Raw genomic sequence first — 72,089 nt, 5'->3', positions numbered from 1 at the left:
ACCATGAGCTTAGCTAGCCCCATTCCTCTGACCAACTTGGTGATTTGAATATCAATGTTGAACTCCTAGATTTTGTTAATCCATCTACACCTTCTACCCATGGTCTCAAACTGGGAAAAGATATCTTTAACTGTTGCATTAGGCACATATGCAACAACTTGAGCAGCTACAAGGTAAGGCTTGGATTTTTTCACAACTTTAACCATAACATAGGCTTGTTTCTCCATAATATCATATTTCAACTCAGCTTCCTACAAGTATTTGTTGTAGAAGGCAATGGGTTTCTCATGCCCCTCATCATTCTTTTGTAGCATGATAACAACCACAATGTGAAATGAGGCAAAAGAGAAAACTTGAAATGGCTTAGTGAAATCAGGTGTCTTTAGAATAGGAGCATGCTTGATGGCTCTCTTTATGAATAAAAATGCCTCTAATGCTTCATTTGTCCATTCAATCATGGATCCCTTCTTGAGCATTTTAGAGTTGGGTTTAACTATCTCTGCAAAGTTTGAAATGAACCTCCGAACAAAGTTGATTTGACCAAAGAAGGACTAAATGGACTTCACTATCCTAGGGATGGGGATCTTATCAATGGCATCCACTCTTTTGGGATCTATTCTTACCCCATCCTTTGATACTATGTGTGCCAATAATTTCCTTCAGTCATAGAAAAATGGCATTTCTTTGGATTGAGAAATATGCGATATTCCAAGGCCTTACTGGACACCTTCTCCAAATGCAAGCAATGATTTTCAACATTCTTAGAGAATGTTGTTAGGTCATCTTGGTAAAACACCATGATGATGTCTATCAAATCTGATAAGTCCACATTTGTGGCTCTTTGAAAATTTGCTCCATCATTTGTTAGCTCGAATGGCATCCTAACATAAACATATGTGCCCCATGGAGTGGTAAAGGTTGTTTTATACTACTCTAACTCCTTGACTTTCACCTGGTTATACCCTCAAAATCCATCCATCATGGAAAATATCTCACACCCTTTCACCTTTTGCAACATTGCCTCCATGTTGGGGAGAGGATAATTATCCTTTAATGATGACACATTTAAATTCCTGAAATACACACAATCTTATATCACCATTTTTCTTTCTTACTAGGACAAGGTTGGAAACCCAGGATGAGTGGCTGATTGGCTTGATAATGCCTCCATCTCTAAGCTTCATCAAATCCTCTTGCATCTTAGATTTGAGCACTAGGTTAATAGGCCTTTGTTTTTGTCTAAAGGGCTTGGCAGCTGGGTCCAAAGGGATTGTATGTTGGAAAAGGTCTTGTCTATAAGCTTTCAAGTCATCATATGACCATGTAGATACATGCTTGTATTTTCTAAGTAGGGCAATTAGCATAGACCTAATCTTGGGGCTAACCCTCTTACCAACGTACACCTTCTGAGGAGCAGACTTAGTTCCCAAGTTGATTTCCTCAAGGTCTTCTTTATTCACAGGAGACTGCTTCAATCCCTGGCTATCAAAAACTCGCTCTAGTGCCACCAATCCCTTTGGGATTTAATTTTTTTCAATTGCACTACCTCATTTACAAAAACAATGTCAACCCCATTCTTGGTCTCAACAAAGGCATTGAATTCTATCTCTTGACATTCATACTCATCTATGCACTAGAGAGACTAGAGAAAGTCATCATCATCATTGAAAACTTCCCAACTATAAATGTTGTTAGGGATAGATGGTCTGGTCTTTACCTCCACCTTATAGATACCAACAAGGGTGATGGGATTGCCTTTCAAAGCAACATTTGCCAAAAAATCTACCATGATGTTCTTTGACTTCTCAACCCACTTGATATTGAAAGCATCAAATAACTCCAATGAATCCCAAAAATCAGACCTATATTGCTTTAGCCTACTATTTTGGGAAGAATAAAAAGACCTAATCTGTGAGATTACAAGTTTTGAATCTTCAATTACTACCAACCTCTTAATTTCATGTTTAATGGCCAAGTTTAATCCTAACAGTAGTACCTCATACTCAGCCACATTATTGGTGCACTCAAATAATAGATGGAAAGAATACTTGAATGTCTTACCACAGGGAGCAATGAAAACCACACAAGCACCTGACCCCTCCTTGCTACAAGTGCCATCAAAATACATTTGCCAAATTCCTTCTTGGTTCTCTTGAATTTCTATGATAACCGGGTCTACAAGCTGGAGGGAAGGTGGTATAGATTCAACTCTAAAGTTTCCCATATCCACATCAAAGAATTTTTTCATACAATTTAGGTCTAGTTTCTCAATGATAGTATTAGACCTGGGTTCCTTCTCTAGCCTAATTTCTTTTCCATTCATAGGGATGGTGGAGTAAGATAAATCAATCTGAACGCTTCCACCAGCTACTATTGACCATTGTCTTGACAAAATCATGTCATAATTGGGGGGAACATCTACAATAGTCACATCAACTTTGTATGCACCCTTAAGGAAGTTGGCTATCTTGACTTCTAGGTTCTTTAAGATTCCTATGACAGGTATAGACCTATTTTCCATAGCATATCACTTCCTATAATTGCAATCTACCTTCAAACCTAATTCCCTCATGACTCCCATAGGCATGATGTTTATAGCAGCCCCGGAGTCAATCATACAATTATTTACATACTTGCCATTGATCAAAAAAGTCATAAAAAAAGGATCTACTTGGGAAGGAATTTTAGTGATTGTGGTTCCTAAGTAAACCTCAGGGCCTTGCATAGTAATAGGTATATCCCCTTGTATGTGTTCATCAACCTCTTCTACATTAACATTGTTATTTGAAATGACAAGTGGTATACAAGGAGTCTTATTTAAGAAAGCAAAAGCATTGTCCCTATTTTCTTGGATACTCATCATTTCTAATAAAGGAATAGAAATTTTAATTTGAGACAAAGTTTGCATCATATCAAAAGCAGGGACATTGAGAATACCTGGACCAGTATCCTTTTGGGCTACAAATTTTGGCTTCTTCTCTTTCTCCACCACCTCTTCTTAATGAGGGAACTCAATTGTCACCTCCTTATCATTTTCCTTGAATTTTGTACTTCCCTTAGGCACATATTGCTTGGTTGGGGTTGTTTTAGTAACCCTATTCTTTTCTTTTGTGACTGGTGGAGTGGGTTGTACCTTAGGCTCAGGTATCTTATTTTTTGCAAAGAGTCCTCCTAATCTATTTTGGCTTAGCACAACACCTCTAGGTCTAAGATTATACCCTTTTAATTTGGGTAACAACAACAACAGTGATTCTTTTGATTTCTTCTTCAGACGACCTTCTCAAAGTTACATCCTCTAGCTAACTACTAGAAACATTGACTTGGTATCCTTCCATGTCTTCCTCATCGGAACACTTCCTGATGCTAGACACTCCTCCATTGTCTCTGAGCATGTACATCTAGTTATGTTCCTCCTTCCTAAGAAGATGAATATCTTGATTCATTGTTACCTCCAAAAGTCACCATATTCACCATGTGACTTGGTTCAAACTCATCTTCTATACAACTAGCATAAATATCTTCAGTCTCTTCCATAGCTCTTGCAATTCCACACTGGCTCTGAGTATGGGGCATATTACAAGCCATGCACCATGGGATATCTTCTACATGATGAGCCCCTGGTCTTTTCAAAGGATCTGGTGTCTCCTTAATTGAAATCTTCTTATTCCAATCATTGGTTTGCCATCCTTCAAGTTTGTGTTGTATGGCATATCCTATAACTTGGATCTATCATGTATTTGAAAACTAACCTCTCATGTGACAAGCCCTTTTCATTCCTTGCCACCCTATAGGTTAAATCTTTCATGGCACCCATAAGTTTGTCCAACTTGTCCTCTTCTCTAGGCTACTTGTTGTGATGTCCCTTGGCGTTCTACAAGATTTTTCTATCATCTCTCTAAGACACTTTCTCTGATGCCTTCCTATTATTTTCTATGGTCTGAGCAACTTTGAAAGTTTCTACCAAAGTTGGAGGGTTATTGGATCTCATCTCATAGCCTATTGTGGGGTCATAAGCATCAAAGTAGAACACCGAGTTTTGATTATCATTGGGTTTCAAACCAAGGGGGATTTTATTCAATAACTTTATGAACCTATTGTTAAAACAGGCCACCTCCTCATTTTGGTTCTTCCTAATACTAGTCAACTCATGCTGTGCAAACATAGGGTTCTGAATGGTCACCATATTTATTGATCTTTGAATAATCTTTTGAAATCTTGGAAAGACTTGATGGACAAGTCAAACAAAGCCTTATACCATTCCCTAGCATCATTGGTTAGTGACTGCATGAACATCTTCATAAAGACATCTTCTCCTTCTACATCAAAGTTGCACGTTGTATTTTGGAATGCCGTCAAATGATCTTCTCTGGATACAACTTTGTTCCCTGAGAATATAGGTATAGCATCCCTCAACTCATTGCTGATTTGGTTTGGGAACCCTATTATCCTAGTGAAATCAATTTTTTTATACCAGTCCTGCTACATAGGTCTTCTAACAAACTAATTGTTCATTTGTTATTGGTGGTGGACATTTCCTTGATTCTGAGCTTGTCCATAAAATGGTCCATATTGTTGTTGTTGCTGGGGTATAGGGTGTATTTGATACTACTATTGATATTGCCCAACCACTTGTTGAGCTTGCAGGGATTGCAAATATTATTGATGGGGGTTAGGTTCTCCCACAGGTTGACCTTGTGAATACAATGGAGGTGGAATGTATGTGGGGACAAATACATTTTGAGGCTCGGGTGGGACAAACATATGTCTAGTGGTATTATATAGACTTTGTGAGCTCTATCCTTGCTGCTAGACATTAGGTATTTGGCCAACACTTGCATGACCAACACCATTGCTTCTAATATTGATAACAAAAGCACTCAAATTAGAACAAATAGTAGAGATAGTTATCATTCCAATCATCTAAGGGTGTGTTGTTGTGCTAATATTAGTAGAGGCACTATGGGCATTGACCTAGATATTTGCATGAGTATTCATTGTTGGTTGTATGGTAGAAGGATTGAAAATAGGAACTCTAGTAGTCTATGAAGCAATAGAGGCAATAGATGAAACATTCATAGTAGAGGTCGTAGGGATAGAGGTAGTCATAGGACAACTAGTAGTGCTCAGCACATTAGTTTGTTGGGTAGTCAAAATTAGTATACATTGAGCCATAGGTTCCTTTTCTCTTGTCAACTACTCTAATTGCCTTTACCTTTCCTCTATCGGTGTCATTGGGGCACTCCATGAAATAGAAAATATATTGGACTCAATGAATTGACTTTGGAAAAGGTTTTGAGCTATAGGAAAACTTGTTGACATAGGGATAGCCACAGTAAAGATTGGATTCATATTTTCTTTAGTACAAGCCAATTGTTGGTTAGCATACATGGCTTCTTGTTCCTTTCACAACCTTTCTCTTTCAAATTTTTCATAGATCCTTTCATAACTTTCTTGGATATAGGAAGGATCCGCATAGTATTGGTCATGCATGTTCCTATCCTTCTTGGGGAAGGTATGTCTAACAATGAGATTCTCCCTTGAGGAAGAATCGTCACTACTAGTGCTCTCAACCTCATGGACAGACCTATAGGGGTCACTATGATAACCTTCTAAGATGATCTTTCCTCTTACAATATCTTTCTATTCAAATATAATAACAAAAAGACTTGAACTAATATCAACTATTTTAGTAGGAGAGGCAGTTTTTGGAATACCTTTTTCCTTGACTATCTACCGCTTGTTTCGTGCAAACTTTCTTTCTTTGGTTCTTCTATTATTAGTTCCCTTGTCTAAGCTCAACTCAGTATCTAAGGCCCTTCTTCCTACAATGCATTCAATCCTTCTTGTGGTGGTAATGGTAGTCTTTTCACTTCTCACGAGAACCTTTTTGGTTTCAAATGAACTGTGTTCTTTTCAGAGTCGCCACCCAAGAATGGGAATATTTTATTTTGTTCTTCTAACTCTGGGCGTCCTTTTGACAAGGACTACTGGGGTATATGGTCTTCTAACAATATTCACTTTTCTTAGTCCCCAGTTGAGTCACCAATTTGTTGGTGTTCAAATCAACAGGTTCCTATACTCTAGAGAAATAGCCACTAACTCATGGTTAAGAAATAGGACTAGATTTGGCCAATTTACAAAGTGTAGTGCCCTGACTATAACTTTCTACTCTTTAGGCTCTACAAAACCTAGGTGGGTATCCCTATGATAGTTTTACTTTCATATTCTCACTCTTTTGATAAGATACTGTACTTTAAGCAGATGTTTCAATAAAAATATACCAAGGAAAGAATGAAAAAAACTCGTACTCTTGGCTCAGACCTTAGCTTATGTCATCTTTTCGTACATTGAGAAAATTCAATATCACAAGAATCATATGCTCAGGGGGAGCACACATTTTTGGTAACATTTTTGACTTCACATTTTTGGATACACTTTTGAAATTTCTCCTGAGTGTTGGCATCAATGCCAAAGGGGGAGATTGTTGTCATATGCACACTCCAATGAGACATTGTATGTGATTGAAGGTTTTGTCATTGATGGAAACCTTACAATCCTATGGCACCGGCAAGGCACTACACCGGCAAGGCATTACACTGAAAAGATAGTTCATCGGCATCAACAGATCACACTCTACACTGGCACTCATACCACCAACACCGACATAGAGAAAGGAAGCATACGGACATAGAGGCCGACAGGATTTTTGTTATATTATATTTTTTTTATTATTGTAAAAAATTTGTAAGCCGACTTGGCAAGTTGTAAGATGACTCTTATATGTAAGAGAGATCATTGTAGACATTTTGTAAGTGATAGAAGTGAAGAAAAAGAAGATATTAGGTAGACCTATTATGCGAAATATAGGTTAAAGATTTTATGTAAAGAATAGAGCAGAAACCAGTACCAGATCAGGCATTATAGATGCTATTGTAAAGTAGTACAAGATATTGGATTTGTATAATCCACATTGTAAGTTAGTGAGACTCCCCATTGAGCAGTGAGCTCTAGGTAATTGGCCTTCCTGCATGTGCAGGCCCCCTTTTGTAAGTAATATTCTCTTATTGGCCAGTAAGTGGATATTGTGGGTCACAAATCCCACCGAGGTTTTTCCCACACCAGGTTTCCTCATTAAATCCTTGTGCCATGGTGTGCTTTTCATGTGAATGTTTTTAATTTTGTCTATTACATTATTTCTTGCATATCGATACGCTGTTATAATATGTTCTGCATATTTTAAGTTGAGAAATTCTAATTACTGGTTAGATACTGATTCAACCGGCCCCCTCTCAGTATCTATGGGATTCCTAACATGTTACTCCTAAACTAATCCTAATAATGAAAGAAAATATATTTTAATGATTGATTCTGAAACTTAGAAAACATGACCAGTGCTTATCTCTTAGGGAATACAGAGTCAGAACAAGATCACTACACTCACAACAATGTGCATTTTAGCTTTTAAGACTTAGATCTTTGAACACAAATTCCTTACATAAATATTCAACTTGAAAAACACACTCTTAACTCATCTCACACTAATTCACACTATATTATTGTACTCTTGATCTAGAATTTAATTCATTTGCTGCAAATGAAGCCCATCAAAACATACATATTCTCATTTAGAAAAAACAAGCTTAAAACACTCTTAGTATTTAAAACTCATGTAACACATGAATCAACAGAATGAGATCATAATAGAGAATGTATTCTTTATTAATCTTCAGAATAAAAGAAGTACATTCACAAAATTGTAGTGCAATTTTCTGTAATAACTTTGTCCTTCTATTACTATCGAACTCTTCTCCTAGTACATATGGTCACAAAAAATTCAGAACCTGTACTCAAGGCCCTAAATTTCCTTTTATAACACAAGGGAGCAAAACAAGCCATCGGCCAATGAGTACACAAGATGAAACCCTAATAAAAAAGTATCCTTGCAGGCATGCCCCTCTCTCTTTGAGTTATTCATTCTTTGCTACTAGGAAGTCCTTGTTTGAGGTTGCATGCCTACAGATGACTGATCCTAATGGTCTTTCTACATTATATCTTGTCAAGTCCAAAAAGTGGGCTAAGGGTGCCAGATGTCACTATCTTGGAAACTGAGATGATGGTGGGTTAAAGTTGTTAGCAACCTTCCAAAAATGACATTGTCATTCCATAATTGCAGGGGGACAAAAAGGTAAAAACAATGACTAGTCTTCCTCCTCCTCTAAGCCTTGTGGGAGGATATCACAAAACTTGTTCTAACATTCATCCATCTTTCCAATAGGCCAATCAAATGTCTTTAGGCCCTAAAACCTATTAATTGCAATCTTAGTCGCCTGAGGTGGGACCCCTACTCCATCCATGATCCTGTTCGAGATAGTACTCTAGGAGGCCTCCTGATCTGGATCATATTCCAATGCTTCAAGGAATCCTTCTATAACCTTTTCAAATTCTACATGCCAGGAGTTCAAATCCTTAATGTGGTACATTGGTGTCAAAATTGATGGGATGTCCCACTGTTGTAACCCTTTAAGTGATTCAAACCTATCACTCATTGGTTTCTTCTCCTTCTCAATAATATGGAGATCCTTAATCAATTGATTATAATTTTTCCATGTTACTTCAACTTCCTTTTCTTCACTCCCTTTATTCTGAGATGATGCTAGGAGAATCTCCTTCAATTCTTTCCCTTTTGGAAACCAAGTAGCCCTAATAGGTTGATAGAATAAAATAATAAAATCTAATTCACTACCAATATTGGTTAGAGAATAATAAATAGCATGGACCTCCTCTAATTTTTCCATGACTCTATCGGCTACCTTCAAAATTCAAGCCTTTCTGATCTTATTGCAATTCTTTTAAGCTTCCTATTTGGCTTCTTGTAGATCCCTTGTGGCATTTTCTATCTCTCCAGGCCTTATCCCTCTTGAGGTCCATGTCTCATCTTTAATCTGATAACTCAATGATGAACGAATAGTACCAAACTAGTACTGAGAGGGGAGGTGAACCGGTACAGACAAAAACACAATCTTAAACTGGTTTGTCAGCAGACACTGTGCATTGATAGACAAATAGTAACACCGGTCTTTAAATAGAGTACAACCAGTAAAACTCAGAATAATTGAGGCAAGCATAAACCAGTTGACACTTATCTTCACATACAATCTAACACTTCATTTCTATTTCATCCTAATGCATGAACATGTAATCTATTATCAGAGATATATATAAACAACTAGATCAACATGATTCACTGCTTGACAGAAAACAACATAGCATCACATGAAGAAGACATCACATATGACACACATATTTTTCACGTGGAAACTGAACTGGGTAAAACTACGGTGGGGATGAATACCCACAAGCTTGTTTTTGAACTCTTTAGAAGTTGGCTCTATTAGGAGCCTTGTCCGATTAAAGACTAATACGATAGGTTTTGTTAGGAACCAATCCTGTTAGGGATCACCCGGTTAAGGGATGGCTAGAATACCTGGTTAAGGGTTAAACCCTGTTAAAGGTTACCTTGATAGAGAATTTCAAGAACTCAATGGTTTTGAGTCACCTTGTTAAAGGATTTACAACAAGCTAGTTAAAGCTACCCTGTTAAGGGATTTTCCAACTGTTGAGGTGGTTAGAGATCAATAGGTATTACAATGATCTGATAACAGCACTCAATGCCAATGCAGATCCAATTTAGCTCCTCTTCACCTTTTGCACTTACACTCTGCATGTATCACTTCTCTCCTCTGGTCTGGCAAGAATCACATATCTCTTCTCTTGGATACACACACACAACTTTTGCTAACAACCTCAGAAAGAAACACAACATCAACCTTATGGGAAAATAGATAGGTCAGTAGCATAAACCCTAAACCCTAAACTTGTTAGATTAAGGAATTCAAATGGTTCAATCCTAATCATTGAGCACACTACATTAAATGCAACAGTCCATATCCAATCTTAAGACATTCTCTATCATTCATTTTCCACCGATTTAATGGCGGTTGATAACCCATCACACGTTATCACCGTTTATAGACTTCACACATTCCTGGGGTAGATAGGAACAATCTCCTTCATGCACGATCCTTCACGCACACAAGGTTTACGTGGCAACATGATCTGTTCTTCATTACCATGCTAACTCATCATAGAAAGTAACCAGTTGAGCCACATAGGCTTGAAGCACTTCAACAAGAAACCCTGAAGTTGACCAATCGGTAGTCATACAACGCTTCCATGTGCCAGTTCCCATAATCATATGCCGATTCACCTTGAACAAACACACTGCTTCACTTTGGCACAAATGTTGGTTCACATTGTTATACCGATTCTCTTCTCTTCATCATATTGACATCAATGACAACACACACTGTCATTATGTCCTCATACTGGTTCACATAATGCCAACAATCTCCCCCTTTAGCATTGATGGAAATATACAAAGATATCTCTCAGCTTCACATCTTTTCCCCCAATTTCTATAGATATCTTCTCTGCTTCACATCTTCTCCCCCTTTCACAACAATGCCAAAGTGGAGGCACAAGCTTCCCTGTTCCATTATACTGCTCCCCCTAAGGAGTAGCGTCCTTCAACACATCAATCCAAAAAAAATTTGACTATGCAATACCTAACTAATGTGGAGCATATGCCTTTAGTTTACCTCCTAAAGGCGCAACACCCCTAATTCACCTCTTAACTACATAAATGTAACCTTTGGGAGAGGCTTGGTGAATATGTCTGCTAACTGCTCCTTACTAGAAACATGTTCTAGTGCGATCTCTTTGTTCTGAACCTTTTCCCTTAAGAAATGATACTTAAGCTAAAAGTTCTTGGTTCTAGAATGTAAAACCGGATTTTTGAATATGTTAATTGCACTAGTATTGTCACAAAATATACTTACCAATTAAGATACGAGAACTTTGAAGCCATTTAATATATGCTTCATCCAAATTGTCTGAGTGCAATTCATGAAAGTTGCAACATACTCTGCTTCCGTTATAGACTGAGAGATACAAGTTTGCTTCTTACTCATCCATGAGACCAGTCTACCACTGAGAAAGAATGCACCACCGGTTGTGCTTTTCTGGTCATCTACATTACCTGCCCAATCAGCATCTGTGTATACTTTCAAGTTAAAATCCTTGCTATATGGATACCACAATCCATAATCAACACTTCCCTTCAGATACCTAAGAATCCTCTTGACTGCAACCAAGTGGGATTCTCTTGGGCTTTTCTGGAACCTTGTAGTAATGCCAACTATATGTGCAATATCTGGTCTTCTATGCACTACATAATGCAACTTACCAATCATTGATCGATATTCCTTCTCATCAACCAATGCTGAGTCATCCTTTTTGGATAGTTTACAATTGGTCACCATCTGTGTACCAACTAGTTTGCTATCTTCCATGCAAAAGGTCTTCAACACCTCTTTGACATACTTGGACTGAGTGATAAAGATTCCATATTTCATCTACTGGATCTGCAGTCCAATGAAGAACTTAATCTCCCCTATGAGTGACATCACAAACTCTTTATCTGCAAACTCATGACTCATCTTGTCACTCCACCAAAGATAATGTCATCAACAAATACCTCATAGATCAGGATCTGATCTCCTTCAGACTTCAAGTAGATATTGCTATTTTCTCTTGTTCTCTCAAATCTAATCTTCACAAGATGGGAATGTAGTCATTCATACCATGCTCTAGGTGCCTGCTTTAGACCATATAAGGCTTTATGTAGCCTACATACCATGTCACTATCTTCAGATAGGGTAAACCCATCTGGTTGCTCTATATACACCTCCTCTTCAAGTACACCATTTAGGAATGCAGATTTTACATCCATTTGATATACTTTGAATCTTTTAAAAGATGCATATGCAAGAAGCATACCAACTCCTTCCAATCTGGCTACAGGAGCAAATGTTTCTCCATAGTCTTCTCCTTCTTCTTGGGCATATCCTTTGCACACCAATCTAGCTTTGTTCCTAATCATTGTGCCATCCTCATTCAACTTATTTCTGAAAATCCATTTAGTACAAATGACATTTTTATGCTCCGGTCTGGGTACCAAAGACCATGTACCATTTTTGTCTATCTAGTCAAGTTCCTCTACCATTGCCTTGATCCAATCTTCATCTTTATGTGCCTCTTTCAATGATTTAGGCTCAAATTCAGAGATCATACATGATTTTTCTCTGACCTTTGTTCTTGTAAGGATTCCTACATCCTTATCTCTTATGATCTGCTTAGGATCATGATCCAACTTGACATACCAAGGAATGGTCTTGATAGATTCCTCTTGCTTTTCTTCTTCATCCTCATCTCCATCAGTATCAACATCTACATCTACCAGTGTAGGAACACTATTACTAGTACTCGATTGACTGACAACCCATTCCTAGAAGGTTGCAATTGGTTCATTTATCACTTGCTCACTGTCAATTTCCTTAGTTTTCTTAGAGGTTTCATCAACTCTTACATTGATGCTTTCCATAATTCTCTAAGTCCTATTATTGAAACACTTGAGAGCTTTTCTATTGGTGGAATACCCTAGGAATATTCTCTCATCACATTTCACATCAAATTTGCTCTGGTGTTCACTCCTCTTGATGTAACATTTGCTACCAAACACTCTAAAGGAGCTAACCACAGGTGTCTTAACGGTCCAATACTGATAAGGAGTTTTATCCTTACCTTTCTTGATGAGTACCTGGCTCATTGTGTAGATTGCAGTGCTCACTGCTTTTCTCCAAAAGGTGTGGGCTACCTTTCCTTGAATCAACATAGTTCTAGCTGCTTCAACCACAATCTGGTTATTCCTCTCTACTAGGCCATTCTATTGTGGAGTCCAGGGGGTAGACAATTGTCTCTTGATGCCATGTTCTTCACATTACTTGTTGAATTCATTGGAAGTGAATTCCCCTCCTTGATCAGTTCTCAGGCACTTGATTCTTTTACTGCTTTCCTTCTCTACTAATGCTCTGAAAGCTTTTAACTTTACAAAAGCTTCAAACTTATCTTTCAAGAATCTGACCCACATCATTCTTGAGCAATCATTAGTGAGAATCATGAAGTACCTATCACCCTGCACACTCCTAGTTTTCATAGGACCACACAAATCAATATGCACAAGATCAAGAAAATTATCAGCAGTGAAAGGTTTACCTTTAAAGGTTGAGGAAGACATTTTCCATAGTTCACACTCTCTAGACAAGGTATTATCTAGTTTCCTTAGCACCGACAACCCTCTAACTGCCTTGATCTTACTAGCCTTCACAATGTTATCAAAGTTTACATGGCAGAGTCTCCTATGCTATATCTAGCTACAATCAAATTTTGCTATGAGACATGTACTTATATTTGCATTCAGCTGAAATAGGTTACCTTTGGTCTGCATGCCGGTGGCCACCAGTTCACCATTCTTTCCTTTGATTCTGCACACTCTATTCTTGAATTCCAGAGTGAGACCACTATCACTGAGCTGGGCAACACTCAGAAGGTTGTGTCTGAGAACATCAACCCAATACACATTGTCAGCACTACTCTTTACATTCAGAGAGATGGACCCTCTGCCTTTTACCATGCATGGTGCATCATTACCAAAGCAAACCACACCACCATCATACTCTTCCAAGGATAGAAACTTGCTCCAGTCACTAGTCATATGGTGAGAACATCCACTATCAATGATCCACTCATTGGAATTATCAAACCAGGAGACAAGAGCCTTCTTGTCTGACACATCTTCCTTGATAGCAACAAACACAATATCTTCATTTTCTTCATCTTCTGATTCTTTGTCCGTGACACCATCATCAACTACCACAAAATAATTTCTCCAATTTCCTACTTTGAATTTCTTGAACCTTTCTAGTTTGTCCTTGTTGTCACCATTAGGATAGTTTGCAGCAATATGTCTTATCTAGTTACAAAAAAATCATTTCAAAGGAAGCTTACCTCTATATTTGCCAGTTCCCTTAGGAATTTTCTTGGCAAGAAGAGCTTCAAATACCATTAGAATCTCCTCATCATCCATTTCTCTGCTCTGTCTTGGTGCTTACCACTAGTGCTAGCTCATTTTCCTTCTCTGGATGGTACAACAGAAGCTTTGAAAGCTGATTCAGTCTTTTGAACACTGCCATCAAAACTGTTTAGCTCATAGGCTATCAACTTTGCAATGATGGAGTCTAGGGATACCTTAGTCTTGTCTATTGATCTCAGCTCTTGAATAGCAGCAACCCTAATTGCATAGACCAGTAATAAAGATCTCAGGACTTTTCTTACCATAGTGGAATCTTTCATTTTACCACCTGCACTCTTGATATCTCCAACAACAGTTTTGATTCTTATTCCATATTGTTGAATGGTCTCACCTTCAACCATCCACATGTCTTCAAACTTCCCTCTAAGGCTTTATTCCTTAGCTTGTTATACATGCTCATCACCACCATAGATATTTTCAAGACTATCCCATACCTCTTTCGGATTTACCTTATCTTGGACATCAACAAACTCAATGCCAGACAAAACTACTAATTAGGGCTTCCATGACTTGCCCATTCTCCTGCATCTCTCTCTTTTGGTCATCAGTGAGAGTACCAGTTGGGGAAATATAGGCATTCTCAACATAGCTCTAGGGTTGAGTACCCATGCTTCTGATGTATATCTTCATTCTATCTTTCCATATACTGAAGTTTTCTCTGTTAAACTTTGGACCTTCCCTCTTCATCATTAGACTGGGATCTTTACCTCAAGCAGTTAAGCTTATAACATGGAGGACCTGGAGGACGCTCTGATACCAATTGATAACTCAATAATGAATGGATAGTACCAAACTAGTACTGAGAGGGCAAGATGAATCAACACAGACAAAAACACAATCTTAAATCAATTTGTTAAAAGACACTGTGCATTGACAGACAAATAGTAACACCGGTCTTTAAACAGAGTACAACAGGCAAAACTCAAAATAACTGAGGCAAGCATAAACCCCTTGACACTTATCTTCTCATACAATCTAACACTTCATTTCCATTTCATCCTAATGCATGAATAGGTAATCTATCATCAAAGATATATATATATATATATATATATGTATATATATATATATATATATGTATATATATATATATATATATATATATATAGATATATATATATATAAACAACTAGATCAACATGATTCACCGCTTGACAAAAAACAACATAGCATCACATGAAGAAGACATCACATATGACACACATATTTTACACGTGGAAACCCAACTGGGAAAAACCATGGTGGGGATGAATACCCACAAGCTTGTTTTTGAACTCTTTAGAAGTCCACTCTATTAGGAGCCTTGTCTGGTTAAAGATTGATATAATAGGTTTTGTTAGGAACCGATCCTGTTAGGGATCACCCAGTTAAGGGATGGCTAGAATACTCGATTAAGGGTTAAACCTTGTTAAAGGTTACCTTGTTAGAGGATTTCAAGAACTCAATGGTTTTGAGTCACCCTGTTAAAGGATTTACAACAAGCTAGTTAAAGCTACCATGTTAAGGGATTTTCCAACTGTTGAGGTGGTTAGAGATCAATAGGTATTACAATGATCTAGTAACAACACTCAATGCCAATGTAGATCTGCTTTAGCTCCTCTTCACCTTCTACACTTACACTCTACAGGTATCATTTCTCTCCTCTGGTTTGGCAAGAATCACATATCTCTTCTCTTGGATACACACACACAACTTTTGCCAACAACCTCAGAAAGAAACACAACATGAACCTTATAGGAAAACAGATAGGTTGGTAACATAAACCCTAAACCCTAAACCTGTTAGGTAAGGAATTCAAACAGTTCAATCCTAACCATTGAGCACACTACATTAAATGCAACAGTCCATATCCAATCTCAAGACATTCTCTATCATTCATTTTCCACCGATTTTATGGTGATTGATAACCCATCTCATATTATCACCATTTACAGACTTCACACATTCCCGAGGTAGATAGGAACAATCTCCTTCATGCACGATCCTTCACGCACACAAGGCCTATGTGGCAACATGATCTGTTCTTCATTACCATGCTAACTCATCACACAAAGTCACCGATTGAGCCACAAAAGCTTGAAGCACTTCAACTGGAAACCCTAAAGTTGAGACTACCAACTGGTAGACATACAACGCTTCCATGTGATGGTTCCCATAATCATATGCCGATTCACCTTGAACAAACACACCGCTTAACTTTGGCACAAATGCTGGTTCATAGTGTTATACTGGTTCTCTTCTCTTCATCATATTGACATCAATGACAACAAACACTGTCATTATGTCCTCATACCAGTTCACATAATGCCAACATAATCAATTTTTCTTTCAATTTACAGTTTTCAATAACAAATAAATGATAACTATGATTAAGCTAGGCCAGACTATCCCTGAGAATAATGTTCTTTTCTTCTAAATCCTATACCACTATCTGAGCAAATTGGGTGATATGGGAAGTCAGAAAAACAACCTCTCTTGCAGTTATTTCATTAGTTGTCATCAAAATTGCTTCCCCCCTCTGTTGTTATAATCCAAATGGAACAATTAGCCGAATGACATTTTCTCCTCTAGCCCAAACTGCAAAGACTTTGATATCTACATTTATCTCAGACCCATAGTTTTTTATATTCTTTAAGATATCTTGGGTCATTTTGCCTGACTATTTGGTCTAAGAAAAATATTTTTCTATGGTCCCATCCTGGGAGTAGAAGAATGCCACTTTTGGCAACCATTTCTCTTGCCTCCTCAGAGCTACATTGAGTTTTATTGGGGTCTACATTTATTTCTTCCCCTCAGTTGCATTTCTCCATTTCTCCTTGAGCCAAAAATATTTAAATTAAGGGTTCACAAAATTTTCATCAGACAAGAACTCCCTTGAGGTAGCAACTCTTTTGGCATATTCTTCATATGCCAAAATCTCTCATTTTTGCACAGGTAGGGAGGATAGTAGCAATGTTAATGGAATTTGGCTTTACACCTGTCGATTGCATTTGCTTGAAAGTTTATAAAGCCTTCTCAACAAATCCATTTTGTGCATATCTGAAAATCATTGCAGTCCAAGAAACCACATTTATTTGAGGCAATTCGTCAAACAGTTCTCGTGCCTTGTCTATGCTTCCACATTTTGTATACATGCTAACAGAGCAATTGCAACTACATCTAACAAAATTCCTCTATCTTTTATGCTTTGATGGATATCCATACCCTGTTCCAAAGCTCCCATTTTGGCATAGGCTGGGAGTATGCTAGCAAACGTAACTAAAGAAATGCAATGATCAGCTCCAAAGACATCAAACCACTACTAACAAAACCGAGAGTCTAAAATATGATAGGGAATAGTGTGAGCTGTCCTGAAATAAAATATTTTATTTTCAATTTCAACTAAAACATAATTACTCAGCCATTTAATGTTATTAATAAGTGTTTAATTTATGAAAGAGATAAATGGTTGGCCACAAGTACATGAGTTACTAAGCGCACACAAATAAGTGAATTTGTTATTCAAAACTATTTACAATTAATTCAATTCTTATCCATTAGTCATTTATGTTTGCAATAAGAATCTTTCTTTGTTTTTCTTAATCTTTATTCATAGTTATGTGCATATTTTACATTCTATAATTAGGATATCAATTGTTATGGCTGAACACTAGCATGATGTTTGTGTTGTGGTATAGATGCGTGGAAACATAATTATGGGATTGTTATATTATAAAGATCATAAATCTAGATATCGCATATTATTTCTAGCTCTTCTTGGATTGAGTCTAAAGTTGACATACAATCATAAAGCCATTATTAGCAGATCTATCCATTTCAAGTAAAGACAATTGAGAAAGTCATTTTGATATTGAGACTTTCTTATTTGTTTACCTATTGATCATTATTAAGCCATAATATTTAGGTCTACTTATTTGTCTTGCAAAACCTCTGTAAGTGTCTTAGATTGTCCCTACTACTCACTCTTCAATGAAATAGTGGAGTTCTAAAGATTTGTTGCACAAGATGGTGTTGAACGTATCAACAAGGCTAGCATGGAGGACATGTTCAAGATTCCACTTGTACAACTTACAACAAATGATTTGTTGATAGAAGAAATTCTTGAAATAGGGATACAATCAAAAGACAAGTAAGTACATACAAACCTCCTCAGTTGAAAGTAAAATTTGTCTATAAAAGGAGGACATTGAATCCCAATCCATAAACAAAATAGAGATATCGATGGAGACTTAATTGGATGTAGCATGTCACACCAAAGTTGTTAGAGTATGCTAAGCTAGTACATAATGTTTCCTAAAGCCACATTAGTATTTTGCCAGATCATTATCTACCAAAACTAACTATAGTTATCCTTTTGAGGATTCATTTCATGGTGGTAGATCTTCATTTAGTTCCACTTCTTGTTGGAGAAAAGAATAGTTATTTCTTGAGGTAGATGAATATCCCATCAACAAAGGACAAGACACTTTCTAGAATATAACAAAGTATACTCCAACAAAAGATCATGGGGGTTTCACTAGAGCTATTGAATAAGAGAGAGACTTCTATTGATGCATTAAAAGCATTGGCATGTTCTTCATTTATTGATGTAAACTCTTTGTGACACCACCACAACCAACAAAGGTGTAAAAAGTTGTTTGCAATGCGTGGATTTTTAGGATTTTCCTTTGAGAAAATAGAATTAAAGTATGGAAGTAGGATCTGCCAACTCCTGGGGGAATCTTGATGAAAAATAATTGTTAAATATTTGGGCGAGCTTATATGCAAAAACTCATGCTTCCTAATGGGTTTGTGTACAAAAATAAGCACGAATTAAGTGGTAAAGGGGCTTCTGGAAACAAGAGGGATAGAGAAGGAGTGGTAGTGAAAACTTCTGGTGTTGTGTCTGCTCCATCTCAGAATGGGAATGGCGAAGGTGTTGTAAGAGGAGCTGAGAAGGGTGTTGGAATAAGTGGGGGTGTTTACATTCCCCCATTTAAGCTGGCTCAAATGATGAAAGATGTGGAAGACAAGAGCAGTGTGGAATACCAATGCATGACATGGGATGCCCTTCAGAAGAGTATCAATGGGTTAGTAAACAAGGTAAATGCATCTAACATCAAGAACATCATTCTAGAGTTGTTTGTAGAGAATCTCATCCATGGGAGGGGTCTATTTTGTAGGTCTTGTATGAAATCCCAAATGGCATCCCCTGGATTTACAGATGTTTTTGTTGTGTTGGTTGTTGTGGTAAATACAAAATTTCCTAAAGTTGGCAATCTGCTTTTGTGAAGAATTATTTTGCAGCTTAAGAGGGCATACAAATGCAATGAGAAGAACATGTTGATAGCAACAGCCAAATTCATAGCTCATTCAGTGAATCAACAAGTTGCACATGAGATCATTGCCTTGGAACTTCTCACCCTTTTACTAGAGAACCCCACAGATGACAGTGTAGAGGTTGTTGTTGGGTTTGTGAAAGAATGTGCTTCTTTGTTGCAAGACCTTTCACCCAAAGGTCTCTATGGGATTTTTGAAAGATTTAGAGGTATTCTCCATGAGGGTGAAATTGACAAATGAGTATAGTTTTTAATTGAAGGCCTTTTTTCAATTTGCAAAGCTAAGTTTGAGGGTCATCGAGCAGTGTGTCCAGATCAGTTAACACATGAAGTTTTCTTAGAGCATGAGGCAACCTATGAAAAACTGAAGAAAGATATCCTTGGAGATGCTTCTTCAGATGAAGCAGAAGGGGAGAATGATTCGGGTGATTATTTAGATGATGATGATGAAGAGGAAGTTGAGGAAGAACTAAGAATACAGGATGAGACAGAGAAAAACTTGGTCAATTTAAGACATTCAATTTATTTGACAATCATGTCAAGTGTTGATTTTGAGGAAGCTAGTCATAAGCTACTAAAGATCAAGATTGAACCTAGTCAAGAGAGAACATACCTTCATTATTATGGTGTTCTTGGGCAAAGAATCTATATGATCAATAAAATTTATGAGGAATTTTTTGATAAGTGTTTTGTACAATAGTATTCTATGATACACAGACTAGAAACAAATAAACTGCGTAATGTTGCAAAGTTTTTGGCCCACTTACTTGGCACAGATGCTCTTCCATGGCATTGTCTTGCTTATATATGTCTAACAGAGGAAGATACTACTTTCTCTTCCTATATTTTTATAAAGATTCTCTTGCAGGAGCTAGTAGAGCAGCTTGGTATATTGTTGCTTAATGAAAGGTTGAACGATCCAAAAATGCAGGAGTCTTTTGATTCAATTTCTCCAAAGGACAAGCCTAAAAATTCATGATTTTCTATCAATTTCTTTACTTCTATTGGTCTTGGTGGTATCACTAAGAGTTTATGTGGGTATTTGAAGAATATGCCAAGGCTTGTAATGCAGCAGCAAAAGTCTATTCCTGAGTCAGATGAATCTACCTCTAATGACGATTCTTCTAGTTCATCAAGTTCATCAGATTCTGATACATCAGACTTAGATTTTGAGAGTGAAGCTAATAGTGAGAGCAATAAGGAGTCACCAAGAAAGAAAAATAATTCAAAGCATGATAATGAGTATGAAAAAACAAGAAGAAAGAAAAGGGCGAGGGCATCTGACTTGGAGGATGGAAGTGATAGTGAAAAAATCAGAAGGAAAAAGAAAAGGAATTAAAAATCTTTCTAGTTAGTTATTCAAGGCTCTAGTAGACATTGTTTTCCTAGACTGTGACAAACAAAAGAATCACTCCCAAGTGCTTTGGTTTTATAATAGATGATTATAAGATTCTACAATGTTGTCTTATGTATTTTAATAGCCATGGGTTTTAGAGTTATGTACTTGACAGGTAATGGATAAACAGTGTTGGGAGGAGAAAATATTGAAGGCCAAGTGTGGATTGTGATAATACTAGATCAATGAATCCTATTATTTATTGAGTATTTCTTGTTTTCCATGTTGTGTGATGTACCATAAGAAAACTAGAAATCTAAATTCAATAAGATGCTTTCTTCAATGATGATAATTTCTATTTTCTTTCCCGTGAAGAAAGACCATGTCAAACAATATCAACGAACAACAAAATAAGGAGACAATTGCTAGATTGTGGTCTAACTTGAAAAGAAAAGGTGATGGAAAATGTTATTGTCCATGCAAAATTTATAAGGGGTTAAAGACTAGAAGACCTCTAACCAAAAGAGTGAAGAAACATTAGAGGCTACATGGTCACATTGAAGGTGGACATGATTATCATCCATTGGTAAATTTTTCATTATATCATTTTGACAATTTATATACATAATAAATCATGTGATGATGAGATCATGATCACGGTTTATTTATGTTTATCAATTTTATATAGGTCGAGCACTTTGAAGCACATGGTATGGATCAACACAACCCTAAGAATATGGTTTTCGAAGTGGATGAACATGGAGGTGTCAATATCGAAGCTAAAGATAATGATCCCATGGAAGATGACAATCATGAGCCAGAAAACACAATTGAAGATGATGGTACAAATACATTGATCCATGACTCATTTAGTACTCATGAAGTGGATCATGATGATGAAGATGACCTTGATGTTGTTCATGATGTCCCTCTACTTAAGAAGGCATCTGAGGCCCTTTACGAAGGGTCGCAAGCAACTCTTCTCTCCGCTGTATTGTTGTTGGTGAACTTGAAGGTTATGAATGGTTTATCCAACATAACAATGTCACGTATATTAAGGTATGTCATATATGTCATAATAAACTGTGAATCATGTTGTACCATTAATATTCTTTATTATAACCAATTATATTTTTTTGTTGTAGATTGATAGGTGAGTTTTTGTTACCACCATCAAATATTCTACCTCACTCATACCGAGAATTATCTGTCATTATGAAAGATATTGGAATGGAGTATCAAGCAATAGATGCTTGTCCCAATGATCATATTATATATCACAATCAACATGAATTTGGAACTGAATGCCCTGAATGTCATATCAGTAGATATCAAAGAGATCAAATAACAAAAAGGGTTCCTCGCAAGGTTCTTCACTATATTCCCATTATTCCATGTATGCAATGATTATTCAAGTGCACTAACTTGGCACAATTTATGGATTACCATGCACACAATAGAAGTCAAGATGACATTATTCGAATGCCTGCAGATGGTTCAACATTTATGGACATAGAGGAAAAGTGGCCACACTTTAAAGAAGAACCTCGTAATCTCAGGCTTTCATTGGCAGCGAACGGTGTCAATCCATTTGGAGAGATGAGATCTGTTTACTCAGTGCGGCTTGTTTTTGTTATCAACAATAACATTCCTCCATCGATGTCAATAAAGAGGGAGCACATAATGTTGGCAATGATTGTTCTAGTTATTTTATCATTTAAATATAGTCGTCTAAATTTAATTATAAATATTGCAGTAAAATGGTCATAATAATTATGTAATGTTTTTGTTCATTCGATTAGGTAAGTACCAAGTTAAGGATATGAATGTATATATCGAGCCTTGTATCAACAAGTTGTTGGAGTTATGGAATTGTGTCACTATGTATGATGTCTCTAGACCCAAGGACAATTTCAATTCCATGCAATGCTTCTATGGACAATACACGATGCCCCGGGGCTAACAAATTTTTGTGGTATGTTATAGTGTTTAAGTTGTGCATGAACATTATAATTCAAAAAATTATCATATTTAATCCAATTATACATTATCTTGTAGGTCTTCAAACAAAGGGAAAATTTGCATGTCCTGTTTGTGGTCCAAAGATGAAATCTCGTAATTCAAAAAGTTTAGGAAAGCAGGTGTTTGATGAGTATAGGCACTTTCTCCACAAAAATCATAAGTATCAAAATACTGAAAAAACATCTTTTGAATGGGAAAGAAGAGAATACATCAAAGCCACGAAGAATGACACCTCACCTATGGAAGTTCGAATATAATAGAATTAATCATCAAGGTAATGCCATTCCATCTATTGTTTTTTCATAAAAAATCTTTTCTATTTTGTTTTGTTTATTGATGATGTGATTGATGATCATGAAGGTCAGGAAGGCATAAATGACCACCTTCCTAAGGGACTAAAAAGTTGTCCCCAACAATTTAGTAGGTTGCCCTACTACGAGCAGTTACAAATTGTTCATTTGTTTGATAGTATGCATATTGGAAAGAATATAATAGAGACAATATGGAAAATATTGGATGGAAGGAGTGACAAAGAAAAAATTGTCAAAATATGTAGTGACATTTAGGATTCCAATCATGCAATGATAAATGTCATTCAATCAAATAGCCATGGAGACCATATTAATATAAGTGAGATTCCTTGGTTATTAATGGACCAACAAAGCAATGGTATAAAATAAGTCATACAAAAAATTTGATTTCCCACAAGATTTGTTGCGAACATAAACAATCTCATATAAAAAAAAAAGTGAATTTGGGCCAGGGATGAAAACACATGATTGGCATACCTTCATTAACGTAATTCATGTTCTTGTGTTTTTAGTATGTATTTAATTATTGCACATACGTGTACTTTTCATTATGTTACAAAAAAATGAAAAGATAATTTTATAATTGTTGCAATACATTCTACCTCTAACTCTCCTAAACGACTTCGACAATAATGTCAAGCAAGTCATATATGATCTTGGAAAATACATGAGGTAAGTAGTGATATTTGTTTAGTTCATTGTATAGATATTATATTTGTGATGTGTTTTACTTGTTATGTAATATATATTTTTGCATCTTGAATACCTTCTAGGTGGTTGTCATGTAAAGAAATCCATAAAGACGATATAAAATATTGGAAGAGAAAAATTCCTCATTTAATGTGTGAAATGCAAAAGTGTCTACCTCCATCTTTTTTCAATACACAAGAACACTACCTCATACACCAAGTTGAGGAGATTGAATTCAGTGGACTTGTACACACTAGGTCAATGTGGATGGTTGAGAGGCACTTGAAATTTTTGAAGGCTTTGGTTTGACAAAGATCACATCCTGAGGGTTCTATGGTGGAGGGATATATGGTATACCAGGCTATGGTGTACATTTCTGAATATATTCCTAAGTTTGCAGCAAAGATCCACGTGGATCGCATTTGGGAACCCAACACCATTAACAAATTCAAAGGTGAGTACTTGACGGGGAAAGGTAGATTGAGGAAAGTGAGAGGTAATTATAAGATGTTATTGTAGCTAATTAATTCTTAATCTTCAAAATAAATCGATTGTAAGATGTCTATTTATTTTTTGTATAGTTGGTCGAGAGTGGGATGCACTACATTTGTATATTGCAAACAATCTTGATTGGATGACGATATGGATTGAACATTGTCAACATTCTGGATGCATGTTAACATGGGAAGGTGTGGCTTCATTGGTTAAAGAAGCACATCATAATGGAGATTCCAATGTTACACAAAGGGAAATTGATTTAGCATATGATTTAAGAGATAAACAGGTACGTATAAATTTATTAATCACCCATATGTTTATCAACTCACAATGCAATAAATTTTACATGTTTGACATATCGCAGGTCAAACACCACAACGCTATGTGCTACAATGGTCATAAATTTCGCATTAAAAAGTTGGATGACACAAAGAAAACTTGTGATTCTAGCATCACTGCAGTCTTTGAGGTGACAAATATTTCATCGAGAAATGACATTCATCCTCAACAGTCTCAAAATCGATACTATGGCATTTTGGATGATATACTTGAGTGTGACTTTAATTCCTTCAAAATAGTTTTGTTCATCGTCAAATGGTATAGGCTATGATAGAATAAAAATGATCCTGATAGAACTGTTATTGAACATGATAATGGTTTTATAATGCTAAATACAAGGTCATTTGAACTAGTTGGGGATGAGCCCTATGTTCTTCCAAGCCAATGTGAGCAAGTATTTTACTTAGAGGTTCCACATAAACTGGGTTGGTCATTTTTTGTTAGACAAGATCCAAGAGGAAGGCCGATAAAGTATAATGTGATGGAAGAAGAAGATACCGAAGAAGTAGAAGATGAAGTGGATGATGATCACAATCGACACTTTCTCAATGATGATGAAGAAGAAGAAGAAGATTATGATGGTGATGGTGATGGTGATGGTGATGATGATGGTGATGGTGATGGTGATGGTGATGGTGATGATGATGACGATGATGATGATGACAACGACGACAATGATGAGGATGATGAGGATGATGATGATGATGATGATGATGATGATGATGATGATGATGATGATGATGATGGCGATGATGACCTTGATGTTCATGATGATGAAGAATGAAATGTATGAGGTATGCAATTAGTATATTATCTATTTAATATTGACTTCTTGATAGAATTTTTTTTACATAATTAATTCATTATGTTTTGAATTCTAATGCCATTACATAATTAATTCATGATGCACCTTTTAATATGGAGATGGAGATAGGGAGAGTGACTATTTATGTGACAATTTTTAAACTATGTGTATTTATGGAAATTGGATTGTTTATTAGCTATGTGATGGATGTTGATTTAAAATACGTATGTGATGGATCACATGTTTATGATGATGCATGTGACATTTTTTGAACTTTGTGTTTATTTATAGAACATGGATTGTTTATTACCTATGTGATGGATGGTGATTTATGATACATATGTGATGGCTTACATGTTTATGATGACACATGATATGTGATGCTAATTGTGATGCTCAATTACATATATGATGACACATCATGTGATGCTTCTGATGCTTATGATACATATGTATTTATTGTTTATCAACTTACAAATGTAGTAATGCTTGTGATGCTCAATTGATGGTGTTGATTTTAGGTATAGTCCCTGTGTGATGTTGTCACCCTTTGTGGGAATAAGTCATTAACTACAGACATCATCAACCATTTAGTTGAGGATCCTGCATAGTCTACATTATATAGGACCCTGAACCCCTTTGATGAGGATCCTGCACAGTCTCATGGATGGACAGGTATAACTAGTCAATACACCCTATAGAAACAATTTATTTTATTAAAATTACTTGGAAAATAAACTTTCTCAGTTTTTCAAACCTTGACATTAGCAACAAATCTAATACAGTTATCAACACTTGAGGCCCCAGTTGGACTTATTCCAATTTTCATCCCAAAATCAACTTTAGGGCTGACTTCTTCATCAACATTACCCTCATTTGCAAAATTTATCTCTCATTACCAATTAACTCTCTCATTTCATGGAGTGCAGGTACCCCCAAATAGGTATTTGTCATATCTATCTTCGTTGAGTGAGGAAAATATAGTAATAGAAAATGAAAGTGACACATGTAGTAAATCTACAATAGGGAGATCAACAAGAGGTCAAAATATTAGAAGAAAATTCAATAAACGCATGAAATTTTTCCTTCCTCAAGGGGGGTCATGTTCTTATGATGATGAGACCAAAGGCAACATTGAGGCACCACTAAGGTACATACATCTACAGAAACAATGGGTGCCCAAGGAACTTCCTCCAATAAACACCAATTTTTGTGTTAACAATAGGATATATCGCATAGCACCTTCATCGTTACATGGTTTAGGCTTATTTTCCATGGACAACATAAAGGTCAGTTACAATAGAGTTGTAGAATTGATGGAGTTTGTTGGACCTTGTTACAATTACAAACATTGGATGTAGATTGTTAAATATAAAGAAAGTATGCGTAGGTATACATTGTCAGCAAATTATATACAATAGAAATATAATGGTCAAAGTAAATGAGTGGTTGTATACATTGATGGTTGGCCAAAAGAAATAGAGAATATTACAAGTTTTATAAATAGTACGCGACCTAGGTCAACTAGTAAACAGCCCAATTGCATATTTGAGGCGTGCGAGGGAAATTGTGTATTTGTATGTGCGATAAAATCAATAAGTGCAGGCAAAGAGCTTCTAATTGATTACAGTTTGAATCGTATAGATAGAAACAAAGTTAATATCATGGGGGTGGTACATACTATATACCATTTAAATTAACCAACCTCCAATTAATGAATCCAATATACCATTTTATTATGAAGTTTTTCTGGTAAGTCTATTGGTTTAATTTCACTAATGTTTTTTAAATTTTTTCTTTGTCACAGGCCAACATGGATCCATCACATATCACAAACAAAGATGTAGCTTATGACACTTCTACTGAGTAGGTAAACCTCATTGTAATTGTACAAATTAGATAGAAGCAAATTGTTACATTATTATGTTCTTTTTTTTAGTGATTTATACTAATTTTATAATTGTTAATGATATTCTTGACATAGATGGATGTTTGGGGAAAGGGAAAGGGAGTTACAGTACCTGAGCACCTTTCTAGGGATGTGGAATCATTAGGGTTAAGCAATAATGACCGTAAAGATCCCACAGACCTTATGAAATTCTGTAAGATGCCTCTTATAAAAATTAGAAAAGAGATTGTTACTTTGGCAGCCGTGCATCCTATAACTGATGAGATACAAGAGAGGGTGGCATTATTGATTCGGACAACACAAAAATTGCAAGTAAGCAGTAATGAAAGCTTTAATTATAACAAAAGCTCAATAATGGTTTATATTTTATTCTCTTTTATGTCATTAACTAAATTATGTATGTATTGTTTTTACAGCAATTTATGTGCCCTCATCAAAGTCGTTCCCATGATCAGGGTGTTGGAGGATCTTCAGGTGATGACAATTTTCTTGTATTATCACTTGCTTGGCTTATCACTCTGAGTACCCAAAACACATCATACTTGATACTGTCAATTTTCAAAATAAAGGTTCATCCTTGTTTACAATTCTTGCACTTTTCATATATTTAATGTTTGATATATTTAATGTATTATTCTTTAGGTGTTGTCAATGTTACTATGCAAATGTCGTTGTCTAGGTACTTTAAAATTATTATTATTATATATACTCTAATTGTAATTTACTTTATGATCACTCATTTTGGACTAATGATCCCATGAATTTTTTGTAGGCAATGATATTTTCTATAAACATCTTAGTGACATTGCATTGTAGATATTTGGGCCCACCATATGTAAAAGGTGGTACATCATATGTGAACTAACTCTAATCCACTTTTGATTTCATATCATTGCTAGAATAGTTTTCCTTTGATCCATTTATTGAAGTGTAATAAATGTAGCTTCAGCTCATTTCTGAATCTAACAGGTTTGTTTTTGCTTTAAAAGGTGGAATGACCAAGAAAAAGGTTAAAAGATGAATTGACAAACCAAATGGTTGAGTGGTTTGGAAATGACACCTTTGACAAAACCAAGCTCCCTGAAAAAGATGGCACATATCTAAAGTATGTGAGGTACCAATATAGGATCCATTTGGAGAGGAACCTAAAGTACAAGCATCCCCCCATGATTCCAGAGAGGGAGTGGAAGGACCTGATTTTGGATGCCAAGGAGAAAATTGAAAGGAAAAAAGGAAATAAACCACTAGACACCAGAAGAAGGTATGGGATACTATTAAGAATGTAATTATGTACTAATTAATTACTCTTTATATTTATATAATCTAACTTATTTCAAACTTTTTATAGACTGAGTGACACGTCAAAGGAAACCAAGGCAAGGCAAAAAAAGAATAGGCAACACAAACTCAACTCTGGTGGTTACATGAAACTTGCTGCACGAATTGTAAGTATCTCATGTAAACGAAATATTGCATCAAAATATTAATAAATTGCAAATGATTTTTTTTATCAAACAATGCAAGCAAAATTCACGGTACCAAGCAAAAGTGCAAGGCTCTAAATTCAATAGAGTGCCCATAGAAGATGACAAGAGAATTGCCTACCAACAAGGCTATTCAGCCATGGCTAATCGGCTACAAGAATTGAGTGGGCATACACAACATTCAAGTGCATCTGTCACATAGATAAATATGCTAAATGGAAGTTGTTTCAAATTGAATACTTTACCAATAATCTAATTGATGTTGAGTTCCAACATAAAGTGACTATATTTATTTTAAATAAGCAAGCAATGATAACAATGTGCATGTCATTGGAATTCAGCCTACTAATTGTGAAACACCACCTGCACATGAAGGTCCGAATGTGCATTCTTGTAGTGGAGGTATTCATTTGCTATTCAAATTTATTTATTTATCCATTAATACAATTAAACATCTTAATTTTTAATTAGAGTAGTAATTAAAATAACCTTTTTTGTTAATATTTTAGAGCATGTAGTCAGTGGTGAGCAAGTGGAGCATGATCTGGATACACAACATCAAGAACGTGATGTTCCCCACTCAGGTAAAGAGGAGCACTGTTATTGCTTTAAAAAAATATAATTGCAATTGGTGTTCAACATTAATGTAACCTTTAGTATTTCAACTCTAGATGATCTAGAGGGTGTTCAACATGTTGAGGTTGAGGCTACACAAAATGATGTGGCCCCATTAGGTAAAGAGAACAACAATTATGTTCTCTAAATTAATGAAATACTTGTAACAATAAAAATTATTTTTTTTGAATTTAACCCATTTTTTTGTTATTGTAGAGGACCCCCCTTCACTTTAGCATCCTTGTCCTCAGTATAGGACTAGGCATACATCGAGATCACGAGCAGTTGGCAGAACATCTACAAAGGATGGAAATTATGAAGAAACCAATGTTCCACTTAGTCTTTTCATAGCTTCAAAGAAAAAACAAAGAAAGAAATGATTGTAATCTAACTTATTTGATAATGACTGATTTTTATGTGTTAGTGAATGTAATTATGTGCTAATTAATGGTTATGGATGATATGTGTTAATTAATATTGATGAATGTTGCGTGTTAATTAATATTAATCAATGTTATGTGTTAATGATGTTATGTGATATTAATGAATGAATGCTATATTTTATTAATGGTAGAAAGAAAGAGTGAATGAATGTTATAAGATGTTAATGGGGAATTTATAGTGATGTTAGGGGGGGGGGGGAAGGAGGGGCCAAATGAGCTTCCACCTTCACGTGGTTGGCCCTATTAAGTAGAGAATATTAAACTATTCTTGAAACCAAGCGAAGCTCAACAAGATAATACACTTTTCAATATTTCATTATGTTGTACAGTTAATCTTATTGAATAATGAATATTGAATCTTAATTGTAGGGTCCAACAGAGCCAACACGAACAACAACACCACAAGTTGCTAGGTATAATGAACTCCCATATTGTCTTGTCTGTACACGAACAATATGATTTGCTTCTAGTGTTGATATCCAAGGTAGGACTGCAAAAGTTATGAATATGCCTCATCCTTGTAAGTTTTTTTATTACTTGTAAGTAATGAATATGCCTCATCCTTGTAAGTTTTTTTATTACTTGTAAGTCATGAATATTGCTCTTGAGTTGATTAAAATTAAATGAAAATCTTTAATGATACACAAAACTATATACATATACAAGTGCACCATGGTTGAGATGGTCCAACTCCCTAGTCTCACTCTATGACTAAGCTCATGCCGTATCTAAATCAAACACATCTCAAATACATTGTTGGTGGAAAGCTGCAAAATGCCATTTTCATACATAAACAAGACATACAGAATTTTGCACAATCAAAAAGAGAATGGTAAAAAGTGTGTTTGAGATTATATCATGGATGATTTTTAAGGATTGTATCATGGATGAAAAAAATATCTTCATTACTCCTTGACTCATGATTGCTATAATACTTCCTTAGACTTCTCATGTCATTTGTTGCACTTCTTCACTATTTTGGACTGAGTTTCAACTATGTATTTGCCTTGACTTATGACTGTACCTAGCTTTGTCGTATCTTTGTAAGCTTCCTCTTTGAATTGTTACACTATTTGTAAGGAGGACAACTCCTAATGCATGTTGTAAATTGTGTTCTAGTGACTGAGACTAACCTTTTTGTACTTGATGTTTTTGACTAGTTGCCATAACCTCTGACTATGATGCTTCTACCTTAATAGAACTAGATGTTTCTTGTATGCATACTTGGTCAAGGACTGCATTATGATGCTATAGGGCTACAAAAAAAGATTATTTATTGTATTGAGTTGCATATTTGGCATGAGTTGCCCTATGACTGCTATGCATCTTGAGGTTATAAGGTATTATTCTTGTCAAGTTTTGGCAATGCTGCAACAATAATGTGTTATTTGTTGTTAAGGTTTGAAAAGACCTTTTAGAAACTTATACCCTGCTCTTTTTCACTCAATAGACTTGATTATTGCCATTTTATTTGGTACTAGGTATGATTGCCTACTGGCTTTACTATAGACTACAATCTCTCTAGACTGTATTTTTTGACTGTTGTTGTTCTATACTTGACCATCTATTAGGAAAATATAGCTTGAAATGTCCAAAACAATTAATGAGTGACTACACTATTACCAATCTATCTTGAAGATTTGAATTCTTTAGATTATGATTATGATTGTCATGATATTTCATGAGACTGCTCTATCCCTATATGAAACCCTTTGTTCCCACAAATCAATGCTTTTAACTTGACTGCAACTTTATAGTGATCACTGTCTTTGTACAGTAAGCTTTCTACTTTCTCAACTTTTGATATATTGGAGGCTCCTGGGATGGTTTCTATCTTATAGTCTCAAGACCTTGCTATAATTTGCATTTCAGATCACTGCTCAATGATCATATGATGTCTTTTTCTTTTGAATTTGACTCTTGAGGTGAACACTAACAACACATTGGTGCTTGCAATGTTAAAACCTTGGCCAAGATGGTGATGCTTTATCTAAGTGATTGTTAGATCACATGAACTAGATACACCTACTAGTCAGATGGTCATAGTAGTTAGGGGTTACCTATAGTGTGTGACTGACTAGTTAGATGTAGGTTTTGAACAACAAGATCGGATGGCTAGATGTAAAAGAGACCCAATCCTTAGAATGCACACTCATGAAGGGTTGGGTCTCTTCCAATTGGAAGGGGCATGGGAGACTGGAAAGTCTACGATTGAATGGAGAAGCCCTTGATGATGCTCTCCCTATTCCAAACTATGTCGAGGCTTGATACAAAAAGTTTCAGTTGGAAACTTAAATGAATTGTAACCTCTGAACCTTTATCTCTTCCCTCAAAAATGAAACTTGCCATTTGAATTCCTTTCTCATATTGATTAGCTTAATAATATTTGTTCAATTTTTTTTATCATTAAAATATTACCTTTCTTTTAGATAAATTAGTTAGATTCTTGTTATGTTGAAGAACATTTAGTTAGTTTTCTCCTTCAACTGAAGTAGTTATGTTTTATTTTGAAATACTCAATTTTTTATCTTAATATAGATCACAATTTATTTTCTTTAAGTATAGAATTAATGGAATCTTACATATGGTATCAGAGCAACCAAGTTTGACATTGAACCTCAGGCTTTCCACCTATAAACAAAACTATATACATATGCAAGTGCACCATGGTTGAGATAATATGCAGGCGAACTATATACAAATCTATATTCACAAGTAAATATTTTATTCAAATCCACAATATGGAACATAGAGTTTTACTTGAAGAACACAAGTAACCTTATCTCCTTTAGATAATATCACAAGCAATTGCCTATAGAAAGATACAATAATCCACAACATATACACCAAGGAAAGATGATTGATTATATTATGTATGTTCGCAAAATGGTACAATAGTAAGCCTGAGGCTATATTCTACTTATTCTCTAATGATCCTTATTGCTACAAAAGTTCCCTCATTTATATGAGGGTATACATTGTCACCAAGCATCATGGCTTTTCAGCACATAACTGTAGATGTCTAAAAATGGTCAATGCTTGCGGAGTCATACTTTAACATTTGTGCATTGCCTTATTTTAGGGTTTTTGCGTCGCATTAACATTTCTTCTATGATACGCACTTGGTCTTTATCATTTGCAAGTATCGAGTCCTTTTTCTACATTCTTCATTTATCTCGCTTTCGAATTTGGTCTTGTCGACAACAATCTTCTGTCATGATTTTGGTCAATCTTATCCTGTCGCATCAATGTGCGTGCTCATTTGTCATCATTTTGGCATTGTCAATCCTAATTAGGGTTTTGTCCTCTATCAATCTTGTCATCATGTGATCGATTTTTCATCGATCGTTGTCATTTTCAATCTTGTCATCTTGCGATCAATTTGTCATCGATCGTGGTCATTTTCAATCTTGTCATTTTGCAATCTATTTTGTCATCGATCCTTGTCCTCTTGTCGACTTTGTCATTTTGAGATCGATTTATCATCGATTGTCATCATCTTCTCAATCATGTCAATTTGGATCAATTAGTTATTGTTCCTCGTCAATTAGCGCATTTATCAATCAAATCATTTATTAGCATAGACCTTTCTCAGTCAGAATCATGATCATAATCAAATCGACATCAATTATCCTTCATCAAGACCTAATTGTCATCCTTGCATTTCTAATTCATTCTTGCGCTACTTGTCAATCTTGCTTTCATCACATGTGTATGCACTTGTAGGTGAGATCCACAAACAAAGCTATTTGAAGAAGAAAGAAGGACAATGGAGCCACATGAAGGAGACATTCAGATCTACATTTGGTTTACTTAGTTTTCAATCTTGAATGTTTTGCTTTCATGTCTTTATTGAGTGTGTTTAGGATTGATCATTGGATTTGAGATTTTGTGGTTGAGCTAGATTTGTATTGATTTGCTTGTCATGATTTCCAGATTCCTAGCAACAATAACTATTAATTAGCACTTTTGTTAACAAACTGGAAGATAAACAAGTTCAGCATTCCTATGTGTTCAATGTACTTATCATCTTTATACATTAGAACGTCATTGTTTAGTTTCCTCATGTTGCTTTCTGTCTGGAAATGATTAGATAGAATATGGTTAACACAAAGTGACAATTCTTTATCTCGATCCAAATCTACTAATGTTCAATTCTTCTCATCACTGAACTCTTGTTTCCACTGTTCCAACGATAGTAACTCACCATTACTTTAAAAAGAGGGCACCCTAGGGGTATTACCATCGTCTAGCCTCTAAAGCTATTTCCTTAATTGATTTTCCAATTCATCATGGGACTTCAAGTAAGCCTCAGCTTCAATTTTCTCACCTAGATTCATCAGACTGTTGTCATTCATCATGCCTTTCAATTGAGACCTGAGCCTTTCATTCTCTTTCAAAGCTTTGACTGTTCTAGTGTATGCCTTCCAATAGATTTCTACAACTTGCACCATACTTTTGAATCTATGCTCAACAACCTCAAGAACTAACTTATCCATCTTTTGATGTTCATTTTTTACTTGCCGAGATGTCTTTTCGGCCTTGTTCCTCCAATACATAGCATCTATCAAGGCATCCATGGCATCTCTATCAACACCGTATGTCATCCCTATTTGACTAGTACCTATATCAATTTGAAGCAATCTTGCTTGCAGGCTCTGTTTTTCTTCGTCAGTTTTCTCATATAGGCTTTTGTATGTACAATTTTCTCAGACCAAAAACTCTATCTGATCTTGGTTCAGTTTAGCGACATCCAAATTTATTTTGGCAGTTGTTCTAGGGTCAATCTTTCCAACCTGCTACACCATTAAATGTCTAAAAGCTTCTTATCAACCAATATAGGTCTTTTATCTTTGGGATAGATAGCCCACTATAGAAGAGCCTTCTGATTTGGATCATATCCTGATCTTCTAAAGAGTTTATCAATCTCTTTTGGCATCATTTGCTTACTTGGGTCTTGATTATTGAGGAATCCATTAAACAACAAGGCAGAGTTCACGTCCCATCCAGAGTATAATAGCACACCAGTTTCCTTAAGCAATTGTCTTCCCTTCTTAGGTGTCATTTATGTCATCACAAGATCCATCTCCTCTTGTAACTATTAAAGCTGTTGCTCTTCTTCACTATTTCTCATGTTATTCCTAATTTGAGATCCTTTATGTTGATAGAGGAATGTGGTGAACTCCTTGGAAGCAATGAAGTCACTATTAGCAATGAAATCCTCTTGCTCTAGGAATCTATTGTCAGCCACTTCTCGGATATTCAGTTGTCCTGTTGCCAAGTCTATCAATGTATTCTCTACATAACCAGGGGGTAATCCTCTCAAGGAATGAATGGAATGATGGGAGATGTGGAAGCATGAGACATATGAGCCAAAGGCTCTATATTCCTAATAGCATCAATGTAATCCCTAAAAACATGAGGCGAGACTCCCTCAAGTATTTCCAATTCATGCTCCATAAGTTTGTTGGCCAACTCCAAAGGGTCTTCAATCTTTTGTAGCACATTCTCATCCATTTTCCTTCTAAAAAGCTTCCATTTATAAGCTTGCATTGATTTCTCAAACTTTATTCACTTCACTCTAGCCTCTTCTCTGCCAATGTTCTTAATGAGGTCATCTGGTAGGTAAGATTTATGCTCTCTAGCCTTCAGCTTTTGTGATGACCGAGCTATCCTTATGTATCCTTCAGGATCAAAATTGGGCCTTGGATCCCCAATAGCCATTGCATAATAATCCAATTTTGTCTGCAGCAAGCCATAACTCTTTGAACTTTTCATAATAAAATCTAAAAGTACTAACAACCCAGGTACAATTGATTGTTTACCATGGCTTGTCAGATGTTTTGTACTCACTATTGACAGTTGCCTCATAATTTCCAGACAAGACACTTTGTTAGGGACTGTAAGTGGTAGTAAGTATGGTCTCCCTTCAAACCCGCATACCCTGACTTGTGTATAGTTTGAAAAACAATACCAATCTCCCCAATTGTGTTCAATTGAGGGATCTTCAGTGAAATCTTTTGGTCTTAGGAATCTTTGAACCTCTGGTGCAAGGGCATGATCACACGGGCATCCCAACAGTCTATATAAAGGCTTGACAAAGAACTCCTCAAAATGCCAATATTGATTATTCACATACCTCTGGTCCCATGAAGAAACCCATAGTTGCACTGGTTTTCTCATCCCAACATTGTCATATGTCCTGACACATAACTCTTATAGACATAACCGTTCATCTTGGCCCACATACAATAGCATATGCATAAGTAAGGAATAATGCTTGAAATGAACATTGATGACATCCCCCTTTAAATTTTTTGGCCCATGATTCAAAACCTCAACCAAATAAGCAGAAAAATCAAAGAAGCGAGGGTCCTTAGACTGCAAGTCAACACAAATGACCATGGCTGCAATATCCATCAAAGGATGGGCTTTTATCCCTAGAACTTGATAGTTCTAATACTTAATGTAAGTACAGATCCAATAGCCAACAAGATGAGAGGGGGAGGTGAATCATGCAAACATAATCTTCCATAAAAACATCAAATTCAACCTCGGTAACATATACTTCAGTAATATAACCAAAACTGCTAAACATACAAACTCAAAAGCATATAAACATCATAAACCTCATAACACCAGAATTAATGTGCAAACCCAAATTGGAAAAAACCACTATGGGATTTCAGACCCACTAAGAAATATACTCTTCTAGAGTATGCTTGGTTAAAAGCAAATCCTATTAAAGATTACAAACACATTGCTAGATGTGACCCAGTTAAAGGATTTCCCTCAGATCTATTAGGACCTTCACCTTATTAGAAGTGACCTTGTTAAAGGATTTCAAACACTCAATCAGAATGTCACCTTGCTAGAGGGCTTTACAAATAAGACTGTTAAGTCCACTCGGTTATGAGATTTGCTATCACTTACACAAAATAATAGTAATAAAATCTATCTGCAACTTCACATCTAAAATGCTAAAGTAGATTCTTATTTGCTCAATACAATCTAGACATAGAACTAATCTTGTCCATTTGTTGGGTTTCTATACTCTGTTATTCAAATAGGTCTTCAAGCTTTTGTGCTTGGTAATCACTATGTAGCATCCATGTGCATACATTTGCCCACATACATTGTTTATCAACAATTCCCTATTTATAAATAATTAGCTAACCGCTAAATCTCCTTGATTATATTTCCCATGATCAATCATAGCCATCAGATCTTCATGCTTGACCAGGTTTAATGCATCTTTCGATCTAAAAATGTTTTACCTTGCCTTGGAACTTGCATATATTTATTGGAACTTGTGCTAGGGTATTGCGGTTCAATCTGAACTATAGATCTTCTTGTCGATCTTCCATTGCCATAGATTCTTAACAAACTTTATTTACGGCATACCAATCATTTAATTAGTTCCATCTCATCAGCTTCCTTCATTAAATAATGCATGTAACCATTTAATGCATTCTATTACAACTTGATTACAACTCAGTAAATACTAAACTTCACTTGGTAGACATTCTACCTTCATTAACTGATAGCGATAACCTTAGGGTTTACCAACTAGTTTCCTTAGGGTTTACCGACTAGGTTCCTTGCTTGGTAACATAGTATAGTATTAACCTTACAATTTACAACATATGTATGATGTCAAAACAATCTAAACATCATGATCTCATCATTGACTGACTTGGCAATAGTTGCCCATTGAATACCTTATTCATCCTCTTATTCATCATAATCTTTCTGTGTCTTTTACCAACATCTTTATACTCTTCAAATCATACTTCTCAAGATATGGCAACATCATACTGAATTAGAGAATCAATTTCTTGACATCAATTACAAAATGATAATATCAAGACAGTAAACATCCTTAATCAGTTATATCCATAATCATCAACAACCTTCTCAATATCCTTATTGAAATGCCAACAATCTCTCATTGTTTGTTATAATGACAAATGCTAACAATCTCCCCCTTTGGCATTGATGGCAAAACCAATTGATTTGACCTTAAAAGATTTGGATTGATGTGATTCTGAAATTCTAAAATGCTCTCTTGCTATCATCAAACTTCTCCCCCATACATTTGACTTCTCCTCTTTTTTTTAGTCTTCACTCTTCTCCCCTTTCTCAGTTTTCTCCCCCTTTGACAACAATGCCAAAAAGTAAAGAACTAAAACATAATTTCTTCATGTATGAAGTCAATTCCTGCTATAATGTGTCAATTCAGTCTCGATCAGATCATTTTGTTATCAATTCTTTTTCCCTATATGGTTTCCTATATTATTTCCTGTACACCTTTAGAAAACATCCTAAAGTGTGTAAGCCAGCATCAACTCCTAAAAGATATTCGATAGAGTCATCAAATTGATGCTTTCATCGAACTCGGTCAGTGAATAGAAGATAGGGGTAGGACCCCTAACTTACTTCTAAGCTATTCAAAAGTGTCCCTTGGTAGTGGCTTGGTGAAGATATCTGTTATTTGTTACTTTGTGCTAACATACTCCATCGCCACTTTCTTCTCTTGAGCTTCTTCTCTAAGATAATAATATTTGATAGAGATGTGATTTGTCTTAGAGTGCATAAGAGGATTTTGTTAAATGTAAATGGCACTAGTATTGTCACAGAATATAGTTACTGGCTCAATAACTTTCTCATTTATACCTTCCAATAGTTGTTTGATCCATGCTATGTTGGTACAATTTAATGTTGCAGCAACACATTCATCTTCTATTGTTGACTATGAAACACATCCTTGTTTCTTACTAAGCCAACTCACTAGTCTTTCTCCTAAAAAGAAAGCTCCTCCACTTGTTCTTTTTCTATCATCAATGTTGCCTGCCCAATCAGCATCAGTATAAACTTTTAAATCAAAATCATTTCCTTTCTGATATACTAAGCCATAATCTTCAGTGCCTTTCAAGTATCTAAAAATTCTTTTGATTGCTATCATGTGTATTTCCTTAGGATTTGCAGAGAATCTTGCAACTATACCTACTACATGTGCTATGTTTGGTCTACTATGAACAACATATTGTAGCTTTCCAATCATGGATGGGTAAAGTGTCTTGTCAATAGATGCAGATTCATCATTCTTTGATAATTTATAGTTGGTAGTCAGAGGAGTACTTACTAGTTTTGAATCCTCCATTCCAAATTTCTTCAAGATTTCCTTTATGTACTTGAATTGAGTAATGAAAATCTCATTTTTCATTTGTAGTATCTGTAAACCTATAAAATACTTTATCTCACCGATTAATGACATCTCAAATTCTTTGCTCATTTCATTTCTAAAGTTCTTACATAGAGAGTCATTTGCACAAAATATAATATCATCAACAAATATGGCTGAGATCAGTATTCCATTTTCATCATTCTTCATGTACATATTGTTGTTCTCACTTGTCCTTATAAAACCAATCTTAATCAAATAAGAGTGCAATCTTTCATACCATCCTCTAGGTGCTTGTTTCAAACCATATAAAGCTTTGTTCAATTTACATACCTGATCTTTATTATTATCTTCTACAAATCCTTCAGGTTGTTCAATAAAAACTTCTTTTTCTAATATTCCATTCAAAAATGCAGATTTGACATCCATTTGATATACCTTGAATTTTTTGAAAGCAACATATGCCAACAATGTTCTTACTCCTTCAAGTCTAGCAATAGGTGCAAAAGTTTCACCATAATCAATTCCTTCTTCTTGAGCATAACCTTTGCAAACTAGTCTTGCTTTATTTCGAATGACCTCTCCTTTCTCATTTAGCTTGTTTATGAAAATCCACTTTGTACCAATTACATTTTTGTCCTTTGGTCTTGGGATTAGTGTCCATGTGTCATTCTTCTTGATTTGATCAATCTCTTATTTCATAGCATTTATCCAATCTTCACTATTAAATGCCTCTTTCACTATTCTCGGTTCAAATTTAGATATCAGACATGTGGTTTGTCTCAGTTTGTTCCTTGTCATCACTGGATCATCCTTATCTCCTATAATCTAACTTGGTGCATGATGTCTTCTGACATACTTGGCTAATACAGGCTTGGTAGGCTCTGTAAGATCTTCTTCATTACTCGGTAACTAGATATTCTCTTCATTTTCTTCAACAGTCTTCTCGGTAAGACTTGTCGTTTGAACATAGAAAAATTCATCATAGTCTTCTGGTTCCTTGGAATTTCCTTCATCATTTCTTTCTGCAAATTCATCAATTTTCACATTTGCACTTTCTACTATTTTGTTAGACGATTTGATCAGACATTTAAATGCTTTGCTTCTAGAAGAATATCCTAGAAATGTCCCTTCTTCACTCTTCTGATCAAACTTGCCATTTCTATCATCTTTGTGTACATAACATCTACTTCCAAAGATTTTAAAATAACTTACATTAGTTTTCTTGTCATACTAGATTTCATATGGTGTCTTCAAAGTACCTTTCTTCAATTGTACTCGATTCAGGGTGCAAACTAGTGTGCTTATTGCTTCTCTCAAAAATGTTTGTGGCACTTTCTTTTCAATTATTAGTGTTCTAGCATAATCCACAATAGATCTGTTTCTTCTCTCAGCTATTCCATTCTGCTATGGAGTTCTCGGTGTAGAGACTTGTCTTTTAATACCATGATCATTGCAGAATAAGTTGAATTCATTAGATGTGAACTCTCCTCCTTATTTGATCTAAAAAATTTCAATTGTCTTCTTGTTTCCTTTTGAACTCTTGCCTTGTACCATTTAAACATTTGAAAATCTTTTGATTTATCTTTTAAAAACATTACCGACATCATCCTTGAATAGTCATCCACAAATAATATGAAATATTTATCACCATAATAACTTTGAACTTTCATAGGACCACAAAGATCAGTGTGCACAAGATCTAAAATTCCCTTAGAAGTGTAAGACTTACTTGTAAAGTTTGATCTTGTCATCTTACCCATCTGGCATCCTTGGCACATAGCATTCTTAGGTTTTTCAAGACTTGATAGACCTCTTACTTGGTGCTTCTTACTTATTTTGATTAGATTATCAAAATTTACATGACAAAACCTTTTATGCCATAACTAGGTATCATCTATCTTTGCATATAGACATTTATTCTGAGTTGAGTCAAGGTGAAATGTGTTACCTTTTGTTTGAGTCCTGGTAGGAGCTAACTTTCCATTCTTGTCATGAACTTTGACAATTCCTTTCTGAAATTCTATTTGGTAACCTCTGTTGTTTAGCTGTGCTACACTCAATAAATTGTATTTCAAACCTTCAACCCAATAAACATCATTGCATCTTGCATTGTCAAGAAGTGTTATAGATCCTTTACCTTTCACCAGACATGGTCCATCATTACCAAATCTAACATAGCCTCCATCGTAATCTTCTAATATAACAAACTTGTGTTTATCCCCTGTCATATGATGTGAGCATCCACTATCTATGATCCAAGAATCATTAGTGTTTATGTGAGATATTAGGGATTTTTCTTCATACTTTTCTTCATCTAATCCATATTTGATAGCCACATAAACTACTTCCTCTGTATCAGTTTCTTTTGATTTATCATCATTGGATTCCTCATCAGCTATTAAGCATGTCTTTCTACCTCTTCTTCTGAAATCTCGGTGTCTTCTATGATGATTATCTTTCTGTCTATCATCTCGGTAATCTCTCTTTTCAATAGAATCTTTGTCAGGATAGTTAGAAGCTATATGTCCTATTATATCACAATTGAAACATTTCAAAGGTAGTTTTCCTTTATACTTACCTTTGCCTCTCGGTAACCTTTTGGCTAATAGTGCTTCAAACTCTTCTTTCTTTTTGATTTCCTCATACAGTTTGTGTACTTCTTCCATGGTCTTACAAAATATTTCACTTGATCCACTATGATCTCCTTCATAGTACTTACACTTTCTTTCATTGTAATCATTCAATTCATCAAGATAAAAAGAACTAAATGTAGATTCAACTTTATTTACCGAAGATCCACTATTATCAAAGTTACTTAACTCAAATGCATGTAGCTTACTAATAGTAGCATCTAAAGAAACTAGCATATTAGGTACAGACCTCAATTCATTGATTGCAAAGAGTTAGATTGCATAAGCTGGTAGAAGGCTTCTTAACAACTTACTTGTTATATCCTTTTTTTCAATAGTTCCACCTGCTCCTTTGATTTGATTGACAATCTCCTTTAGTCTTGTACTGTACTAAGTTATGTTCTCACCTTCACTCATCCTCATGGATTCAATTTGTCCTCTTATACTATCTACTTTTTCTCTTTGAACATGTTCATCTCCTCCATATACTAATATGAGCTTATCCCACATTGGCTTTGCATCATTGCAGCCTTCTAGGTCATTAAACTCTTAGTCGGTCAATGCAGATGTTATTTCAATCATTGCTTGGATATGTTCTTGCTTTGCCTTTATCTCTTCCATTGTCAATGGATAGGTTCTCAGTGTAACAAAATCATTCTCCAGATAGTATACAACATATTCTCCAGCTCCTGATAGATGCAGCTTCATCCTTTTCTGCCATGTAGAGAAACTTGACTTGTTCAGCTTCGGTGCATCCCTCTTATACATCTTTGGATCTTTAAGTCAAGTGCCTTTAATATTTTCTTCTAGAGTCCAAAGCTCTAATACCAATTGATAGTTCTAATAATTAATGTAAGTACAAATCCAATAGCCAACAAGATGAGAGGGGGGGGTGAATCATAGAAACTTAATCCTCCATAAAAACATCAGATTCAACCTCGGTAACATATACTTCAGTAATATAACCAAAATTGCTAAACATACAAACTCAAAAGCATATAAACATCATAAACCTCATAACACTAGATTTAATGTGGAAAGCCAAATAGGGAAAAACCACTGTGGGATTTCAGACCCACTAAGAAATATACTCTTCTAGAGTATGCTTGGTTAAAAGCAAATCCTATTAAAGATTACAAACACATTGCTAGATGTGACCTGGTTAAAGGATTTCCCTCAGATCTATTAGCATCTTCACCTTGTTAGAAGTGACCTTGTTAAAAGATTTCAAACACTCAATCAAAATGTCACCTTGCTAGAGGGTTTTACAAATAAGACTATTAAGTCCACTCAGTTAAGAGATTTGCTGTCACTTACACAAAATAATAGTAATAAAATCTATCTACAACTTCACATCTAAAATGCTAAAGTAGATTCTTATTTGCTCAATACAATATAGACATAGAACTAATCTTGTCCATCTACTGGGCTTCTATACTCTGTTATTCAAACAAGTCTTCAAGCTTCTATGCTCGGTAATCAGTATGTAGCATCCCTGTGCATACATTTGCCCGCATACATTGTTTATCAACAGCTCCCTATTTATAAATAATTAGCTAACCACTTAATCTCCTTGATCATATTTCCCATGATCAATCATAGCCATCAGATCTTCATGCTTGACCAGGTTCAATGCATCTTTCGATCTGAAAATGTTTTACCTTGCCTTGGAACTTGCATATATTTCTTAGAACTTGTGCTAGGGTATTGCGGTTCAATCTGAATTGTAGATCTTCCTGTTGATCTTCCATTGCGATAGATTCTTAACAAACTTTATTTATGGCATACCAATCATTTAATTAGTTCCAGCTCATCAGCTTCCTTCATTAAATAATGCGTGTAACCATTTAATGCATTCTGTTATAGCTTGATTACAACTCGGTTACAACTCGGTAAATACTAAACTTCACTTAGTAGACATTCTGCCTTCATTAACCGATAGCAATAACCTTAGGGTTTACCGACTAGGTTCCTTAGGGTTTCCCGACTAGGTTCTTTGCTTGGTAACATAGTATAGTATTAACCTTACAATTTACAACATATGTATGATGTCAAAACAATCTAAACATTATAATCTCATCATTGTCTGACTCGGTAATAGTTGCCCATTGAATACCTTATTCATCCTCTTATTCATCATAATCTTTCTGTGTCTTTTCCTGACATCTTTATACTCTTCAAATCATACTTCTCAAGATATGGCAACATCATACTGAATTAGAAAATCAATTTCTTAACATCAATGACAAAATAATAATATCAAGATAGTAAACATCTTTAATCAGTTATATCCATAATCATCAACAACCTTCTCAATATCCTTATTGAAATTCCAACAATCTCCCATTGTTTGTTATAATGCCAAATGCTAATAGAACTTGGGCAACACAATAATAGGTATACTTGAAATATGGATGGAAGTAGTTGACATCATAGGGAGCTTTGACATCTTGACCTAGTGGCACTAAGGACCCTACATTCCTAGGTCTATGTATAGGGAGTCTCCATGTTTTGTAAATGTGCTCTAGGTTAAAATATTCACTTGTTAACTTCTTGAGGTCAATCAATTCTTCAAATCCCCAATCCAACTCGAACATGGTGTCAATAACCTCCTTTGTGATTGCAAGAATTGGCTCACCCATGTAGTTATATATGGTCCTAGTTTTAGGGTCATAATTGTTTTCCAATGCCTTCATGAGCTCCACATTCATGAATACATTAGGCACAACTAACGTTCCTAATTTCAATCACCATAAATTGTTGATAGGTTGAGGGGAAACTTTTCTATTGTACCCATATATGAATAATTCATACCCTCTCAATTTTATCCATATGTCTCCAAGATCCTCAAACCGGTCCACCAGGCCTTCCTCATCAACTCTAATCTTCTTGGACCTCAAACTAGATGATGGCCACTGGTCAATCACGTCCTGGGCCAAAGAACGCCCTTCCCTTTTCTATCTTTTAGGTTTTTCTTCTGCAGCGATAGGTTCTTTTCCCTTTCTAGTCTTATTAGTTTTAGATGATGATTCCATTTGAATTTTAAAAAAGAGGTCTCTGTGCAAATAACTTACTTGCAATTACTGAGCTTTATCTGTGAATTTGCCCAATTCCTCATTTCAGTTTGTCACCTGTGAATTCCTTAATGTTGTGTCCTTTGATGTTGATCCACCACTTATGGCATATTTAATCAGTTAGTAATGGTAGTTTGGAAAACGGTCACTTGGGCAGACGTTTGAATTTAATGGTGATGTGACCTTCCCTGGGATTTGTTTCTAATTTTCACGGCAAACAATAATCATTTCGATGAGGATATGTCTTTTGATCATTTGTTTCTTTAGTCCATCGATCTCTTTGTTTCTATCGATGATACTTTTGTTTCGAATATTACTTCGATCAAGTATTTTTTCCCTTTATCAAAATACTATATTCAGTCAGTATGGTTGTCCCCTCATTGAAACATACCTTATATCCATCAGGTCTTATGTCAAATAAACCTTAGGCTTAGGTGTCCTCCTTTATTTTTCCATCGAAATACTTCTTTCATCAATATCACTATGCCCCGTCGATGAATGAGTCTATTATCTCACCGAAGCTTTTCTTTATTTTCCTTTATCGTTCTTCACCGATAAAGTTACATCGGCAAAACCATGCATATCAGGAACATGCCTTTTTACCTCCTCGAAACCTATATCCTCATCAATATCTTTTATCGATGTAGCTTCCTTTTGTCTGATCGATATTATTCTTTTGATGAAAATGCTCCTTTTGGTGGGTGCTTTTTATGTTGCACCGATAGTATTATTTCCTCGAGAACTTTTCCCATCGATGAAGACCCTCTCTGCTTTCTTCAATATCTTTTGTCAATGAAGTTATTATCTTCGGTGAGTCCTTTCTGGAATTCATTAGCATTTCATTCCTTCGATGGCTCTCTTATATCGATGAGACATTGCTAGGTCTCATTGATACCTTTTGAATTTGGATCGATATTATTCTTTCGATGAAAATGCTCCTTTCAATGGGTCCTTCTTATGTTGTACAGATAGTATTATTTCCTCAAGAACTTTTCTTGTCGATGAAGACCCTCTCTGCTTTCTTTGATATCTTTTGTCGATGAAGTTATTATCTTCGGTGAGTCCTTTCTCGAATTCATCAGTGTTTCCTTCCTTCGATGGCTCTTTTATATCGATGAGACATCACTAGGTCTCATTGATACCTTTTGAATTTGGATCGATATTATTCTTTCGATGAAAATGCTCCTTTCAGTGGGTCCTTTTTATGTTACACCAATAGTATTATTTCCTCAAGAACTTTTCCCGTCAATGAAGACCCTCTCTACTTTCTCTGATATCTTTTATCGATGAAGTTATTATCTTCGGTGAGTCCTTTCTGGAATTCATCAATGTTTCCTTCCTTCAATGGCTCTTTTATATCGATGAGACATCGCAGGGTCTCATCGATAATTTTTTTTTTTTGATAAAAATTATCATCATCAGAATTATGATGAATACCAAGCTTTCATTAGAATTATCACTATCGTATTTCCGATCGGTATGGCATAATCAACCAATCTGACTCCGAGTTTTCAACGGTTGATTTTGTCAACACTCTGATGAAAATTCATCGCAAATCCAACAAACAGCTGTCAGAAATCAGCTCCGAATGTACTAGTGTTATAAAGGAATAACCCACTTGCGTAATATAGATTTATTGTTTTATACATGTGATTTTAAGTGATCTTGCAAATAGTGTAATAGATGTTTTAAAAAAAAATTATGTCCATTTGTTAGTAGAGTTTTAGATTATTTCTCTAGGGTATTTTAGTAGGCATTACATCCAGAGAACTCTAGATACTTTTGGCCATAAGAGTGCACTCAATATAAACATTCTCTTTCATAAAAAGAAGAATTTGAAAGCCAATATTATGCAAAAGTGGTGTATGAGCTAAAAGAATAGACGAACTAAAATGTTTGAGAAGAACATTTGAGGACTAATTATAAGAGATTGAACAGACAATAAATTTGGCACAAAGAGATAAAAGTTGTCTCTAAGTGGGAAGGAGACCAAGACCACCAAAATCTCATGAGAGGTGGTGAAACTCCCAAGCAATATGGTAAAATCTATTATGATCATTAGAGGAAGCCCACAAAAAATCTTGAAGAATATTTTCTATCTTGAAATAAGAGGCATTAGATGGGGCCCAAAAAGAAGAATAATACACATGGGTGGTGTAGTACCCTTCCATACTTTGCTTTAGATATTTATTACTAAGACTTGTTAGACTATGTTTGACTCAATATATATGGTTCATTTTGTTGTTGTGTGTATGTGAATACATTCTTGTGATCTATGTGATTGGACTATTTTATGATCCATATGTTTCATGAGATGATTATTGGTATACTTTATTTTAGATGGATATATTGATGTTAATGATGATATACTTATGAATTGGATTCTATATTGTATTTAATGAGATGCTAATCTATTATTAGATGATGTTTCAATTTTATAATATCGATGCTTATGCATTTTATGTTTGAAATAGATCTTTATTGTATTGTTTTCTTGGGGCTAGGGTGAATGATTTCATATTACTCATTCATGAGGTTCATATGGCATCACAATTTCCTTTCAGTAGATGGTTTTATATGTGTGTGTGTGTGTGTGTGTGTGTGTGTGTGTGTGTGAGTGTGTGTGTGTATGTGTGTGTGTGTGTACTCACATATATATACGTATATATATACACACATATATATACATATATACACACATATATACACACACACACACATATAGATATAGATATATACATACATATATAAGTATATATACATATATACATACATATATAAGTATATATACATATATACATACATATATATACATATATATACATATATATAGTGTATACATATGTATGTATGTATGTATGTTTGTATAGAACACATTTTGTACAAGTTGTAGGTACTAGACATCAACTCTAACTGGTCCCATAGGTCTAAGTGTGTCTTTAAATCCTAATGGTGGTACAAGAGATAGTACAATGCCCAAATGTATCAAAACCTATCCATTGTCTTTCAACCGAGGGACAATTATCTGGTCTTTATTTTATCTCATCAGATGTTTCATCTAGACAACATCTGATCACCTTGTCAATTATGGACAAGCTTAACCGACAGACTTGAAGCATTGACTACTTGGGTGGGTGGACCATGTGGGGTTCATTTACCCTAACTTCGAGTGACAATTTTACTTTTCCATTTCTGCATTCGCCGATTTTTGTTTGAAAGGATTTTGTTCATAAGGTTTTACTAGCCCCGTATCCCACCAAAGGAAGATGCATCGGAAGATGTGTGGTGGAGCACACGACTAAGAAGAGGTATGCAATAGTCAAAATGAGATAGGCTGGCTGTCATTCACTTGATATATTTCTAACGGTAGCAGGCAACTGTGCCATACAAGAAAACCACAAACTCACTTCTAACTTCCTAGTTTAATTATCTTCTTTATGAATTTTTATCCCTCTAAAACCTTAATTTTGTCTCAAAATTTCTAACTTGTTGCTCATATAATTTAATCTTTAAGGATTTCCCTATTGTATTGTATGATATGTTTATTAAACCTTGTTAAAGATTTTATTTTATGACATTCTTGGTCCATATTATATATGTTTAGTCTTTGCTAAATAATTTAAATAAGAATCTACATATGTGAGATTCTTTATGTTTTTTTATTGTATTGTATGAATTCTTTTATTTAATTATAACATTCAAGATTATTTTTTTTACAATATTTTGGTGTGCTTCTGAATTTCTATTAGAGACACATGTTAATATTAGGTAAAATAATGTTAATAAGTCCATTATATTTATTTCATAGGTTCAAATCAATAGGTTCCTATACTCTAGAGAAATAGCCACTGACTCATGGTTAAGCAAGAGGACTGGATATGGCCAATGAACAAAGTGTAGTGCCCTAACTACAACTTTCTACTCTTTAGGCTCTACAAAACCTAAGTGGGTATCCCTGTGATAGTGTTACTTTGATATTCTCACTCTTTTGACAAGACATTGTACTTTAATAAGATGTGTCAATGAAAATATACCAAGGAAAGAATGAAAAAAACTTGTACTCTTGGGTCAAACCTTAGTTTTTGTCATCTTTTGGTAAATTGAAACTGGTTCTAATCTATGTTACTCCTAAACTAATCCTAGTACTAAAATAGAATAGATTTTAATGATTGATTTTGAAACTTAGAACAAGATCAATACACTCACAACAATGTGAATTTTACCTTTTAAGACTTAGATCTTTGATCACAAATGTCTTACATAAATATTCAACCTAAGAAACACACTCTTAACTCATCTCACACTAATTCACAAGATATTACTGTACTCTTGATAGAATTTAATTCATTTGTTTCAAATAAAACCCATCAAAACATACACATTCTCATTTAGAAAAGAAAGGCTTAAAACACTCTTAATATTTAAAACACATGTAACACATGAATCAACAGAATGAGACCAAAAAAAAGAATATATTCTTTATTGATCTTCAGAATAAAACAAGTACATTCACAAAATTTTAGTGCAATTTTCTGCAATAACTTTGTCCTTTTATTACTATTGAGCTCTTGTCCTAGTACATATGATGACAAAAATTTTAGAACCTACACTCAAGGCTCTGAATTTCATTTTATAACACAAGGGAGAAATCAAAGCCTGAGGCCAATCAATACAAAAGATGAAACCCTAATCAAAAAGTTTCCTTGTAGGTGTGCCCTTCTCTCTTTGAGTCATTCATTATTTTCTACTGAGAAGTACTTGTTAGAGGTTGCAGGCCTACAGATGATTGCTCCTAATGGTCCTTGTGCACTGTATCTTGTTAGGTCCAAAAAGTGGGTTGGGGGTGCTAGGTGCCAATGTCTTGGAAACTGGGATGATGGCAGGTGACAGTTGTTAGCATCCTTCCAAAAATGCCATTGTCATTCCAAAATTGCAGGGGGATAAAAAGGTAAAAGCAACGACTAGTCTTCCTCCTCCTCTAAGCCTTGTTGGAGGATAGCACAAAAATTGTTGTACCATTCATCCATCATTCTAATAGGCCAATCAAATGTCTTTAGGCCCTGTAGTCTATTCATTGTAGTCTTAGTTGCCTGTGGTGGGACCCCTACTGCATCCACAACAAACTTATGATAGAGCTCATCTACATCCATGATCCTATCCAAACCTGTACTATAGGAGGCATCCTGATCTAGATCATATTCCAATGCTTCAAGGACTCCTTCTATAGCCTTTTCAAAGTGTGCATGCCAAATTTTTTTATCCTTAATGTGTTGTATTGGTGTCAAAATTGATGGGATGTCCCATTGTTGTAACCCCTTGAGTGATTCAAACCTATTAGTCATTTCTTTCTTCTCCTTCTCAATGATAAGGAGCTCCTTAATCAATTGGTTATATTTTTTCCATGTTACTTCAATTTCCTTTGCTTCACTCCCATTATTTTGAGATGATTCTAGGAGAATCTCCTTCAATTGTTTCCCTTTTGGAAACCAAGTAGCCCTAATGGGCTAAAAGAATGGAATCTAATTCACTGCTAATCTTGATTAGAGAAGAATAATTAGCATGGACCTCCTCTAATTTGTCCTTGAATTTGTCATCTACCTTCAAAATTGAAGCCTTTCTGATCTCATAGTAATTCTTTGAAGCTTCCTCTTTGGCTTCTTGTAGCTCCCTTGTGGTCTTCTCTAACTCTTCAGCCCTTATTCCTCCTGAGGTCCCTGTTGCAACTTTAATTAATTTTTCTTTCAATTTGTAGTTTTCAATGAATAATAAATGATAACTATGATTAAGATGGGCCAAATTGTCCCTAAGAATAATGTGCTTTGCTTCTAAATCATGTACCACTATCTGAGAAAATTGGGCCGCATGGGAAGTCAGAGAAAGAACTTGTCCTGTAGTGGTGTCACAAGTTGTCATCAAAATTTCTTTCCTCCTATATTGTTCGAATCCAAATGGAACAATTGGTCGGTTGGCATTTGATCCTCTAGCCCAAACTACAAAGGCTTTGATATCCACATTTATCCTGGACCCATAGTTTTCATATTCTTTCACATATCTCGGGTCATTTTACCTGACTACTTGGTCTAACAAAAATATTTTTCTATGGTCCCATCCTAGGACTAGAAGCATGTCACTTTTGGCAACCATTTATCTTTCATCCTTAGGGCTACATTGAATATTATTGGGGTCTACATTTATTTCTTCCCCCTCAGCTGCATTTCTCAATTTCTCCTTGAGCCAAAATGATTTAAATTCAAGGGAGTTCACAAAATTGTCATTAGACATGAACTCCTTTGAGACAACCACTCTTTCATCATCCACTTCATGTATAGGGATGGTAGTAGGAACCAAAGCTTTGTCCATGTCATCTAGCTACTCTACTGCTTCATCCTCATTGAAAAAATCTTTAGGAGGGGAAGGGGGAGGCACATTGGGGTCATCAGTCTCAAGGATTTCTACAAAATCTAAGATCATTGTTTTTCATTTCTCCACTCTTCTTATTTCTCCCAACACTAGCCTTTTATCTTTGGTTGTTGATTTACAAGACTCAAGTTGCCCCTCTTCTGTAATAACCATCCCATTTTAGGAGAATGTGGGGATATAAACAATAGATGACTCTTGAAATTTTTGTCCCTTATCCCTGGATTCCTTCCTCTAGATATCCTTTCAGAGTATCTCATTAGCATGTCAAAGGATAATGATCATTCTTGCAATATCAGACTGGAATTCCTATCTTTAAAGCCCCTTGTAGTTTTTGTCTTCTGTCATTCTCTCCTTCTCTATCTTTTTCTGTAGCTCCCACTTCTTCTTCCTTTGGATAGCTTCACCTAGTAGAGCACTTCTTAGTAGGTCTTCCATCTCATATAAGTGGTGATGGTAGCCTCTTTCTTTCATCTTATTCAGCCTTAAGTCCCCTATGTACCCCTCGGGATCATAATTTATGGCTATAACCACCTTAAGATTGTAGTTCTTGATCAATAAACCCTGGATCTTCTCTAATTATCATATCCAATGTTGAACTCTTTGAAGCTAGTGGCCTTGGGGATATGCTTCCCCTTTCTTTCTAGGATTTTATCCTTATCCACACACATCATCTACCACATGAATTCCAAGATTTCAAGCCTAGGAGATAAAAAAATTGACCTATCCTATGAGGAGCCTTCTCAAAACCATAGCACCTTATAATTGTACACTCATAATAAAAGAAGTCTCCAAAATTATGGCTAAAAGCCTCCTCTACATACTGTACATCTTGAGCTTTGTAGGCTTTTATTCTTTAAAACTTAATTATGTGCACAGGAAGCCTTGTCATCACAACACTTAACATATCCAAAACCCTTTTGACAAAATAATCAAAGAAAATACAATAATCCCCAAAGCGATATCCCTTGTCCCACACTTGTGTCCATCTTTGAATAGGCCATGGTAACCCTGTTTGTGGATCTAGCATTCTGATGTTTAGTTTTGGTGACCATGTTGACCTATTTTGATACAAAATGAGATGGCACACCAAAGAATAGTTCTTGAAGTCTAGTGCAGTTGTTTCATCCTTTGCCTTCTTTAACCTCTTATATAACTTGGCTTGGAGAATTGTAGCAAATTCAAAAATTTCATTCATGGTTGGGTGTTGAATGGATACTGCCAGAATCATGTAATATATTGGAAACAAGGTAAGCCCACAATCTACTCCTAGGAACTAGCACATGGCATAGTATGTCCTTAGAAAATAAGTCTCAAACTTATCTAGTGCAAAAGGCTCAGTCTCAGAGGGTAGGATATAGCTTGGGACAATCTTGGAGAGCTGTCTCAAAAACATAGGCAGATACTCCCTTTTGATTCTCCCCTTATTATTTTCATATATATCCTCAACAAGGCCTTCTTGCTGATCCTCTCAATGGTTGACCCATCTAGACCAAAAAATTCAGTGATAGCCTCCTGAGACTTGTCCTTGAAGGTTTCTGATAGTAAGGCTTGGGGGGTCAAATTTTTTAGCTAATTCTCTGATTAACATTGGTTCAATAAATACATTTGGAAATACTAGCTTTTGTAAGTTCAACTTCTAGGGGTTGGAGATTGGGCTAGGTTGGTCCCTATTTCCATAAAAGGCATGGAAGACATCCCACCCCCTATATCCCACAATGGCATCCCTAAATCGATCCAGCCTTTGTGTCTCACCATCTTATCATAGTTTAGTCCAATGAGCTTGAGATGCGGAATAGCTCTAGCAAATCCTAGCTCAAGACCTAGGTCGCACTAGTCTGCCTCCTAGCTAATTCTTCCAATTTAATCACTGTTTCCTTCTCCACTTCAACAACTGCCTTGAGAAGATCACCTTATGCTATTTGTTCTTCTTGAGGTTGTGGGGTTTCCTCTACAACAGAGATAGATTTATCCTTCCTTTTGGGAGGGGTTCTCTTCTTTTCTTCCCTCTTCTTTGGTGGCTCCTATGCCTTCTCCTTGGGTTCCTCAGTGGTCTTCTCTACAACTTCTTCCTTTTTAATCACCTGAGAGGTCTATTGAGCAGGTATTTCTTCTATATAAGCTCCAACCTCTCCATCCTTCTTTAATTTCTTTTTACTAGGAATGGGCCTCCTTACTTTTGGGGCTGAGGTTTCATCCTCTATCTCCGCCTCTGAAATCATAATTCTAGCCTTCCTTGCTTCTCTCTTCCTCTTTTATTTCTTGCAGGGGGATTTGGATTCAACCTCCTTAGCTTGTGTAGGAGCTAGCTCAGGGTTTGGATCAACAATAGAGGCATCCTGTAATTCTTGGAATGGGGATATCTTTCTCAAAGGGATGGTATGGGTAACACTAGGGACACTTGAGATGGTTCCAGCCTCTTGGGTTTTCTCAATAGCAGGGCTTCTATTTTTCTCAATCAGGGAAGTCATAGCTAACTTATGGAGAGAAGGAAATAAAAAACCTAGCGCTCTGAAAACACCTACAACACAGAGAGGGAGTTTGAATTTTACTTACTAGTTTGTTGCTTGTGTTTGTACACCTTAAGAGTGCTTAAATTTTCTTTCTTTTCACTCTGCAACTGCTCTTCGATCACCTAAATGCTTGGTAAGATGAATGTAGCAAATTTTTTTCTTTTATTGCTACCCCATTAATTCTTTCATACAAAGTAGAGTTTTTTCATTGGCTTCAAAAGTTTGAATTTCCACCATAGATGATCAACTAAACGGCCATGATAAATACTTGACTTCCTTTGACCACTGGGTTAGCACCCTTGTATTTCCTTTTTGGCCACCTTTTCTTTTTATGTTATACCAATCACCATGCAAGGCAATAAATGCCATGAATTCATCGTATTCTCTTTCCCCGGGTGTCCTTTTGCAACTTTACTTATCGCTCCAAGATAAATTTTCACCATCTTTGGCTTTGTTTCTTATCTTGGGGCCCGTTTATTTGATTCTTTTATTTGTCCAGGGTAAGAATTACTTTGAAATTCATTCCTTTCTTATCCTGGAGAAAATCTTTATCCTTCTTTATTTATTCTTATTGAAACCCAAAATCAAGTCACCGCTACGCCTTGTGTTTCCTCGAGACAAGATTTTCACTTCATCTTTATTTACTATTTTTATCCCTGAGCTTCGAAGGATACACCTTCCAGCCCCTCAGAATAAGGCTTCTATTGTATTTATTTTTGCCTTTCTATCTCAGGCCTCTTTTCTTTGACCTTCATGACCCACTGGGATAAATATTTCATTGCTCATTTACTAATTTTCTTATCCCAAAGCCCAAGTAGCTATGTGCATATTCTCACTAAAATCCAAAATATCACTCCGTATATGCCTTCTATTCCTCCAGGATAACTTTTTCTTTGTTCAATCTTGTTTCCTTATCATGGGACTACAATAAATACTTTGCTAACAACCGCAAGATAATATTTTCTCTATCCATGGCCTTATATTCTTATCCTGGGACCCAACCTCTATTCTTCATAAGTAGCCCAGCGAAAACAAAACCCTCTTTGTTTATTTGTAAAATTATCCCAGGGCCTTTTAAAGCTAACTAGAAACCTCCCTAGGGCAACTTTTCTATACTAATTTTACTCTTCAGAAGTTACCCCACGATAAAACTTTATCCCCTTACAACTCTTTTTTAGGAGTTATTCCGGGCGGTCTTTGGATTCTTCCTTTTTCTCCCCGGGATAAATTTCCTACCTTTGTTTCCAATGTTTTTGTTATCCTAGGTGATTCTTTAATGATCCTCATGATTCCACGAGGCAATTTTTTGTGACTAACCTCTTTGAAATTTTATTTGGGGTGTGTTGCTCCATCCCCTTTTCACGTGCGGGGTAAAACTCCATTCACTAATGATTTTTTATCCCAGAGCATAGACCGCCAAAGCTGCTTCACTTAAGACCCAAAATTAGAACATGGGGAAACCTTGAGGGTGTAAGACCGTGGCGTGGGGCTGCTCCTTAAGTCCTCATGAATACTTAGACATTAATAAAAGGCCATAATCAATACAAAGGGTTTTCCAAGGAAATTGGACCGACAAAAATTTCTAACACTTGAGGCTGATAAAATAATGAAACAAACCCCTTAACATGGCAACTTAAAAATAGGGAACCCCCAATAGCCAGTCAACTTAAAATTAAAACAATGCCCAAAGGGAAAACAAAGACTTTGAAAAAAGGAAAAACCCTTGTCTTTAAACCCTAAACCCTAGGATTTTTAAAGTTCTTACAAGCTATCCAAGGAGGGAAAAAACCATTCCAATAGTGGCTCTAGTTGGGGAGACTTGATAACCTGGATCAGCGTGAGGATTCAGATCTTTGAAATGTTTCAGGAACTGTCCATGCACTGGTAGCTCCTATAAATATACATTCATATTAGCCAAGAGGTAAGAATCTTCACCATGTTTCTCTATTATTATAAAAGGTCCTGACCACAGAGCTTCAAATTTCCCATGCTTACCTTTATCTTGAGCCCTAGCATTCCAAAGCAACACCAAGTGATCCACCTCAAGTTTTCTCTCAGATGCCCTCCTGTCGAATAGATATTTTCTCCTCTATTGCATCTTCATGTTAATTTTGTGAGCATCCTCCCTGACTTCATCTAGCTCAACAAGTTGTTCAAACCTTTCAAGTAAGGGGCTTGCCATTGCTGGGTCATTCTCATGAATGAACTTGTATAATAGCAACAAATTGTTCACAGGGAGCCTAGACTTAGATCCATATACCAGTTCAAAAGGTGATTTTCCTATGGCCCTTTTGATTGTGATCTTGTGCCCAAAGTCCCATCTTTAGCTTGGAATTTCAGGCTCTCTTGTTCTTCTCCAAGGTTCTCCTAATGATCTTCATAATACTTTTGTTGCTAGACTCAACTTGCCTATTTCCTTGTGGATGGTAGGGTGATGCATATGAAATGAAAATTGCATAAGACTTGCAAAAATTAGTGAACTCTTCCTATCTAAAGCACATGGAATTGACAATTATCAATCTAACTGGTACTCTGAACTTGGTTATAGTATTGTTAATTAAAAAATCAATGACCACCTTACTAGTTGTTTGTCTGGCAGGAATAGCTTCTATCCACTTAGTGAAATAGTCTGTGGCAACTAAGATCCATCTATGCCCCCCACTAGATCTCTCAATGATCTCACCAATGAAATCAATTCCCCATTAATGAAAGGGGACTTCTACCTACATAGGCCTTAGGGGAAAGGCACTGGCATACTTGAGTTTTCCTAAAAAGCTTTGGCAGGCTTCACACCTTCTCACATAAGCATGATCATCCTTGAACAGATATGGCCAAAAGAAACCATCTCTGAGAACTTTGTGAGCCATGGTTGTTGTTGTAAAATATCCTCCACAGGCTCCATTGTGCATCTCTTTTAACATGAGTTGTGCCTAACTTTCATCTAAGTAGAAAAGTAGGAAACCTTCATGATACCTATAGTACAGATCTCCAACAGTGAATACATACCTTTGTGATTACAATTTTAAGGTCTTGTTTTGATTTTCTATAAATCCATCTTGGTATGAAGATTGTCTTAGGAAACCAATAATATTTGCATACCAAGGAGTTCTCTGGAAGATGAAAATATACTTTCCTAAAGTGGAAAAAGCATTGACCCTAGCAACTTACAAGTTTTCTTCTGCCATGACCTTAGCTAGCCCCATTCCTCTGACCAACTTGGTGATTTGAATATCAATGTTGAACTCCTAGATTTTGTTAATCCATCTACACCTTCTACCCGTGGTCTCAAACTAGGAAAAGATATCTTTAACTATTGCATTAGGGACATATGCAACAACTCGAGCACCTACAAGGTAAGGCTTGGATTTTTTCACAACTTTAACCATAACATAGGCTTGTTTCTCCATAATATCATATTTCAACTCAGCTTCCTACAAGTATTTGTTGTAGAAGGCAATGGGTTGGTCATGCCCCTCATCATTCTTTTGTAGCATGATAACAACCACAATGTGAAATGAGGCAAAAGAGAAAACCTGAAATGGCTTAGTGAAATTAGGTGTCTTTAGAACAGGAGCATGCTTGATGGCTCTTTTTATAATAAAAATGCCTCTAATGCTTCATTTGTCCATTCAATCATGGATCCCTTCTTGAGCATTTTAGAGTTGGGTTTAACTATCTCTGCAAAGTTTGAAATGAACCTTCGAACAGAGTTGATTTGACCAAAGAAGGACTAAATGGACTTCACTATCCTAGGGATGGGGATCTTATCAATGGCATCCACTCTTTTGGGATCTATTCTTACCCCATCCTTTGATACTATGTGTGCCAATAATTTCCTTCAGTCATAGAAAAATGGCATTTCTTTGGATTGAGAAATATGCCATATTCCAAGGCCTTACTGGATACCTTCTCCAAATGCAAGCAATGATTTTCAACATTCTTAGAGAATGTTGTTAGGTCATCTTGGTAAAACACCATGATGATGTCTATCAAATCTGATAAGTCCACATTTGTGGCTCTTTGAAAATTTTCTCCATCATTTGTTAGCTCGAATGGCATCCTAACATAAACATATGTGCCCCATGGAGTGGTAAAGGTTGTTTTATACTGCTCTAACTCCTTGACTTTCACCTGGTTATACCCTCAAAATCCATCCATCATGGAAAATATCTCACACCCTTTCACCTTTTGCGACATTGCCTCCATGTTGGGGAGAGGATAATTATCCTTTAATGATGACACATTTAAATTCCTGATATACACACAATCTTATATCACCATTTTTCTTTCTTACTAGGACAAGGTTGGAAACCCAGGATGAGTGGCTGATTGGCTTGATAATGCCTCCATCTCTAAGCTTCATCAAATCCTCTTGCATCTTAGATTTGAGCACTAGGTTAATAGGCGTTTGTTTTTGTCTAAAGGGCTTGGCAGCTGGTTCCAAAGGGATTGTATGTTGGAAAAGGTCTTGTCTATAAGCTTTCAAGTCATCATATGACCATGTAGATACATGCTTGTATTTTCTAAGTAGGGCAATTAGCATAGATCTAATTTGGGGGCTAACCCTCTTACCAACGTACACCTTCTGAGGAGCAGACTTAGTTCCCAGGTTGACTTCCTCAAGGTCTTCTTTATTCACAGGAGACTGCTTCAATCCCTGGCTATCAAACACTCGCTCTAGTGCCACCAATCCCTTTGGGATTTAATTTTTTTCAATTGCACTACCTCATTTACAAAAACAATGTCAACCCCATTCTTGGTCTCAACAAAGGCATTGAATTCTATCTCTTGACATTCATACTCATCTATGCACTGGAGAGACTAGAGAAAGTCATCATCATCATTGAAAAATTGCCAACTATAAATGTTGTTAGGGATAGATGGTCTGGTCTTTACCTCCACCTTATAGATACCAACAAGGGTGATGGGATTGCCTTTCAAAGCAACATTTGCCAAAAAATCTACCATGATGTTCTTTGACCTCTCAACCCACTTGATATTGAAAGCATCAAATAACTCCATTGAATCCCAAAAATCAGACCTATATTGCTTTAGCCTACTATTTTGGGAAGAATAAACAGACCTAATCTGTGAGATTACAAGTTTTGAATCTTCAATTACTACCAACCTCTTAATTTCATGTTTAATGGCCAAGTTTAATCCTAACAGTAGTGCCTCATACTCAGCCACATTATTGGTGCACTCAAATAACAGATGGAAAGAATACTTGAATGTCTTACCACAGGGAGCAATGAAAACCACACAAGCACCTGACCCCTCCTTGCTACAAGTGCCATCAAAATACATTTGCCAAATTCCTTCTTGGTTCTCTTGAATTTCTATGATAACCAGGTCTACAAGCTAGAGGGAAGGTGGTATAGATTCAACTCTAAAGTTTCCCATATCCACATCAAAGAATTTTATCATGCAATTCAGGTCTGGTTTCTCAATGATAGTATTAGACCTGGGTTCCTTCTCCAGCCTAATTTCTTTTCCATTCATAGGGATGGTGGAGTAAGATAAATCAATCTGAATGCTTCCACCAGCTACTATTGACCATTGTCTTGACAAAATCATGTCATAATTGGGGGGAACATCTACAATAGTCACATCAACTTTGTATGCAGCCTTAAGGAAGTTGGCTATCTTGACTTCTAGGTTCTTTAAGATTCCTATGACAGGTATAGACCTATTTTCCATAGCATATCACTTCCTATAATTGCAATCTACCTTCAAACCTAATTCCCTCATGACTCCCATAGGCATGATGTTTATAGCAGCCCCGGAGTCAATCATACAATTATTTACATACATGCCATTGATCAAAAAAGTCATAAAAAAAGGGTCTACTTGGGAAGGAATTTTAGTGATTGTGGTTCCTAAGTAAACCTTAGGGCTTTGCATAGTATTAGGTATATCCCCTTATATGTGTTCATCAACCTCTTCTACATTAACATTGTTATTTGAAATGACAAGTGGTATACAAGGAGTCTTATTTAAGAAAGCGAAAGCATTGTCCCTATTTTCTTGGATACTCATCATTTCTAATAAAGGAATAGAAATTTTAATTTGAGACAAAGTTTGCATCATATCAAAAGTAGGGACATTGAGAATACCTCAACCAGTATCCTTTTGGGCTACAACTTTTGGCTTCTTCTCTTTCTCCACCACCTCTTCTTAGTGAGGGAACTCAATTGTCACCTCCTTATCATTTTCCTTGAATTTTGTACTTCCCTTAGGCACATATTGCTTGGTTGGGGTTGTTTTAGTAACCCTATTCTTTTCTTTTGTGACTGGTGTAGTGGGTTGTACCTTAGGCTCAGGTATCTTATCTTTTGCAAAGAGTCCTCCTAATCTATTTTGGTTTAGCACAACACCTCTAGGTCTAAGATTATACCCTTTTAATTTGGGTAACAACAACAACAGTGATTCTTTTGATTTCTTCTTCAGATGACCTTCTCAAAGTTACATCCTCTACCTAACTACTAGAAACATTGACTTGGTATCCTTCCATGTCTTCCTCATCGGAACACTTCCTGATGCTGGACACTCCTCCATTGTCTCTGAGAATCTACATCTAGTTATGTTCCTCCTTCCTAAGAAGATGAATATCTTGATTCATTGTTACCTCCAAAAGTCACCATATTCACCATGTGACTTGGTTCAAACTCATCTTCTATACAACTAGCATAAATATCTTCAGTCTCTTCCATAGCTCTTGCAATTCCACACTGGCTTTGAGTATGGGGCATATTACAAGCCATGCACCATGGGATATCTTCTACATGATGAGCCCCTGGTCTTTTCAAAGGATCTGGTGTCTCCTTCATTGAAATCTTCTTATTCCAATCATTGGTTTTCCATCCTTCAAGTTTGTGTTGTATGGCATATCCTATAACTTGGATCTATCATGTATTTGAAAACTAACCTCTCATGTGACAAGCCCTCTTCATTCCTTGCCACCCTATAGGTTAAATCTTTCATGGCACCCATAAGTTTATCCAACTTGTCCTCTTCTCTAGGCTGCTTGTTGTGATGTCCCTTGGCATTCTACAAGATTTTTCTGTCATCTCTCTGAGACACTTTCTCTGATGCCTTCCTATTATTTTCTATGGTCTGAGCAACTTTGAAAGTTTCTGCCAAAGTTGGAGGGTTATTGGATCTCATCTCATAGCCTATTGTGGGGTCATAAGCATCAAAGTAGAACACCGAGTTTTGATTATCATTGGGTTTCAAACCAAGGGGGATTTTATTCAATAACTTTATGAACCTATTTTTAAAACAGGCCACCTCCTCATTTTGGTTCTTCCTAATACTAGTCAACTCATGCTGTGCAAACATAGGGTTCTGAATGGTCACCATATTTATTGATCTTTGAATAATCTTTTGAAATCTTGGAAAGACTTGATGGACAAGTCAAACAAAGCCTTATACCATTCCCTAGCATCATTGGTTAGTGACTGCATGAACATCTTCATAAAGACATCTTCTTCTTCTACATCAAAGTTGCACGTTGTAGTTTGGAATGCCCTCAAATGATCTTCTCTGGATACAACATTGTTCCCTGAGAATATAGGTATAGCATACCTCAACTCATTGCTGATTTGGTTTGGGAACCCTATTATCCTAGTGAAATCAATTTTTTTATACCAGTCCTACTACATAGGTCTTCTAACAAACTGATTGTTCATTTGTTGTTGGTGGTGGACATTTCCTTGATTCTGAGCTTGTCAATAAAATGGTCCATATTGTTGTTGTTGCTGGGGTATAGGGTGTATTTGATACTACTATTGATATTGCCCAGCCATTTGTTGAGCTTGTAGGGATTGCAAATATTATTGATGGGGGTTAGGTTCTCCCACAGGTTGACCTTGTGAATACAATGGAGGTGGAATGTATGTGGGGACAAATACATTTTGAGGCTAGGGTGGGACAAACATATGTCTAGTGGTATTATATAGACTTTGTGAGCTCTATTCTTGCTGCTAGACATTAGGTATTTGGCCAACACTTGCATGACCAACACCATTGCTTCTAATATTGATAACAAAAGCACTCAAATTAGAACAAATAGTAGAGATAGTTATCATTCCAATCATCTAAGGGTGTGTTGTTGTGCTAATATTAGTAGAGGCACTATGGGCATTGACCTAGATATTTGCATGAGTATTCATTGTTGGTTGTATGGTAGAAGGATTGAAAATAGGAACTCTAGTAGTCTATGAAGCAGTAGAGGCAATAGATGAAACATTCATAGTAGAGGTCGTAGGGATAGAGGTAGTCATAGGACAACTAGTAGTGCTCAGCACATTAGTTTGTTGGGTAGTCAAAATTAGTATACATTGAGCCATAGCTTCCTTTTCTCTTGTCAACTACTCTAATTGCCTTTACCTTTCCTCTATCAGTGTCATTGGGGCACTCCATGAAATAGAAAATATATTGGACTTAATGAATTGACTTTGGAAAAGGTTTTGAGCTATAGGAAAACTTGTTGACATAGGGACAGCCACAGTAAAGATTGGATTCATATTTTCTTTAGTACAAGCCAATTGTTGGTTAGCATACATGGCTTCTTGTTCCTTTCACAACCTTTCTGTTTCAAATTTTTCATAGATCCTTTCATAACTTTCTTGGATATAGGAAGGATCCTCATAGTATTGGTCATGCATGTTCCTACCCTTCTTGGGGAAGGTATGTCTAACAATGAGATTCTCCCTTGAGGAAGAATCGTCACTACTAGTGCTCTCAACCTCAGGGACAGACCTATAGGGGTCACTATGATAACCTTCTAAGATGATCTTTCCTCTTACAATATCTTTCTATTCAAATATAATAACAAAAAGACTTGAACTAATATCAACTATTTCAGTAGGAGAGGCAGTTTTTGGAATACCTTTTTCCTTGACTATCTACCGCTTGTTTCGTGCAAACTTTCTTTCTTTGGTTCTTCTATTATTAGTTCCCTTGTCTAAGCTCAACTCAGTATCTAAGGCCCTTCTTCCTACAATGCATTCAATCCTTCTTGTGGTGGTAATGGTAGTCTTTTCACTTCTCACGAGAACCTTTTTGGTTTCAAATAAACTGTGTTCTTTTCAGAGTCGCCACCCAAGAATGGGAATATTTTATTTTGTTCTTCTGACTCTGGGCCTCCTTTTGACAAGGACTACTGGGGTATATGGTCTTCTAACAATATTCACTTTTCTTAGTCCCCAGTTGAGTCACCAATTTTTTGGTGTTCAAATCAACAGGTTCCTATACTCTAGAGAAATAGCCACTAACTCATGGTTAAGAAATAGGACTAGATTTGGCCAATTTACAAAGTGTAGTGCCCTGACTATAACTTTCTACTCTTTAGGCTCTACAAAACCTAGGTGGGTATCCCTATGATAGTTTTACTTTCATATTCTCACTCTTTTGATAAGATACTGTACTTTAAGCAGATGTTTCAATAAAAATATACCAAGGAAAGAATGAAAAAAACTCGTACTCTTGGCTCAGACCTTAGCTTATGTCATCTTTTCATACATTGAGAAAATTCAATATCACAAGAATCATATGCTCAGGGGGATCACACATTTTTGGTAACGTTTTTGACTTCACATTTTTGGATACACTTTTGAAATTTCTCCTGAGTGTTGGCATCAATGCCAAAGGGGGAGATTGTTGTCATATGCACACTCCAATGAGACATTGTATGTGATTGAAGGTTTTGTCATTGATGGAAACCTTACAATCCTATGGCACCGGCAAGGCACTACACCGGCAAGGCATTACACTGAAAAGATAGTTCATCGGCATCAACAGATCACACTCTACACTGGCACTTATACCACCAACACCGACACAGAGAAAGGAAGCATACCGACATAGAGGCCGACAGGATTTTTGTTATATTATATTTTTTTTATTATTGTAAAAATTTTGTAAGCCGACTTGGCAAGTTGTAAGATGACTCTTATATGTAAGAGAGATCATTGTAGACATTTTTTAAGTGATAGAAGTGAAGAAAAAGAAGATATTAGGTAGACCTATTATGCGAAATATAGGTTAAAGATTTTATGTAAAGAATAGAGCAGAAACTAGTACCGGGTCAGGCATTATAGGTGCTATTGTAAAGTAGTACAAGATATTGGATTTGTATAATCCACATTGTAAGTTAGTGAGACTCCCCATTGAGCAGTGAGCTCTAGGTAATTGGCCTTCCTGCATGTGCAGGCCCCCTTTTGTAAGTAATATTCTCTTATTGGCCAGTAAGTGGATATTGTGGGTCACAAATCCCACCGAGGTTTTTCCCACACCAGGTTTCCTCATTAAATCCTTGTGCCATGGTGTGCTTTTCATGTGAATGTTTTTAATTTTGTCTATTACATTATTTCTTGCATATCGATACACTCTTATAATATGTTCTACATATTTTAAGTTGAGAAATTCTAATTACTGGTTAGATACTGATTCAACCGGCCCCCTCTCTGTATCTGTGGGATTCCTAACATGTTACTCCTAAACTAATCCTAATAATGAAAGAAAATATATTTTAATGATTGATTCTGAAACTTAGAAAACATGACCAGTGCTTATCTCTTAGGGAATACAGAGTCAGAACAAGATCACTACACTCACAACAATGTGCATTTTAGCTTTTAAGACTTAGATCTTTGAACACAAATTCCTTACATAAATATTCAACTTGAAAAACACACTCTTAACTCATCTCACACTAATTCACACTATATTATTGTACTCTTAATCTAGAATTTAATTCATTTGCTGCAAATGAAGCCCATCAAAACATACATATTCTCATTCAGAAAAAACAAGCTTAAAACACTCTTAGTATTTAAAACTCATGTAACACATGAATCAACAGAATGAGATCACAATAGAGAATTTATTCTTTATTAATCTTTAGAATAAAACAAGTACATTCACAAAATTGTAGTGCAATTTTCTGTAATAACTTTGTCCTTCTATTACTATTGAACTCTTCTCCTAGTACATATGATCACAAAAAATTCAGAACCTGTACTCAAGGCCCTATATTTCCTCTTATAACACAAGGGAGAAAAACAAGCCATCGGCCAATGAGTACACAAGATGAAACCCTAATCAAAAAGTATCCTTGCAGGCATGCCCCTCTCTCTTTGAGTTATTCATTCTTTGCTACTAGGAAGTCCTTGTTTGAGGTTGCATGCCTACAGATGACTGCTCCTAATGGTCTTTCTATATTATATCTTGTCAAGTCCAAAAAGTGGGCTAAGGGTGCCAGATGTCACTATCTTGGAAACTGAGATGATAGTGGGTTAAAGTTGTTAGCAACCTTCCAAAAATGACATTGTCATTCCATAATTGCAGGGGGACAAAAAGGTAAAAACAATGACTAGTCTTCCTCCTCCTCTAAGCCTTGTGGGAGGATAGCACAAAACTTGTTCTAACATTCATCCATCTTTCCAATAGGCCAATCAAATGTCTTTAGGCCCTAAAACCTATTAATTGCAATCTTAGTCGCCTGAGGTGGGACCCCTACTCCATCCATGATCCTGTTCGAGATAGTACTCTAGGAGGCCTCCTAATCTGGATCATATTCCAATGCTTCAAGGAATCCTTCTATAACCTTTTCAAATTCTACATGCCAGGAGTTCAAATCCTTAATGTGGTACATTGGTGTCAAAATTGATGGGATGTCCCACTGTTGTAACCCTTTAAGTGATTCAAACCTATCACTCATTGGTTTCTTCTCCTTCTCAATAATATGGAGATCCTTAATCAATTGATTATAATTTTTCCATGTTACTTCAATTTCCTTTTCTTCACTCCCTTTATTCTGAGATGATGCTAGGAGAATCTCCTTCAATTCTTTCCCTTTTGGAAACCAAGTAGCCCTAATAGGTTGATAGAATAAAATAATAAAATCTAATTCACTACCAATATTGGTTAGAGAATAATAAATAGCATGGACCTCATCTAATTTTTCCATGACTCTATCGGCTACCTTCAAAATTCAAGCATTTCTGATCTTATTGTAATTCTTTTAAGCTTCCTATTTGGCTTCTTGTAGATCCCTTGTGGCATTTTCTATCTCTCTAGACCTTATCCCTCTTGAGGTCCATGTCTCATCTTTAATTTGATAACTCAATGATGAACGAATAGTACCAAACTAGTACTGAGAGGGGGGGTGAACCGGTACAGACAAAAACACAATCTTAAACTGGTTTGTCAGCAGACACTGTGCATTGATAGACAAATAGTAACACCGGTCTTTAAATAGAGTACAACCAGTAAAACTCAGAATAACTGAGGCAAGCATAAACCAGTTGACACTTATCTTCACATACAATCTAACACTTCATTTCTATTTCATCCTAATGCATGAACATGTAATCTATTATCAGAGATATATATAAACAACTAGATCAACATGATTCACTGCTTGACAGAAAACAACATAGCATCACATGAAGAAGACATCACATATGACACACATATTTTTCACATGGAAACTGAACTGGGTAAAACTACGGTGGGGATGAATACCCACAAGCTTGTTTTTGAACTCTTTAGAAGTCGGCTCTATTAGGAGCCTTGTCCGGTTAAAGACTAATACGATAGGTTTTGTTAGGAACCGATCCTGTTAGGGATCACCCGGTTAAGGGATGGCTAGAATACCTGGTTAAGGGTTAAACCCTATTAAAGGTTACCTTGTTAGTGAATTTCAAGAACTCAATGGTTTTGAGTCACCTTGTTAAAGGATTTACAACAAGCTAGTTAAAGCTACCCTGTTAAGGGATTTTCCAACTGTTGAGGTGGTTAGAGATCAATAGGTATTACAATGATCTGGTAACAGCACTCAATGCCAATGCAGATCCAATTTAGCTCCTCTTCACCTTTTACACTTACACTCTGCAGGTATCACTTCTCTCCTTTGGTCTAGCAAGAATCACATATCTCTTCTCTTGGATACACACACACAACTTTTGCCAACAACCTCAGAAAGAAACACAACATCAACCTTATGGGAAAATAGATAGGTCAGTAGCATAAACCCTAAACCCTAAACTTGTTAGATTAAGGAATTCAAATGGTTCAATCCTAACCATTGAGCACACTACATTAAATGCAACAGTCCATATCCAATCTTAAGACATTCTCTATCATTCATTTTCCACCGATTTAATGGCGGTTGATAACCCATCACACGTTATCACCATTTATAGACTTCACACATTCCCGAGGTAGATAGGAACAATCTCCTTCATGCACAATCCTTCACGCACACAAGGTTTACATGGCAACATGATCTATTCTTCATTACCATGCTAACTCATCATACAAAGTCACCAGTTGAGCCACATAGGCTTGAAGCACTTCAACAAGAAACCCTGAAGTTGAGACTACCAATCAGTAGTCATACAACGCTTCCATGTGCCAGTTCCCATAATCATATGCCGATTCACCTTGAACAAACACACTGCTTCAGTTTGGCACAAATGTTGGTTCACATTGTTATACCGATTCTCTTCTCTTCATCATATTGACATCAATGACAACACACACTGTCATTATGTCCTCATACTGGTTCACATAATGCCAACAATCTCCCCCTTTAGCATTGATGGAAATATACAAAGATATCTCTCAGCTTCACATCTTTTCCCCCAATTTCTATAGATATCTTCTCTACTTCACATCTTCTCCCCCTTTCACAACAATGCCAAAGTGGAGGCACAAGCTTCCCTGTTCCATTATACTGCTCCCCCTAAGGAGTAGCATCCTTCAACACATCAATCCAAAAAAAATTTGACTATGCAATACCTAACTAATGTGGAGCATATGCCTTTAGTTTACCTCCTAAAGGGGCAACACCCCTAATTCACCTCTTAACTACATAAATGTAGCCTTTGGGAGAGGCTTGGTGAATATGTTTGCTAACTGCTCCTTACTAGAAACATGTTCTAGTGCGATCTCTTTGTTCTGAACCTTTTCCCTTAAGAAATGATACTTAAGAAAAAAGTTCTTGGTTCTAGAATGTAAAACCGGATTTTTGAATATGTTAATTGCACTAGTATTGTCACAAAATATACTTACTGATTAAGATACGAGAACTTTGAAGGCATTTAATATATGCTTCATCCAAATTGTCTAAGTGCAGTTCATGAAAGTTGCAACATACTCTGCTTCCGTTATAGACTGAGAGATACAAGTTTGCTTCTTACTCATCCATGAGACCAGTCTACCACTGAGAAAGAATGCACCACCGGTTGTGCTTTTCTGGTCATCTACATTACCTGCCCAATCAGCATCTGTGTATACTTTCAAGTTAAAATCCTTGCTATATGGATACCACAATCCATAATCAACAGTTCCCTTCAGATACCTAAAAATCCTCTTGACTGCAACCAAGTGGGATTCTCTTGGGCTTTTCTGGAACCTTGTAGTAATGCCAACTATATATGCAATATCTGGTCTTCTATGCACTACATAATGCAACTTACCAATCATTGATCGGTATTCCTTCTCATCAACCAATGCTGAGTCATCCTTTTTGGATAGTTTACAATTGGTCACCATCTGTGTACCAACTAGTTTGCTATCTTCCATGCGAAAAGTCTTCAACACGTCTTTGACATACTTGGACTGAGTGATAAAGATTCCATATTTCATCTGCTGGATCTGCAGTCCAATGAAGAACTTAATCTCCCCTATGAGTGACATCACAAACTCTTTATCTGCAAACTCATGACTCATCTTGTCATCTCCACCAAAGATAATGTCATCAACAAATACCTCATAGATCAAGATCTGATTTCCTTTAGACTTCAAGTAGATATTGCTATTTTCTCTTGTTCTCTCAAATCTAATCTTCACAAGATGGGAATGCAGTCATTCATACCATGCTCTAGGTGCCTGCTTTAGACCATATAAGGCTTTATGTAGCCTACATACCATGTCACTATCTTCAGATAGGGTAAACCCATCTGGTTTCTCTATATACACCTCCTCTTCAAGTACACCATTTAGGAATACAGATTTTACATCCATTTGATATACTTTGAATCCTTTAAAAGATGCATATGCAAGAAGCATACCAACTCCTTCCAATCTGGCTACAGGAGCAAATGTTTCTCCATAGTCTTCTCCTTCTTCTTGGGCATATCCTTTGCACACCAATCTAGCTTTGTTCCTAATCATTGTGGCATCCTCATTCAACTTATTTCTGAAAATCCATTTAGTACAAATGACATTTTTATGCTCCGGTCTGGGTACCAAAGACCATGTACCATTTTTGTCTATCTAGTCAAGTTCCTCTTCCATTGCCTTGATCCAATCTTCATCTTTATGTGCCTCTTTCAATGATTTAGGCTCAAATTCAGAGATCATACATGAGTTTTCTCTGACCTTTCTTCTTGTAAGGATTCCTACATCCTTAACTTTTATGATCTGCTTAGGATCATGATCCAACTTGACATACCAAGGAATGGTCTTGATAGATTCCTCTTGCTTTTCTTCTTCATCCTCATCTCCATCAGTATCAAAATCTACATCTACCGGTGTAGGAACACTATTACTAGTACTCGATTGACTGACAACCCATTCCTAGAAGGTTGCAATTGGTTCATTTATCACTTGCTCACTGTCAATTTCCTTAGTTTTCTTAGAGGTTTCATCAACTCTTACATTGATGCATTCCATAATTCTCTAAGTCCTATTATTGAAACACTTGAGAGCTTTTCTATTGGTGGAATACCCTAGGAATATTCTCTCATCACATTTCACATCAAATTTGCTCTTGTGTTCACTCCTCTTGATGAGTACCCGGCTCATTGTGTAGATTGCAGTGCTCACTGCTTTTCTCCAAAAGGTGTGGGCTACCTTTCCTTGAATCAACATAGTTCTAGCTACTTCAACCACAATCCGGTTATTCCTCTCTACTAGGCCATTCTATTGTGGAGTCCAGGGGGTAGACAATTGTCTATTGATGCCATGTTCTTCACATTACTTGTTGAATTCATTGGAAGTGAATTCCCCTCCTTGATCAGTTCTCAGGCACTTGATTCTTTTACTGCTTTCCTTCTCTACTAATGCTCTGAAAGCTTTTAACTTTACAAAAGCTTCAAACTTATCTTTCAAGAATGTGACCCACATCATTCTTGAGCAATCATTAGTGAGAATCATGAAGTACCTATCACCCTGCACACTCCTAGTTTTCATAGGACCACACAAATCAATATGCACAAGATCAAGAAAATTATCAGCAGTGAAAGGTTTAGCTTTAAAGGTTGAGGAAGACATTTTCCATAGTTCACACTCTCTAGACAAGGTATTATCTAGTTTCCTTAGCACCGACAACCCTCTAACTGCCTTGATCTTACTAGCCTTCACAATGTTATCAAAGTTTACATGGCAGAGTCTCCTATGCTATATCTAGCTATCATCAAATTTCGCTATGAGACATGTACTTATATTTGCATTCAGCTGAAATAGGTTACCTTTGGTCTACATGCCGGTGGCCACTAGTTCACCATTCTTTCCTTTGATTCTGCACACTCCATTCTTGAATTCCAGAGTGAGACCACTATCATTGAGCTGGGCAACACTCAGAAGGTTGTGTCTGAGAACATCAACCCAATACACATTGTCAGCACTACTCTTTACATTCAGAGAGATGGACCCTCTGCCTTTTACCATGCATGGTGTATCATTACCAAAGAAAACCACACCACCATCATACTCTTCCAAGGATAGAAACTTGCTCTGGTCACTAGTCATATGGTGAGAACATCCACTATCAATGATCCACTCATTGGAATTATCAAACTAGGAGACAAGAGCCTTCTTGTCTGACACATCTTCCTTGACAGCAACAAACACAATATCTTCATTTTCTTCATCTTCTGATTCTTCGTCCGTGACACCATCATCAACTACCACAAAATAATTTCTCCAATTTCCTACTTTGAATTTCTTGAACCTTTCTAGTTTGTACTTGTTGTCACCATTAGGATAGTTTGCAGCAATATGTCTTATCTAGTTACAAAAAAATCATTTCAAAGGAAGCTTACCTCTATATTTGCCAGTTCCCTTAGGAATTTTCTTGGCAAGAAGAGCTTCAAATACCATCAGAATCTCCTCACCATCCATTTCTCTGCTCTGTCTTGGTGCTTACCACTAGTGCTAGCTTCTTTTCCTTCTCTGGATGGTACAACAGAAGCTTTGAAAGTTGATTCAGTCTTTTGAACACTGCCATCAAAACTATTTAGCTCATAGGCTATCAACTTTGCAATGATGGAGTCTAGGGATACCTTAGTCTTGTCTACTGATCTCAACTCTTGAATAGCAACAACCCTTATTGCATAGACCAGTAATAAAGATCTCAGGACTTTTCTTACCATAGTGGAATCTTTCATTTTACCACCTGCACTCTTGATATCTCCAACAACAGTTTTGATTCTTATTCCATATTGTTGAATGATCTCACCTTCAACCATCCGCATGTCTTCAAACTTCCCTCTAAGGCTTTATTCCTTAGCTTGTTATACATGCTCATCACCACCATAGATATTTTCAAGACTATCCCATACCTCTTTCGGATTTACCTTATCTTGGACATCAACAAACTCAATGCCAGACAAAACTACTAATTAGGGCTTCCATGACTTGCCCATTCTCCTGCATCTCTCTCTTTTGGTCATCGGTGAGAGTACCAGTTGGGGAAATATAGGCATTCTCAACATAGCTCTAGTGTTGAGTACCCATGCTTCTGATGTATATCTTCATTCTATCTTTCCATATACTAAAGTTTTCTTTGTTAAACTTTGGACCTTCCCTCTTCATCATTAGACTGGGATCTTTACCTCAAGCGGTTAAGCTTATAACATGGAGGACCTGGAGGATGCTCTGATACCAATTGATAACTCAATGATGAATGGATAGTACCAAACTAGTACTGAGAGGGCAAGATGAATCAACACAGACAAAAACACAATCTTAAATCAGTTTGTTAACAGACACTGTGCATTGACAGACAAATAGTAACACCGGTCTTTAAACAGAGTACAACAGGCAAAACTCAAAATAACTGAGGCAAGCATAAACCCCTTGAAACTTTTCTTCTCATACAATCTAACACTTCATTTCCATATCATCCTAATGCATGAATAGGTAATCTATCATCAAAGATATATATATATATATATATATATATATATATATATATATATATATATATATATATATATATATATATATATATATATATATAAACAACTAGATCAACATGATTCACCGCTTGACAAAAAACAACATAGCATCACATGAAGAAGACATCACATATGACACACATATTTTTCACGTGGAAACCCAACTGGGAAAAACCATGGTGGGGATGAATACCCACAAGCTTGTTTTTGAACTCTTTAGAAGTCCACTCTATTAGGAGCCTTGTCTTGTTAAA

This window comes from Cryptomeria japonica, chromosome 8, assembly GCF_030272615.1.
Source record: "Cryptomeria japonica chromosome 8, Sugi_1.0, whole genome shotgun sequence".
NCBI lineage: Eukaryota > Viridiplantae > Streptophyta > Pinopsida > Cupressales > Cupressaceae > Cryptomeria > Cryptomeria japonica.
Note: the sequence above shows the minus strand (reverse complement) of the source record.